Source organism: Azolla caroliniana, unplaced genomic scaffold (genome assembly GCF_043228905.1).
Source record: "Azolla caroliniana isolate FFs.n. ecotype wild unplaced genomic scaffold, voAzoCaro1.0.p SCAF_12, whole genome shotgun sequence".
NCBI classification, from domain to species: Eukaryota; Viridiplantae; Streptophyta; class Polypodiopsida; order Salviniales; family Salviniaceae; genus Azolla; species Azolla caroliniana.
In genome coordinates, this window is record NW_028230447.1 from 18,516,160 (window position 1) to 18,577,107 (window position 60,948).

Sequence of the window (60,948 nt, forward strand, 5' to 3'; positions counted from 1 at the left end):
TACCATTAGGTTATGAATTGTAATTTGAAGGATATTATTTTCATTTAGGTTTTATTAGGAAATTGATGTATATTCCAGATTTCTCTGGAACATTCTAGAAACTTCAGGAATATTCCTGAAGACACTATAAAAGGAGGCGCAAGGCATTAGTTCGAACCAAATCGGTTCAACGCCAGTCTTAAGCCTTCTAACCACTGTTGTATATCTTCCTTCATATAATACATATATCTTTCGCATCATCATTCTCTCTCTCTCTCTCTCTCTCTCTCTCTCTCTCTCTCTCTCTCTCTCTCACTCACTCATTCCTTCTCTCAAAGTTCGACACCTCTCATAGTACTAATCCTTCTCTGTCTTAGTACTATTCCCCGACAATAGTACTAATCCTTCTTTTAGTACTAATTCCTTCTCTGCCTTAATAGAGTTCCTGACACCCGTTGGCCTCCGGATTGTAGGCCGTTGTCAACGTTAACCGAACTCCATGTTTGGCGAAGAATCCCCTAGCTTTGTCCGAGTTGAGTTCTCCCCGGTCCGCAATCACTTGTCCTACGCAGCCGTACCTACAAAACACTTCTTCCAAAAGAAATTGGCACACCGTGGCACACGTTTTCCTCCGAAGCGCTCGACCTTCAACTTGGTTTGTGAGATCTTCTCGAGCTAACACCAAGTATTTCTTTTGTCCAATCCCGGTCGGCATAGCTACAATGTCGACCATCCACTTGAAGTTGATTGTCGGTGAGAATGTCGGATGCAGCTCATCTCGGTGTCGGACCCCGGAGTAGACTTGACATTTCTCGCAGCTTTCTGTGAACTCCGCGACATCTTTATACATGTTCTTCCACCAATATCTCTGCTTGATTTTCACAAAAGTTGCCCATGTTCCTCGATGTCCAGCCCAATCGGATTCGTGGAACTCGGACATTATCCGGTTTCGTTGCTCTTTCGTCCCGACTACTCGAAGTGGTATCCCATCCGGTCTTTTCGGCGTCCTCCATATTAAACCGTTTTCCAAGAAGAACTTTTGGACTTGCCTCTTCTTCCTTCGGATCTCGGCTCTCCTTTCTTTATCATTGGTTGAATCCTCGACCTCTTGTAGCATCTTCCCGATCATCAAGGTTTCCCCCTCGTATTCTTCTTCCCGGAATTCTCGGATCACGTTCACTCGGCATATGTGTTCTGACGTGAAGTAGTCTTCGGAAACTTCTTCATTATCTGATTCGGTTATGTCGTCTTCAAACCGCGCCCTCGATAACATGTCCGCTACCGCGTTGTCCTTCCCCGAGATGTGTCGAACCTCCGGATTAAGTGACTTGACATATGCAATCCACCTTAGCATAGCCACATCCGGTATCGTACAACACCGCATCATCCCGAGTATCGGAAGACAATCCGTCTCGATCACCACTTCAGCTCCGATCAAATAATCCCGATCCGATTTTATCGCCGACACGACTCCCCACAATTCTCTTTTGACTTGTGCATATCCGCGTTGCCTTTCGTTGAGGACCTTTGCTCCAAATCGGATCGGATACCGCGAACCATCCGAGTTGGCTTGATTGATGACCCACCCGATACCGGTTGGACTTGTATCAACCGTTACTATGATTGGCCGCTCGTAGCTTGGCTTCTTAAGTGATTCCGCCCTCCATAGTGTCTTCTTGAGCTTCCTCATGGCTTTAGTGTGTTCCGGTTTCCACTCGAATTTCTTACCTTTCCGCAACAAGTGATAGAGCGGGTCCACTATATGTGCATAGTGCGGAATCCATATGTGATAGAATGCACACGCACCCAGAAACCTTCGGACTTCCGATGTTGACTCACATACTTCCTTCATAGCTTGAATCGCATCGATCTTTGTTGGTGACGGTCTTCGGCCGTAGGGTCCACATAGATGTCCGACCACCAATATTTCTTCTTGCCCGAATGCCGATTTCTCCCCGGAAAGTGTTAGGTGCACATCTTCTAGCTTTCGCAACACTTTCTCGCAGTCATGAATATGGTCGACCACGAACTTTCGGCATCCCCGATCATCCATAGTCTCATCTTTTTCTTCCACCGCGCATCCTTTCATCGGAATGTCATCTAGAAACGGCATCGTTATCTCCGGAATGCAATCTCGAAGCACCTTGTTCATCGCGTTCATCATATGTGCAACCGAGTTTGTCGCTCCTTGTGGTAGTGTGCACATTCGAACTAGTCCTATCGGTGTCCGCATGGTAGTGATGTCTCGGCTCTCCACGGCTAGTTGGAATTGGTCATACCCCGAGTATAGGTCCCCGATGGAGTATATCGCACGTCCGGCAAAAGCTTCCGCGAATTCGTCCATTATCGGACCGACTCCCGAGTTCCGGATCGTGACCTTGTTCACCGGTTGTAAGTCTTGGATGAATCGGAGTGACCCATTCTTCTTCGGAACCGTAAACCATCGATTTGAGTACGGAGCACTTGATGGCTCTAGAATCCCCATCGCCACCTTCTCCTTGAGCAAGTCGATGACTTTCGGAATATGCGCCCGTGGCACCGGAATCGGCTTCAGGTTCCACGGTACATGATCAATCGTGAAAATCACCATCGGCTCCACTATCTTTGGATCAATGCACCCGATCTCCCTCGATGTGAACGCGAATGCTTTGCCATGTTGCTCCAACATCTCTCGAAACCGTTTTTCTTCTTCTTGTAAGAGGAACCCACCTCCACCGATCCGAAGTTTCTTCCGGGTCTCATCTGTGAAGGCATGTCCGATATCCACGGACTTCCGAAGTGTCGGATCTCCCGAGACTTCTTTCCTCTTTTGTTCGCTATCGGCGGGTAGTGGTCCCGCGGCCGGTTTCACCTTCTTCTCCACGGTCTTGTATTTCGTACTTACCATTGCTTCTTCTTTGCGGAGCGCATCCGGCCCCATTTTCGCAACGATCTCGTACATCTCGACCGATTCCACCGGGACTACCCGGTTCCCTTGGCTTTTATCTTCCGCAAGCTCTTCAAGCCGTTGTAGTGTATTCCCATAGAACACTTCCTCGATCACTCCCACGATTTCTTCGTCTTCTTTTATTATTGATGCCGACCGTAACTTATCCTCCACTTGTCGGTATTGTTTCTTCATTCCTCCGGTTACGGCCGTGTACGTAGATGCCCCATCCGGGCCGATTCGTACTTGTTTTGCTCCGAGAGTTTTCTTCCTGTGTGGGGTATCAGGGCTTCTCGGACTATCACTTCCCCACTCCGCAACAGTCCGCTTTAAAAATCCATTCTCACTTGGGACAAGAGTTCCCTCTTGTTCCTTTCGTGATTTGCCGGCACCGTTAGGAATTGGACGGATTTCCCTCCGTTTTGGCTCCGAATTCGCGCAAAAGCCGCACCACTATCGAGCACCTTCGTCTCCATCCGTGAAGTCGTGATAAAGGGTTGGCCGAGGATGACAGAATGTGAAACCTCATCCTGCACAAAGAAATTTTGGTCAATTTCGACATCCCCGATCTTTACCGTCACATCCGGACAAGCCGCAAATAGGTCTTCTGTCGTTTTCGTGGCTGCCCGAATCTTCCATCCATGGTTGGTGTTTATAGGCCACTTCCCCTTTCGGTAGAACTCCTTGGACATCAAGTTGATCTCCGATCCGTGATCAATCAATGCTAGCACGGGTTCTTTGATGTTGCCGATTCGGACCGGAGTCTCCGTAGTCGCACGTGCCCAGTGTGGCCTTGTATAGTGGGAGTTCGGAATTTCGCCTTCCACTTCGGTGTCGTTCATTGAAACGGTATTTGCATTCACCCTTGGAGCATTTTCCTCCGTACTTTGTCTCTTCCTTTTCACGAGATCCACGAGAAGATCGTGAAACTCCTTCTTCGCTATTCCGAGTAGTTCCCGCAGCGAAAAATCTACCCGGCTATCCAAGATTCTTTCCTCGAACACTCTTTTCAAGTCGGTTTGTTGTTCTATGTCCGAGGCGAGCTTGAATGCCGGAGTCGCCTTTTCTTTTCCCTTACCTCCGGAGTTCCAGCTTTCCGGTATCTTCGATGGTCCGTCCGCATCCTCCGTGCGCCGTCGTTTCTCGTCCACATACACCTCATGTAATTGACACAGGGCGTATATGCTATTCTTGTCGACAGGGCACTCCCATCCCGTAGCTTCCCGGACGCCTTCCGCGGTGTTTCGGATATCGTTGGAGTCGGTTTTCTCGGTGTTTCCTAGCACCTCCGGCCAGAAAGACGCCTTCGCTCCCGTTGACTCCCCGACACATATTCCCGCGGTTGTCGCATAGTTGCTTCTTGCCGCTAACTCCTCCTCGAGCACCTTCTTCATGCCGCCTTTTCGGAAGTTCGGTCGGAGTGGCTTCCGAGAGTCCATCGAATGAATCCGGTTTCCCTCGTAGTAGATGAGATCCCGTCGTAGTGCCTCCTTATGGTCGTCGCAATCCCTCCGATCGTGTTCGGCGCTATCGCACCATATGCACCGTCGATCCGTATATTTGGAGCTTGTGGGGCAGTCATCCGACTTCTTCACCATCGCGATCTTTAGATTCTCCATCTCCTTCAGCAACTGCTCCACCGTAGACGCGTCGACTCCCTTCTCGGCCGTAATCTCCCGAGCCCTCGGTTGATGGTCTTCCAGTCCCGTTCTCGGTTTCGGAATCGGTTCCGAAACCCTCTTTTCTTCGTTGGCAAGCCATTGCCCCCTCTTCGTGTACCGCGCGACGATATCCCGCACGCTTTCCCATGTTTCGGTGAGGCCGCTTTCGGTGGTCGTGTCCTCAAGAAGCACTCCGAGATCTTTCCGGTCCCGGACGTCCACAGCTCACAAAAACATGATGACTTTGTCCGGTGCAAGAATAGTTTGATCTCTCGCGGACAACCTCCCGAACCGACTTTCGAATGTCGAAAACACTTCGAGGACCTTCAGCCCCTTACCTGACGTTTCCACCCAATCCTCGAATCCCCTCCGCGTTGCCTTGGAGGAGTCCTCGATGGCAAACGTGGTCTTTAACGCCTCTTCGAATGCTTCCCACGTCGGATTTTGTTGTTGCAACCCGTGGATACTCCCTTGAAGCCCGTCGGTCGCCACCCGGTTAAAGGATGTCACTTGCAGTCCTTCCGAAGCCCGGCACCGGAGCATCTCCGCCTTGTAGTCCTGCAAATATCGCGACACATCCTTACCATTAAATTGCCCGTTGCGTTGCACGAGCCGCTCTACTGATGCCGAAATCTCCGACATCGTGCGTTGTTCTTGAAGCATCCGTTCGAACATCGCCATCATATTGTTAGCTTGTTGAGCCTCCATCTCCTTGCCACCCGTTTTCACGTCGGGTTCACCAACTGTGTCGTGCCTTTCGGCTCCGGATCGTTGCGTGAGTCGGGTGGGAACCACAGAGGTCTTGGACTAGGAGAAAGAAGTTCGTGAGATAGAGATTAATTATGAGTAAATAGCAAAGAGAAGATAAGAAACTCGTGAATCACACGAGTATACTATATTAATTGGTACTTAGGGTGTTAAGAGAGAAGTAGATGTATAAATCGTGAATCCCACGAATAAATTTTGTATTGATTAATACTTAATCCAAATAATCAACAACCCTTTACATATTTCTCTCCTCCTTATATAAGGGAGGAAGAGCTAAGCATGGCTTCATGCTTTTTTTTTACAAAAAGTGTTCATGTCCACTAAATGTGCATGTGATGCTTTTTTTATTTCCTAAGTATAGGGCTCATGCACGCTAGATGTGCATGAGTTATTTTTAGTGTCTCGTGTTTTTCTTTTTTTTTTCTTTTTCATATATTAAAAAAATACACGATTTACCTTTTAATAAAGGTATGCATAAATAAAGGTCTTATACGTATTAAATCTATATTTAAAACACTTAAGATAATTTAATGTAATGGTAAGGTTGGGGTTTGTCAACGTGGAGGTGCAGAGTTTGAATCACGCCTTGCGCAGTAGTGAGTATTTCCTTTTTTTTTTTTACATTTATGTCTCTTTATCCGGCTCTTCCTTGCCGGTATGCCGTTTTCTTCCTTGCCGGTATGCCGTTTTCCTCCTTTCCGGTATGCCGTTTTTCCTCCTTGCCGGTATGCCGTTTTCCTCCTTGCCGGTATGCCGTTTTCTTCCGGTTCTCACCGAGCACTCCATTCTCTATCCGGAGGGACAAAAATATAATTTCCACATAGTGTGCAACCTACACTACGACACCGCGATCACAACATGGACAGTGCTACCGTGGAAGGAAGAGATGAGCCGGGAAGAACTACTAGCGGTCCGGATACGACAACTAGAGGGGAGACCGGCAGACATAGCGGAAGCAATACGCCGGCAACAAGAAGCACGATTAAGGAACAAAAGCCGGTTCGACACAAAGCACCGACTACGACCGAGGAGGATTGAAGAAGGAGACTGGGTGATCGTCTATGACAGTAGTTTGGACCATCAACATACAACGATGCGGAAATTCGCGAAAAGGTGGTTCGGGCCATACGAGGTTCAGAAAGTCTTCGACAACGAAACGTACCGACTGTCTGAGTTGGATGGAACAATAATACGAGTGCCTATAGCCGGGAAGCGGGTGAAGATTTTCAAGAAGCAGACCGACGACAAACCCTATGTGATCCAAGCCAAGGCCGACAACGAGGAGCAATCGGACGAAGACCACGGTGATGCGGGAAGCGAAGAAAGTGAATTACAACTCATAGTCGACATAAGGGGAGAATCGGAGGAAGCTTTGGGTGAAGACGGATATGGGGAATCGAGAACTTCGGCACATACCGGAGGATGTACGGGTTCGGAGGGGGCGAGTGTCGTAGTGTATTCCACACACTACGTGAAAACCATAAAATAATATATCCGATTTTAGATACATATAAATAGATAAATAATATATCAAAAGAATTTATCACGTGTGTAGGGCAAGATTCGAACCATGCACCTCCACATAGATAAACCCCAACTTTACCATTATAATAACTTATCTTTAGTGTTATAAATATAGATTTAATACGTATTAGACCTTTATTTACACATACCTTTATTAAAAGGTAAAAATCATGTATTCTTTAGAGTGTGAATATTTTATTTACACGTGACATTAAAAGTGACTCATGCACATCTAGCGTGCATGAGCCCTATATTTAGGAAATGACAAAGCATCACATGCACATTTAGTGTGCATGGACATTTTAGGTGAAAAAGCATGAAGCCATGCTTAGCCTCTTCCATCTTTATATAAGGAGGAGAGAAATATGTATAAGGTTGTTGATTAATATACAAGATTGGATCAATCTAATATATTCGTGGGATTCACGAATTTTGCCATCTAATTGCTCTAATAATCTAAATATTGTTTTAATTACACTAAACTCGTGGGATTCACGAGATTGCTATCTTACTTCTCTTTCCACTATTCATAACTAGCCTTAAGTTGTATTCCTCTTCCTCCTAGTCAAAAACCTCGGCGGTTCCCACCCGACTCACGCAACGATCCGGAGCCGAAGGGCACGACAACGTACGATCTCCTCATGGGCAACCGTGGGCTGGAGAGACGAGATGAGACGAGAGGAACTGTTGGCGGCGCGCATACGACAGCTCGAGCGAAGACCGGAGGACGTGGAGCAGGCTGCGGGAAAGCTTCGGGTGGCAAGGACGAGGAACAAAGCCCGGTTCGACCGGACGCACCGGCTCCGACCGAAGAAGATCGAGGAAGGCGACTGGGTGCTAGTCTATGACAGCAGCCTCGACAACCAGCACCGAGCAACACGGAAGTTCGCAAAAAGGTGGTTCGAACCTTACGTGGTACGAAGCGCAAACGACAACGGGACGTACCATCTGGCGGAACTCGACGGCACGAGAATGGCGATACCAGTAGCTGGGAAGCGGATCAAAGCGTTCAAGAAGCGTCACGACGACGAGCCGGATCCGGATAACCTGGACCGGGACGACGAACGATCCGAAACCGAAGAAGAACCAACGGGCGAGGAATAAAGGCTGGACCGGTTTTCTCCATCCCAACTCAATTTGGCGCATGCCGGTGGATGCGCGGTTAGGTGGGGGCGGATGTCGTGAAGAAAACCGTCCACGAGCGGAATCGGTGCGCCGGAGCATAGGAACCGGCTCTTCATGCACGTACGCCTTACGTTATACATAGAAGATCCTAGGTAGGAAGATTCGGTAGGTAAGAAGTTAATAGGAAACGGCTCCCTTCTTGCCTATAAAAGGAGGGAGACGAGGAGGAGGAAGCGATAGCGAAGTAAGAGAGGACGAAGTGCTGTCGGATTGTGGGCCGAAGGCTTCTCTCTCTTCCAAACTCCATAGCTCCTTTCTGTGCAGGTTTCGGGAGGCTCGCGCTGCTCTGAGGAATGCCCGAGTGCTTCCGGTAGCACCTCCAACCTACTCCTTTCTTTCTGTGCGTTTACGAAGAGGCATCGGCATCTGTTCGCCGGCCTGTTCGGTTGTAACCGACTTCGTCCTCTTGTTGTTTTGTCTTTGTTAATACATACATACATTCGTGTCTCTATGTGTCGCTGTCCCACTCGCGTCTTTGGGTCGAAGGGCCGTGTCCCTGTGGATCTACGCTCGCACGTAGCGGGTCTCTTCTCCTTTCTCTCTTGCTCTTCGGTATAGGACCCCCAAGGTCCCGCCTCGTTCCACGCATCCGCGAGGAATACCTCGACACCGTGATGTGCTTTGATCGCTCAGGGGCTCTTGTGGCCCACTTAGCCTTGTGGTAATCGGGCTATCTTCGAACATGTCTTCGAGGCGATCTCCACCTTCTCACTCTTATTTGACCAGTTCCGCGTTGATTGGGGTCGAAGTCAGAATCTTCTTTGGTGCGTACCAAGATGCGGATTCGTCGAACACGAAGTCTCGACTTACTTGAACTTTTCAGGTAGATGGGTTGTAGCATTTGTACCCCTTTTGTTCGAGTGAGTATTCTACGAGGATACACTTCTCCGACTTTGGATCTAGCTTTTGCCGCTTTTCGTCGGGTATGTGCACGTATGCTATCGCGCCGAATATCCAGGTGTGCAATAAGTCCGGCTTCTTTCCGAAGTATTTTTCGTGCGGAGTGACCTCGTGCACTCCGGATGTTGTGCATCGGTTCATTAGGTAGACGGTCGTACTTGTATCTTCGGCCCAATATGACTTGGGCATATGCTTCTCGTTCATCATGGCCCGCGCTACTTCGAGGATGTGCCAATTTTTGCGCTCAGCTACTCCGTTTTGTTGTGGAGTGTGTCGGTAGGTGAATTCTCTCCGAATTCCTTCCTTTCGGAGATACATCATGAAATTGTCCGAGAAGTACTCCTTGCCGCCATCCGATCAAAGGCATCGTACATGAAGACTAGTGGCTTTTTCGACTTCGTTTTTAAACCTTTGGAAGTGTCTGAACACTTCGCTCTTTTGCCGCATTGGATAGAGCCACATGTGCCTGGAGAAGTCGTCAATGAAGAGCACGTAATATCAGCCTCCGCTGAATGTAGACGTCTGCGCCGGTCCCCATACGTCGGAATGGACTACGTCGAGTAGGCCTTTGCTAACGTTCCGCTCTTTCGGGAATGGGTGTCGGTGTTGCTTGCCGAATTGGCATGCTTCGCATACACCTTCAATCTCCTTCTCTTTGAATGTCGGGAGTCCGATGACGACTCCTTTTGATTTCATTGCTTTGAGTTTGTTGAGATTGATGTGGCTGATTCGCTTGTGCCATAGCTCTATGTCGGAGTCGGCTTTCGTGCTTTTTGCGAACATGGCAGATTTCATCTCGTATGAATCGAGAATGAACATCCGGCCCTCTCTTCTTCCGCGCGCAATGATTCGGCCCTCTTTTTCGATGAAGCACCCTTATTGGTCGAATCATACTTGTATCCCTTGCTCAATCATTTGGCCGACCCAGACCAAATTCTTCGTGATGGTGGGAACATGCAAGACATTTTTAATGTATGTTTTCTTACCTCTTTCGCCGAATGGAACATTGTTGATGTGCCGAATCGGGTGCATAGTGTCATCTCCGGTTTCGACATAATCGAGTGCTCCGTCTCTTGAAGTTCGAGAAACCATTCTTTATGAGATGTCATATGGTTTGAGGCTCCGGAGTCAACAAACCATACGTCCTCTGGATTGAGGGCACTAGTTGAGGTAGAGGCCGACATAGAGTTTGCTCTATGTTTCATCATGACATTCCGCCATGGTCGGACTTGTGTGCATACATTCCGCCACGATCTTCGTAGTCGGAGTTCTGCCTGTACATTCCGCTATACTCTTCGTAGTCGGAATTGTGCGCGTAATTCGTGAGTTGTCGGCTTGTGGAAGCCGATTCGCGCATCTTCTTTCGGCACTCTTCTTCGTGGTGGCCGAGCTTTCCACAATATCCGCATTCGGTTGCGTTTTGTTGGCTTGGGTTGTAGTGGAAGCTCCCCCTTCTTGCGAAGGTTCCTTGTTGGCTTCCATTTTACGGCCGAAATTGGGAGTTGTTGTCGTAGGTCAGACCTCGTCTGCCTTGTCCTTGGCCGAATCGGCCTCTCGCTTGTCTGCGTCCTCTTCCTCTGTTCGAGTGCGTGTAGACCATGTGGCCTTCCGACTCATTGCTCCTTGTACGCACGTGGTTTTCTTCGACCAATAGCATTTATTGGAGCTCGAAGAAGGAGGGAGATTTCTCCCTTGCTAGAACGACGGTTCGCATCGCGCCAAACCGTGGTGCGAGGCTGCCGAGGCATATTTGCACCATCTCATCATCATCGATATTTATGCTTATCTTCAAGGTGTATGTCGTGATGGACATGTCCCTTTGTTGAATGTTGTTCAACTCTTGGCGGAGTTGAAGCCTTCTTACAGTTGTATTCACCGCGAAAATCTTTCGTAGATTTTCCCATGCCTCCTTCGGCGTCTTGGCTTCGCAAATGTAGCCGAGCATGTGATTGTGAACACATGTCGTCAAGTAATACATCACGCGGTCGCATATCCGGGAGCCGTTTCGACGGGTCGGTCTTCGTGCGCTCCTTTGATGTAGCTCCAATAGCCTTGTCTGACAAGGTATTAGTGCATTTTGTACTCCCAAGATGCGAAGTTGTTTCGATCCAACTTCTCAGTAGAGAGAGTGCTCCCCATTTGAGTATTCATTATGTCGATTCTTCTTCTTATTCTTCTTCTCTCTTCGAATGCGAGCTATGTAGCGAAGCTACGATAGCAATGAGCCGGTTCTTAGTCGTCGGCGTAGGACACATCACACGCGGATGGGCTAGCTCGAGCTACCAAGTCGGTCTTATACCATGTAAAGAATCAAGAGATAGATTCTATGCAGCGGAATAGATATGATTTGTGTGTGTATGAGAGAGAGTGTGTGTGTGAGAGACAAGGAGTAAGACACAGAGAATACGCAAGGTAAAGTATATTAACAAAGGAGAAAGACTCAACATTATACAAGGTGGGAGGAGGGTGCTTTATATAGTCACCCTCTCTCTTCATTAACTACAAGACTCATGGAGCATGGGGAATGTGAAAGCTCATAAGTTATGTGTCATAGAATATGATTCTATGACTCATACTAAATGCTAAAATACAAAGTGGTGACATAATGGCGACTCTTGACCGTTGGAGTGTCTATTCACTCTCAAGGTGAGTTCACACACTAGACCAAGTTGAGCTTGATTCTCAACACGTGCTCTAATGCCACAAATTTATTCTTGCGCATGTCGAGCTCAGAAAGAACACGCATATATTCTTGTTTTCTCACGGATTCCATAGCTTACGAGGGGAGAGGAGAAGAAAGAAGAGAACTTGTTAGGGTTCATGGAAGAGGGAGAAATGAATAAATTGGTTCAAACTGTCAAGACAAAGAAGAGAGAGAGAGAATTGAAAGGAAAGTATTGTATTGGACGGGATTGGACTATAAGATGGATTACAAAGAGTAGGCAATATGGAGCTATAGAATGACGTTGAACCAATTTGGTTTTGGGATGATTAATAAATCCCTATTTATAAGTCCCAATAGAGTATTCTAGAAGGTTCTAGAATATAGAGTAATCTAGAATATTCTAGAAGGTTTTAGTATATAGAACACTCTAGAATATTTTAGGACATTCTAGAATGTATAGTAATCTAGAATATTCTTATGATATTGGATTATATATTTTAAAAACTATATATATAAACATATCATTATAATCATAGAATGAACCATATAAAGAGCTTTTTGTGCCTCTCTCTCTCTCTCACTCTCTCTCTCTGTGCAACGACATAGAAACAGTCATACGCAGGTATTCAGCAAGACTCGAATGCTTCTTGATCTTCTGCATTGACGACATTGTCTCCAACATCTGGTATCAGAGCCTGCACAGCAGTCGGTCCTTCAATCCGCTGTCGGCCGTCGTCTCTGCATTCGGTTTCCTGCGTCATTCGAAGAAGAGAGAAGAAGAAGAAAAACCAGGTTTGCATCTCATCGCGTTAGATCATCTTTGCTTGGAGTAAGCCAGCAGGTTGTACTCCGTTCCTTGTGATCGTAACCGCTCGAGGTGAAATCCCCTTGTGCAACATTGACACGATCGTGCTCCATTCGGTTAAACGGCATCCGAAGTAGTCAACAAACGCTGCTCGCCGCTCGTTGTAACCACTCGGTGCAGATCGGTCTCAAGACAACAACCCCAAATTCGTGCTTCATCTGGCTGATCGACATTCGGGAGGATTAGTTGGATCCGTCTCTCTCGTCGCTGCAGTCACCCGAAGCAGAATCGGTCCAGATAATCGGTTTCAATAATCGGTATTCGGCAACATTCGGGAAGACCAGTCGGTTCTGTCCCTCAAGCTACCGAAGTCAATTCGAGCAAGTTCCGAAGCCGAACCGACTCGGGTTCAAATCCGACTAGAACGATATCGGGTGAGCCAACCGGCTGCACCCCAACAAGGTTCGTAGTCAACTCCGAACCGAGCTTCGTCAACCGAAACCGAATTTGATGGCATCAACATCCGGCTCGTCAGAAATGAGTCTCTGAAAGTTCGATGGATCGAACTTCAACTTCTGGAAGGAACAAATGCAGGACTATCTCATAGTCAAGGGGCAAATCGATCCCATCGAAAATGAAGAACCTCCAGAAGGATACAAACCAATTGAGTGGCAGAAGCTGGACAGAATCGTCCGCGCCACGATTCGGATGCACCTATCGGAATCGGTATACTTTACGGTGCAATCGTGTACGACAGCATTCGAACTGTGGAAAACACTGTCGGACACTTACGAAAAGAAGGTCGCCGCAACAAAGATGTTTCTGATCCGGCGCCTCTACAACTTGCGGATGAAAGAATCCGACTCGGTTCAAGCACACCTCAATGAGTACGAAAGCATAAGCTCCCAAATCTCGTCACAGGGGACGGCAATCGAGGATGAACTCAGAGCAATGATACTCATGAGTAGCCTTCCCTCATCATGGGAAACTTTCGTCACAACCGTGTGCAACGCGTCAACCACGGCTGTTAAATACTCCGAAGTCACGAGCGCAATCCTGACCGAAGCAGCTCGGAGAAAGTCTTTCGCCAAAGACTCAACAGACGACGCTTATGTAGTACAAGGTTCGACAGACCGATCGAACATACGAGGAAGAGATTCCTCACGGCCGCCGAACAATCAGCGAAGACGGAGCCAGTCACGGGATAACCGAATCTACAACTATTGCAAGAAACCCGGACACATCAAAGCCGACTGCCGCGCACTCAAGAACAAGAACAACAAGAAGAGTGGCCGGCATGAGGAGATCAATTACGTCAGCTTCTCAGCTGATGTACTACCGGACGACCCGAATATACTATCAATCGAAAATCCAGTCGGATCAGAAGTTCTGCTCACGACTGAAGAATCGAGCACATGGCTCTTGGATTCGGGCGCGTCATTTCACGTGACTCCTCATCGATCCCAATTTCGGCAATATACGATCCGTCACTCCGACTCAGTTCGAGTCGGCAACTCACAACACTGTGACATCATCGGAATCGGCACAGTAGAGCTCAACCTTGCAGGCGGCTCTACACTTGTACTCCACAATGTCCGACATGTACCCGAGCTCTCAAGGCCATTGATCTCAGTCGGACAACTAGATGAAGACGGCATTCGTGCCGGCTTTTCTTCGGGAGGGTGGACACTCCACAGGGGGAACCTCCTGCTTGCTAGAGGACCCAAGATACACTCCCTGTATCCGTTACATGTTACGCTCAGAGAGGGTAACCTGTTTTTGGTGGATATTCCTGTGTCATCACTATGGCACAGAAGATTAGGACACCTCAGCAAGGCCGGCATCACGCACCTATCTAGAGCCGGATACATCCCCAAACTCTCCTTCTCGGACCATCAATTCTGCGAGCATTGCCAGTATGGCAAACAAGCAGCCGCATCACACCCGACATCAGCACCCAGAGAAACGAGACCTCTCGATTTAGTCCACTCGGACGTCTGTGGCCCAATGCCGCATCAGTCTCTAGGCGGTGCCTCTTACTTCGTCACTTTTATTGACGATTCGACTCGAAAGGTGTGGGCTTATCCAATTCGCACCAAAGATCGGGTCTTCTCGATATTCTCAGATTGGCTCGCTATGGTAGAAAATCAAACCGACCGAAAGCTGAAATGCCTTCGGACAGACAATGGGGGAGAGTTCAAATCAGAAGAATTCGTCAAATTCTGCCGACAACGCGGCATCCGACGTGAATTTACGGCACCACACAGTCCGGAGCAAAACGGGATTGCCGAACGCATGAATCGGACAATCCAAGAACGGATAGTTTCCATGCTCCAACACTCCGGACTGTCGGATGGCTTCTGGGCAGAGGCTCTACTCACGGCAGTACACATAATCAATATGTCGCCAAGTAGACCTCTAGGACTTCAAATTCCTCAGGAACTATGGATCGGCAGTAAGCCGAATTACGACAAGCTGAGGATCTTCGGATGCGAGGCGTACGCCCTTATTCCGAAAGATGATCGCCGAAAACTTGCACCTCGGTCCAGGAAATGCATTTTCCTTGGATATGGATCTGACGGCGAAATGGGATACCGACTCTGGGATCCCGAACGCAGACAAATCGTCCGAAGTTCGGACGTTGTGTTCAACGAGTCGGCTATGAACCCATCAGTCGAAAAACCAATCGAAGTCCGAAGGGTAACATTTTCCGATGTGCCGACCCTTCAAGAAGGCCCCGCTCTCAACACACGGTCAGCTTCACGGGTAGCTGAACCTTACACTACCGACTCGGACAACTCCGACTCGGCACAGCAGAACAATCCGCTTTCGGACCATCCGACCTCGATACCCGATGCGACCAGTCCAATCATACCTCGCCGATCCGAGAGACTGTCGCAACCTCCGGAGAGGTATTTGTCGAACACCGCGCTCGGCCACAACCGAGAAATAGGATCAAATCACAGAAAACAGGAAATACGAAATGCTCCAAGACTACAGAGAGAAGAGTACACAGGATATTTTACGTGGAAAACCCTAAATGGGAAAAACCACGGGAGTCCTCAAACTCCAACTCACACTATACACAGAGATGTACAATGGTGAAGCTTCAAGGCAACAACCTTGAGCTCACTGTCTTCGCCACAGGCGGCGGCAATACACAGAGGCGTCGACCTCTTCCTTTCTCTCTCTCTCTCTCTCGGCTGCTCTCACTTCGCTCTCTCGGCTAGAACATAGAATGAGCAACAACAACAAACTGTTTGCCCTAAGTCATATTTATACACATATGACTTTTCGGGCTATTTACAAATATAGCCACAAGGGCCCTTGGCAAACATATTCACAAATATGTCCCCGCATCCGGATCTCTCTCCGGGTACATTCATCATCCGGCTCCGTGGCCGGGTCTTCTCTTTGTCATCCGGCTCCGTAGCCGGGGTCTTCATCATCCGGCTCCGTAGCCGGGGTCTACAGCATCCGGCTCCGTAACCGGGTACTCTTCATTCGGCTTCATGCCGGGTACTCTGATCCTACGGTTCCGTAACAGCCTCCGGGCTTGCCGTCATTCATCTCCGGACATCCCATCCGGAGGGACCGAAATCCCAACAAACTCCCCCTTCACTTCGGCATGGGATGTCTCTCCAACCCGATCCTCTTCCGGCATGCTTCCAGCTTGTCGGGTGTGAGCACCTTGGTCAGCATATCCGACCCGTTCTCGTCCGTGTGGATCTTCGTCAACACGAACTCCTCGTCTTCTATCCTCTCCCGGATCCAGTGGTATCTTCGCTGGATGTGTTTCGTCCGGGAATGGTAGGCCGCATTCTTCGCAAGGTGGATGGCACTCTGACTATCGCAATAGAGTCGGTACTCCTCCTGCCGGATACCGAGCTCTCTAATGAAGTCCTTCATCCATATTATTTCCTTGCCGGCTTCAACAGCCGCCATGTACTCCGCCTCCGTGGTTGACAACGCAACCGTCTTCTGCAGCCTCGACTGCCACGAAACAGCTCCCCCTGCATACGTCATCACATACCCTGATGTGGACCGGCTGGTATCTGCATCAGCTGACATATCCGAATCGGTGAAGCCGTCGAGTTCGGGTTTACCGGAGCCGAATCGGAGGCACACGTTTGCCGTGCCCTTCAGGTATCGGAGTATCCACTTGGCCGCGTTCCAATGCTCTTTACCGGGATTGCTCATGTACCGGCTCACCACTCCGACTGCGTATCCAATGTCCGGTCTTGTACACACCATTGCGTACATCAAGCTTCCGACAGCAGAGGCATATGGTACTTTCATCATATCCTCCTTTTCAGCCTTTGTCTTGGGACTTTGCTTGCTGGACAGCTTGCAGTTTGCCGGGAGGGTCGATCCGACCGGTCTTGCTTCCGACATGTTGAACCGTTGAAGCACCTTTGTCACATACTTCTCCTGTGACAGCCACAACTGCTTCTTCTTCCGGTCCCGGATGATGTGCATCCCCAGTATTTGCCTTGCCGGACCCAGGTCCTTCATAGAGAAGGTTCGGTGAAGAGCTTTCTTCAGCATCCGTATCTTGACCTGGTCCCATCCGACGATCAACATGTCGTCCACGTACAGGAGGAGTATTAGAAAGTCTCCTCCTTCAAACTTCTTCACAAACACGCAGTGATCGGACTGCGTTTTGTGGTACCCTTCGTCTGTCATGAAGGAGTCGAACTTCCGGTACCATTGCCGGGGAGCCTGCTTCAGACCGTAAAGGCTCTTCTTCAACCGGCATACCAGGTGCTCCTTCCCTTTCTTCTCGAATCCTTCCGGTTGCTGCATGTAGATCTCTTCTTCGAGGTCACCGTGAAGGAATGCCGTCTTCACGTCCATCTGTTCTATCTCGAGGTCCATGCTTGCCGCTATGCTCAGCACCGTCCGGATGGAGGTCATCTTCACTACCGGGGCAAATATCTCGTCGAAGTCGACGCCCTTCTTCTGCTGAAACCCCTTCACCACGATCCTGGCTTTGTATCTCGGGGGGTTTCCGGCATCTCCCGGTTTCAGTTTGAACACCCACTTGTTACGGAGTGCCCGTTTTCCTTTCGGCAGCTCCACCAGTTCATATGTGTGGTTCTCATGCAGGGAATCCATCTCGTCCTGCATGGCACTCAACCACCTGCGGCTCTGGGTGTCATGCTTTGCTTCTTCAAAGCTCTCCGGCTCCCCCTCGTCGGTTAGCAGCACGTGCTCTGGTTCCGGAAATCTCCGGGGGGCCCTTCTCTCCCTTAGAGGATATCTCCGTTCCGGAGCTTCGGTAACCGGTTCTTCCGATTCTTCTTCATCCGAATCCATTTCGGAATCGGGGCCGGTCCCGGTATCATTTTCATCTTCTTCGGCCGGTTCTGTTTCTTCACCGTCTTCGGCCGGATCCTCGAGTGCTAACCGGTCCCTTGCCGGTCGGGACTGCTCCTCGTAGAGTTGATCCTCACCGGTCGACTTGGAGCTCTTCATCTTCTTCTCCGACTCCAAGTCGGCGAGTGTCTTGTCCTCCATGAAGATGATGTCTCGACTCCTGAATATCTTCTTGTCAACCGGGTCCCATACTCGGTAGCCGAACTCGTCGTCGCCGTAACCGAGGAATATGCATGGCCGGGTCTTTGGATCTAGCTTTCCTCTCCGGTCCTTTGCCACATGCACGTAGGCGAGACACCCGAACACCTTCAGGTGCCGGTAGGACACTTCCTTACCGGTCCACACTTTCTGCGGCGTGTCCCCGTCCAAAGGTACTGAGGGTGATCTGTTTATTACGTATGTCGCCGTCGACATTGCCTCAGCCCAAAACCCCTTGGGTAATTTCGCATGCGCCAGCATACTCCGGACCCTCTCCATTATGGTCCGGTTCATCCTCTCGGCCAGCCCGTTCAGTTCCGGCGTCTTCGGCACTGTAAACTCGAGCCGGATTCCCTTTGAGCGACAGTACTCCTGGAACTGCCCCCGGTATTCCCCTCCGTTATCCGCTCGTATCGCTTTCAGCTCCTTGCCGGATTCCCTTTCCACTCTCGCGTGAAGTTCTTTGAAGACGGACAACACTTGGTCCTTTGTCTTCATCGGTGCCGTCCACAGTCTTCGGCTATGATCATCTATGAAAGTTACGAAGTACTGGGCTCCGCCATGTGACTTCGTTTCTACCTGACACACATCAGTGTGCACCAGCTCCAATGGTGCGCTACGTCTCGTCGGTGGCCTTGAGTGGAAGGAGGCTCGGTTCTGCTTACCGGCCAGGCAATCGGTGCACTTCTCCAGGTGCACATGCTTCACTGGAATGAGGTTGTCTTCTGCAAGCCTCTTCATCCCCTTCTCGCTCATATGGCACAGTCTCTTGTGCCACAGCTCACCGGCAGTGTCAGCTGCCACGTTCAGCTCCTCCGGACATAGCCGGGAATTCATCAGGTACAGTGTGTTGACCTTCCGGGCCCGAGCCACTATCAGGCTCCCTTTGCTGAACTTCATGACACCGTTCCGGATGCTACCCGTGTAGCCTTCATCGTCTAGCCTCCCAGCCGAAATCAGGTTCAATCGAACCTCCGGAACGTGTCGGACATCCTTCAGCAGCATCTTGCATCCGGTTGATGTCATCAACCACACGTCTCCTATGCCGGCAATCCGGCATGTACCTTCATTTCCCATCCGGACAAAACCGTGCTCGCCGGCTGTGTAGGATGAGAAGTATTTCTTCTCCGGGGTCAGGTGGAACGACGCTCCGGAATCGACCACCCAGGTCATCTCTACACCGGCAAGGTTCAGCTCCCTCTCTTCGGTAATGAGCATTATCTCTTCTTCACTTGCCGCGAGTGCTGTCGTTCCTTTCCGGTCCTGCCCTCGCCGATCCGGACCTCTCCGGTCCGTGGCTCCCCGGTATGCACCGTTTCTCTCCGGTGACTTCTTCGAATCGGTGTCGTCGGCTCCGTTGTCCTTTCGGTAATGCCGACAATTCTTCCGGAAGTGCCCCGGCTTCCCACAGTGGAAGCATGTGGGCCTTCCTCTTGACTGCGACCAGGTCCCCGACTTCTCCCGTCTTTGCGGACTCCGGTTCCATTGTCTTCCCCGATCCGATTCGGTAAGCAGCGCCTTCGAGTCGGAGGCCGGTTCTTTATCTCTCCGACGCGCTTCTTCGTTCAAAATACTTGTCTTTACCGTTTGTAAGGACAAGTTATCTTCGGTGCAGGAGGTGCTGAGAGTCACCACCAAGTTCTCCCAGCTGTCCGGCAATGTACACATCAGGATGATGGCTTGCATTGCATCCTCCAACGGGAACTTGATCGCCGCAAGCTGGTTCACGAATCCCATGAACGTGCTTACGTGTTCCACCATACTCTCGCCGTCCCGGTACTTGAGGTTCACTATCTTTCTCATCAGGGAGGTCCGGTTCAACGCATTCTTCCTCTCGTAGAGGCCCGACAGCTTCCTCCACATCTCATATGCGTTGGTGTCGTTCGCCACGTGTTGTAGAACGCTTACATCGACGTATTGCCGAATGGTTGCAACGGCTTTCCGGTTCAGAAGCCTCCATTCCGTCTCAAGTACCCCCTTCGGTATTTCCGACCTGTCAATCGGTTCGTACAGGTCCCGAACAATCAAAAGATCCTCCATCTTGATCTTCCAGTCGGCGTAGTTCTGCGCATTCAGCACCATCATTCCCGGCTGCCCGCTGCTGCCGCCTTCCATTTTCTGTGTTACCGTGCTCTGATACCACTTTGTCGAACACCGCGCTCGGCCACAACCGAGAAATAGGATCAAATCACAGAAAACAGGAAATACGAAATGCTCCAAGACTACAGAGAGAAGAGTACACAAGATATTTTACGTGGAAAACCCTAAATGGGAAAAACCACGGGAGTCCTCAAACTCCAACTCACACTATACACAGAGATGTACAATGGTGAAGCTTCAAGGCAACAACCTTGAGCTCACTGTCTTCGCCACAGGCGGCGGCAATACACAGAGGCGTCGACCTCTTCCTTTCTCTCTCTCTCTCTCTCGGCTGCTCTCACTTCGCTCTCTCGGCTAGAACATAGAATGAGCAACAACAACAAACTGTTTGCCCTAAGTCATATTTATACACATATGACTTTTCGGGCTATTTACAAATATAGCCACAAGGGCCCTTGGCAAACATATTCACAAATATGTCCCCGCATCCGGATCTCTCTCCGGGTACATTCATCATCCGGCTCCGTGGCCGGGTCTTCTCTTTGTCATCCGGCTCCGTAGCCGGGGTCTTCATCATCCGGCTCCGTAGCCGGGGTCTACAGCATCCGGCTCCGTAACCGGGTACTCTTCATTCGGCTTCATGCCGGGTACTCTGATCCTACGGTTCCGTAACAGCCTCCGGGCTTGCCGTCATTCATCTCCGGACATCCCATCCGGAGGGACCGAAATCCCAACAGTATTCTCCTGGAATTTTCTTCACCGACGCCGGCGAACCGACGTCTTACGAAGAAGCATCGACATCTGTCGATTCCGCCACCTGGCATCTGGCGATGGAGTCGGAAATGCACTCCATTCGGGCAAACAAGACTTGGGATCTGGTCGAATTACCTAGGAACCGACGTGCTCTTCCTTGCAAGTGGGTTTATCGACTAAAAGAGACGTCTGATTCGACCACCCCAAAGTACAAGGCCAGATTAGTTGCGAAGGGCTTCCGACAAGAATATGGCGTCGACTTCGACGAGATTTTTTCACCAGTGGTGAAAATGACAACCCTTCGTTTCCTACTCGGCGTAGTGGCAGCCGACAACTTGGAGCTGATTCAGCTAGATGTCAAAACAGCCTTCCTCCATGGTGATCTTGACGAGGAAATTTATATGGAGCAGCCAAAAGGCTTCGTGGCGACTGGCCAAGAACATCTAGTCTGCCGACTCAGGAAGAGTCTATACGGCCTCAAACAGGCACCACGACAATGGTACAAGAAGTTCGACGACTTCATCCAATCGATCGGCTTCTCCAAAAGCGATGAGGACCATTGTCTCTTCACCAACACAGCTCAAGATGGATCACCCATCTTCCTCATCATTTACGTGGACGACATGCTAATTTCTGGACGCCACGCGGGCGAACTTGCCGATCTCATTCGGCAACTGCGGTTGAAGTTTGCCATGAAGGACCTCGGTCCGGCACGACACATACTCGGCATGAAGATTAGTCGGCATCGCGATAAACGACATCTTTTTCTGTCTCAGACCGACTATATCCGACGTGTCTTAGAACGCTTCAACATGCAATCAGCCAAATCTGCTTCAACCCCGCTCCCTATGAATCTTCGGCTCTCTCAGCGAGACTGCCCGACATCCGGTCCGGAGGGGGAAGATATGAAGTCGGTACCGTACGCACCGGCAGTCGGCTCCCTTATGTACCTGATGGTCGCGACACAGCCTGATATTTCTCACGCCGTAGGAGTCGTTAGCAGATTTATGCACAATCCTGGCCGATCGCATTGGAACGCAGTCAAGCATGTGTTCAGATATCTGGCTGGCACAAAAGACCACGGCATTCTTTTCGGTCCGAACCGAACCTCAGGCGTAGTCGGTTACACCGACTCGGACTTCGCCGGCTGTATAGACAGTCGGAAATCAACAACCGGATACTGCTTCAAATTCGGCAATGGAGCAATCTCGTGGAAGTCGAAACTTCAGGAGTGCACAGCGACCTCAACGACCGAAGCAGAATATGTAGCTGCGTCCGACGCAGCAAAAGAAGCTTTGTGGCTCGGTCGGCTGGCGCACACGTTTCGACAAGTCGACCATGACTCAGCTCCAGTTGTCTACAGCGACAGTCAAGGTGCTGTTGCCCTGTCGAAAAATCCGGTTCACCACAACGCCTCCAAACATATCGACGTTCGATATCACTTCGTTCGGGACTGCGTCATTTCAGGGAAAATCGGTCTAGAGAAAATATCCACAACCGACAATGTCGCAGATGGAATGACCAAGTGTCTTTCGGCAGACCGTTTTCGGTCTCTTCGGCATCAGATGGGCGTAACGACAAACCAGTCCGGTTAGAGCCGGACACAGAGCAGGATGGTTCCCGACAACCGACATCAGTTCCTTAATGATCGGCTTCAACTGTTCCGACCCGACCAGTTCGGTCTTCTGCCTTCGGACCCTGCCGACTCGAACAAAGCTGATATGTCCGAGAACCCAAGTCTATACCTGTAATCTTAGATAACCCATGTATACGCCCATTACGGGGGAGTGTCGAATACATGTGTATAATGGACGTATTCACACTATCCCGTTTTGGCCATTTATGTAATTAGCATAAAGGGTAGTTGCCCTAAGTCGGTCACTATATATAGTGACCTTGTAACCTTTTTGTAAGGTTGGATTGTTGTATTCTTGTCTATTGGAATAAAGAGCTTTTTGTGCCTCTCTCTCTCTCTCACTCTCTCTCTCTGTGCAACGACATAGAAACAGTCATACGCAGGTATTCAGCAAGACTCGAATGCTTCTTGATCTTCCGCATTGACGACATTGTCTCCAACACCATACGTATCATATGTGCATTTGCATTCGAGAATGATTTCAATCAAACGTGTATGGTAAATCATCTCAAAGTTGGATTGGATTGACTATGGTCTATATTATATATTGATTCACTCTCAATTCCAATAAGTGGACTCTAATCCATTGTGAACCACCAACATAAGTATGGTTGCAATATTTGCATTGTATCACATGCATCCTTTTGGGATGCTTCTTAAGAATCAAGACATCTCTATCATCCTCACTTTAGAACTTTACAAAAAAATGAGTATGAACTATAGAAATTGAATCAAAATATGTCATTATAAATTATAATCAAACGTTCAAAAACTCATAAAACGTATATTTGAGAATATGAAGAAAACATGACATAGGCAGTAGTAGCATAACAACTTACCACTAGGGAACAAAGAAAGAAAAAAAGAAGAAGAAAAAGAAAAAGAAAAAGAAACGATCAAAAACTCATAAAACGTATATTTGAGAATATGAAGAAAACATAACATAGGCAGTAGTAGCATAACAACTTACCACTAAGGTGACCTAATTTCTAATAACAAAGAAAGAAAGAAAAAGAAGAAAAAGGAACATGACACTAACAAGAGGATGATGAAGTTGGGAATTGAACCCAAGACACAAATAATAGTAGCACAACAACTTACCACTAGTTTATGCTTAGTTCTAATAATAAAAATAAAAGAAAAGAAAAAATTATTATAACACTAACATAAAATTTTGCTATAAAAATGGTACTAATGAGAGAGGGAGAGAAAGATGAGAAAATTGGGAATCAAACCCAAGACATAGACACCAATAGCATGACTCCTTACCACTAGGGTGAGCTAAATTGTAACTATCATATATGAAAAAAAGGAATAAAAAAACGAGCACGTATTTTTCCCATTTCAAACGTGTTCATTTCCAAATGTTTGAATGCTTGCACAAACACGAATATTACGTTCTATGATTATAATGGTTAAAGATTTGATATGTTTATAACAAGGTTGTGGGTTCAAATCTTTTTGAGACATCATGTGAGTGTCATAATGACACTTACTAAACACTTCTTCTATATATGAGCCGTTATATATGATTGGTAGTCCATTTGCCTCCATAGGTTCCACAAGTGTTTCACCCATGGGGTGTCATGCCAAGAACATCTTATTGGATCAATTCATTGATTATTTCGCAAGGGCTTTCCCATCTCTTTCCGTTTTTCACTTTTTTCTTCAAGCATTGATTGCATGGGAATTAGAAATATTAATATGTATGCACAAATACATTAGATGCTTAAATTTATATAAAGCAAATTTTAGAATATTATGAGGATTTTGACGATAATTGAATAAAAGAATAAAAGAGAGTTGGGGGGATACCCTTGAGTTTCAATAGTGTGAGTCTATGATCGATGACAATGTCACCTTGGTTGTTGTAGGCCTCCCACACGCCATCATTTGCTACCTTGTGATTTGGTTTGTTGTCAAAGCCATAGTGGTTGAACACCAAAATGAGCAAACTCAATCATAAACTCTTTTATTCATTATATATCTTTAAAGAGTTCTCTTGTCGGATAAATGCATTATTCTCTCTTTTCACGTGTACGGATAGTTTTGCTTTTGAGTATGCACTTTGTCATTATCCTTACATGGGTGACTTGCTTTGGCAAAACCATACATGTTTCCAAAGACAAGAATTGACATTGGTCAAAACATGTAACGCCCTCATCGCTTATGGCCTTGGATCATTCCTAGAATATTTGGGTCTTGAAATGGTCCATATTTTGTGTGTCCTTTTGCCCCACATGGGCCCCACTCTCACGTCAATCTTTACTTATCCACAAATCCCTTGCCAAATCTCAGCCAAATTTGCGTTGATGCTTATTGTAGCCTTCGCCATCCGACCCCTTTTGGGCCCCTTCTCATATTGTGTCGTCACTTGAGAGGTTGTCACCTCACTTTCATTCTTGACCTTCTATTTTTTTGAAAGAAGTTTCAACCGCAATCGAGATGGTTCGACTACTCTCATTGAGGCATAAACCTATCTATGTCTAAGATCCTCTACTTTGTTCACCCTTTCATTGGGTTTCAAACTTGTTTCTTTGCCTTCCCTTTTCTTCATTTGTCCTAAATATGGTATTTTAGGTAGCCAACTAGAAAAGCTGCGTAGGAGATAGTCTTATGTGCACAAATTCCATATGGTTGATGAACATTCACCTCACTTCCCTTATCCTCATTCTTCTTTTCATTTTATTCCACTGAAGTTGAGGTGTTAGCTCTATCTAGAAGAACAACCCTCAAAGCAATCAACCCAATCATCAACTTGCCTCTCCACACCCCCCTCCATTTCATCCTTCACAGATTCATCTCTCTTCACACCATCATCATCCTTCTCTTGGATCATTTTGTGGTGTAGGCTTGAAACTCCAATGATGGATTTCATGCAATTGACTAAGCTCTTCTAGCCTATGAGATCCCAAGTCTTGGGATTTGGTGATGAATCAATCCAATCGTATTATTTCTTTATTCTTGTTGGATTTCTTAAATCCTTCCATTCACCAATTCAATACTAGCCTTCTTTCCAAAAAACTTCACCATTTCACTTATGGTCATGAGCATGTTTAAACATAAGCATGACACTTTGGAGATGACATTCATGTTGTCATCTAAATTGCCGCAAAACTCTTTCTCATTATTTGTGAGGAAGTTGTCATCTAGATTCAAAGCTTGAAAGATGCATGTTATCACATTGTTTGAATCATCAATTCCTTCATTGCCTTGTTTGGCTACCTCATGAGTTGCTTCACATAAGGTCCTAGGTGGAGTGAAGTTTGGGCATGAAGCTTTAGATGTGGAATTTATACCAACATTTGAGCCACTATTAAGTTTCTCCTTCCTCTCCTTAAGAGTAGTAACTATTGCACTCAGCCTTGCATCGTCTGAATTGTCTCCAAACTCCCTCACGTTTCGGAGAAGTACACCATCATATAGTTTAGACCATTCTCAAGGACCTTGGTTTTGCCCTTCTTGTTGGCCATTTCGTAGTTACATGACAATTCGATGGTGTATGCCACCCTTTCTTCCTTAGTCTTTTGCTCTTAACTTCGCATATTTATTCTCATCAACATTTATATAATTCCCTTTTAGGCTCTAATCATGCTTCCCAATTATCTCTTCCATGTCGAGCATTGAGGACCTCTTTCTTAGTTGCCTCAATTCAATTGATCACCAAAAACTTCTCCTTTAGGATTTGTCACTTCTAGGTATAACGTGTATGGTTGGTGGTTGTGTACATGTCAAGAAAGCACAATATTCTCATTTTCGTTTTCTTATAATGGTTGCATATTCATCTCAATTCTTTCCCATTCTTAATTAACCCATTTGCACCATCACCATCTTCTGATTGAAATGCCAAAAGAAGTTCTTATATGGCAGAGCACCCAAGCAATGTATAAAAAGAAGATACAATGCATAAACCAGTTTATACCATCACATATTGTTTGCAAGTAAATGGCCATCACATATTGCTTGCAAGTAAATGGTGCGCTAATACAAACATGTCATATTAAATGGATTATTCTCTTTGAACCCTTTTGTTTGTTGAAGCTTATGGCTTTGCCTTAAATACTTGAGGAGATATGACCCAATGCCAATTATTTGTATGAGCCATTGGTTTTCTTTAATAAGAAAAATAAAAATTGTATGTTAGGTTTTCTCCTAACATGACATTTTCACACATTCTAGTGTTACCTTCCCAATTCCTAGTGGCCAAATTAGTTGCTTTCAATTAGTGTGACTTGCACTTAACATATACTTCATACTAGCAATTCATCATGATCACTAAGTGAGCACGTTCCTAATCACCAAAGTTGGGTTCCATTGGGTCAAATATTTTGCGCCGTGATAATGTCTTCAAAAACCACGCGTTTATGTCATCTCTCATAAAGTATTACTAATGTTGCAGTCATTAAATTCCATGGTGTGGTATGACTTCCTTTCCACCCACCATAACGATGAATGTTCGTCCCTCAAGCATTCCATGTGCAAATAAGAGCATATTCGAGGAAAACTCCATTTCTCACATAAAGCAGATAGTCTAGGCGGTTCTCATAGAAAAAGTTGAAACATATGGTTGGAATGCTAATGTTCACATTCTAATTGCTTCCACACAATGTTGGGGCCTATACTTACCACAGAAAACATGTCCGTTCATCTCAATCATTCCATACAAAGAACAGAGTGAAGAAGAGAACCCTAATAAAGAACCAGAACCCATGCATACATGTATTGAATTAAAATTAGAATTTGTATCGTCCATGAAGAGGCCAATTTTGACCTATGGGACCAGAGTATACATGTGTTCTTGATATGTGTCTCCTTCCTAAGAAGGGGTATTCATACATTGAAGCACAAAGTCTCTATGTGTGAATAAAGCATACACATATGAGCTCAACCTTCTCTGTGGTGTCTGAAGTATGGCATTTAAGTTATTACTTCCTCTTAGTATGTCAGCATATCTTGAACGAATTGCACTATATGCCGAGCATGTGAAGAGCAAGTGAAGAGCATGTCGAGTATGTGGATGAGAGAGAGAGAGAGAGAGAGAGAGAGAGAGAGAGAGAAAGAGAAAGAAAGATATATTAACGTCTTCTAAGGCCAACATTGGCCCATGAGACAAATGGTTTACAACAAAAAATGGGATATTTACCCATTCATCGAAAGTAAAAAATAAAAATAAAAATAGAGTTTTAAGCTAAATAGTTCTCGTAAAATAACAAACATGTTCTACAATGAAAATGATGTTATACTAGGCCTAATTTCATTTCCATTCAAGTCCCTCGAAGAGAAGCAGGAGGTCAAAGGGTTTCGATGTGGATGTGGCCCGTGACCCCAATGTAAAAGGTACCCCAACCATAGCTTCTAGTCGACGTAGCTCACGTTCCCTTATCTTCTTAATCCTTTCTACTCCGTGTCAACTTGTTTTGAAGCCCAACGTCCGAGGGCATTTGGTTGTTCTTTGCATTTCGGCTTCCTTCAGAGAGAGGCCGAGATGCGTAAGTGTATCTACATTTATCGTCTCACTTTGTTCCTGAAAAATTACACTAGTTACAAGTTGATGAATAGTAAAAGGGTTATGGTTAACACTTTGTAATTTATTCTCCCTATGTTGTTTTAGCTCTAAGATATACCTACCTAGTCTCTTTACATTTGGGGTATCTAATAGTTTGGAGAGGGTGGGAGAGGGTCCCAATATGTCTTGGTATTCCACTCATATCTCGACATAAGTTGGGCACTTGCATGTGAAGTGATACTCCTCCTCTATCTCTATGTGGCATAACCTACATAGCCTTTCCTCCCTAGGGACTCTATTAGCCAACCATTCTCAATCTCAAGTTGGTGAGATGATATCCTAAGTTGTCCAATGGCCACCCTTAGTGCATTTGACAAGATTTTATCTAGATATCTTGGTCGTGTAATAAAACCTAATTGAGAGAAGTGTAAGAAGTGTTCCTTATAGTACAACATTTTAGATGGGAGTGGCTCTCGTGGGGTGATCCATTTATATCGAGTGTGAATTTGCCATATTTCTTGGTGTATCACTTTATTACGGTCTTCATGAGATATTAGAGTTTGGTCAGTCCCATGGTTGTACTTAAGGGGGGGGCAAGTTATTAATGTCTATGTCGTTTGCAAGTAACCAACTCACCACAGTGCTATACCAAGAGCTAGTGTCTCCACACCCATGTAGGGATTGGGATGCCTCAAAGGCTCGACGGGATATCCTATCTTATGTTTGGCTATGTATCCAATGAATAAAAACTACCACTTGACACAGTGCTTCTACTAACATTGGGGGCAGACTAAACTCTTCTCTAATAATGTCATGTGGTACTGTCGATTTGCTTCAGAGTTGACGTGATAACATCGTCACCAAAGGTCTCTCTAATTGTGTCCACATGAAAGATGGTAGACCTGGAGCCCATACTACTGATGCATACATGAGAGAAGGGGTCACTAATGAGTCGAAGAGCCATCCCTTAGTCCGTGGCTCTTGAAAGTATGCCTGATGGCATTGTCTCTCTAAGAGTGAGAGGGATGCATACCCTCTCGTTAGTCTCTCTTTGGATGCCTGGGTCATCGAGAATTTACCTGAGCGAGCACTAAAAGTGACTCCTAAGTATACATTTGATCCAACTACCTCAACTAGTTTATGAGAGAGGATTAGGTGACATTTACTCCTAACTCGGGACGATGTATGAAAGATAAGGACTTTAGTTTCACTAGATTCACTACTAGTCCTCATTGTGTGCAAAAGTCATCAGATAGGGCATTAAGATGCTTTTGTAGGTCGTGTTTCGATTGGAGAGCAAGACAATGTCGTCTGCGTAGAGTACGAGACTAACTTGCATATCCCCAATAATTACTCCCTTGCCTCCCTTTCGAGCAATAAAATCAGTGATCTCATCAATGTAGATCCCAAAAAGAGTCGGTGATAGGGGGAAACCCGGTTTTACACCAATGGTGCTAGTGAAACAATCGGATAGGCCACTTGGGCATCTTACACACCCAAAGACTTGCTCATATAGGGCATAAATGGCCCAGATCATGTCATTTGGTATCTCCAAGCTCTTAAGTCTATCAAACAACTTCTCCCTAGGCACCGTGTCAAAGGCTTTGCGGAAGTCCACAAAGCAACAATATAGTTTCTTCTTACGACCCCTCGTCTGGCCAATTAAGCACCTAAGTGTGAAGATATGGTGAATAGTGGAGAAGGCTAATCTAAAGCCAGCCTGCTCAAGTGCTCGAAGACTTAATGTTTCCATATAATCGCTGAGCTCCGCTTCCATTACCGCACCATATAGTTTAGCGAGCGTATGACCTATCATAATGGTCCTATATGTATTTGGGTCCATTGGATCCCCTCCAGAGAGAGAGAGAGAGACAACGTGGTGTCCATCTAGACGATGCCCAAGGAAGGAGCACAGGAGTGGCCATACAAAGAACAGAGTCAAGAAGAGAACCCTAAAAGGAACCAGAACGTAGGGATACATACATGTATGTGGACGAAAGAGAGAGAGAGAGAGAGAGAGAGAGAGAGAGAGAGAGAGAGAACATGGCGTCCATCCAGATGATGGCCCAAGGAAGAAGGAGCACAGAAGTGGCCATACCAAGAACAGAGTGAAGAAGAGAGCCATAAAAGAACCAGAACCCATACATACATATAATGTATACATACATACATGTATGTGGACGACAAAGACAACATGGTGTCCATATGGATGAAACCAGAACCCATACATACATACATACATACATACATACATACATACATACATACATACAAGAGGGGTTGCATTCACATTGGGTTCTCTCTGCTCCCCTGTCTGTCTCTGTCTGTCTGTCTGTCTGTCTGTCTCTGCCTGTTTCACAATGGAAGAAGGAAGAAGCCCTTGGATTTCTGCACACTTCCAATGAGAAATGGGGGAGCATCTCAGGGACATGGTGAGTACTACTCCTCTCCCAATTTTGCTACTGTAATCTCTCTCTGTCTCTGTCTCTCTCTGTCATTTCAGGGTTTTTTCTGTGCAGGATTATTTCCCATAACTCTTCTTCTTGCGGAAGCTTCTTTTCTTATATCCTTTCCTCTGCTAGGTTTTCTGTCCCTCTCTACAAGCTTCAAGTAAGTTCCACCCCCCCCAACTACGAACTTAACTAATTCTCGATCTGTTAATTTGGCCTTGTTTTTGCTTTCTCTCTCTAGATTGCCTTCCTTTTGGATTTCTTCTTATTCTTTTATCCCCCGTCTGTAGCATAATCCCGTCTCCATTTTATACGCAGGTACAGACAGGTTCCCGTCATTTTAGGGTTTAGGGTACCTACTACTCACACAGCCATGCCTTCATCGCATAGCTCCCTTGTGTTTTTTTGAGCTCAAAGAAAGAAAAAAGAAAAGAAAAAAGAAATAGAAAGAGACACAGGGATACAGAAAAGGTGTCATGGAATGCAATAAAGATGAAGCTTTCAGATCAAAAGGTATTGCGGAGGCCAAATTCTCGCAACAGGATTATGTCGGAGCTAAGAAATTCGCCCACAAAGCAAAACAGCTTTTCCCAGAGCTAGAAGGCATCCCTCAGTTTATATCAGCCTTAGAAGTTCACATTCTAGCCGAGAACAAGCTACAAGGAGGTGAGACAAACTGGTATGCAATCCTTCAAGTCGACCCTTCTGCTGATGATAACACCATAAGGAAACAGTATAGAAAACTTGCGTTGCTATTACATCCGGATAAGAACAAATCCGTGGGCGCAGAGGCGGCATTTAAGCACATCTCAGAAGCTTGGGCGATACTATCCGATAAGGCGAAAAAAGCATCCTATGACTTGAAATGCAAAGGTAAGATTCCCCCTCGTGTTTCTGTTTCTTCTCATCATAAGGACCCGCCAACTGCCGCAACAGCTGGATGCTCCCAGAGTGTGAACATGGCAAAATCACCACCACCACCACCACCACCTCCCAAAAGAAGAGCCCCATCACAACCTCCTCGGAAATCTCAAACTCAACGTCCCCCGCCCCCTAAGCCCAGCATTCGGAAAGTGACCACTTTTTGGACTGCTTGTCCATCTTGCAAGATGGAGTTAGAGTATCAAAGAGTTTATTTGAACAAGTCATTGTGTTGCCCTGTTTGCTATAAGCCTTTCTTAGCAAAGGAGGTCGTGCCAGTGGGCGGAACTATACTATGGCCACCTCCTGACATGGGGATCAGCACCCACTCTGATGGAGTTCATCCAAGTGTGACCAATGGAACAGCTCCTTCTGGAAGTGTCCATTCTGGAAATGTACAAAATGATATTAGACCACCTGTGGAAAGTAGGGCCAAGATACCAATACAGAAGGATAATGTTGAAATTCGGGCAGGAGTTACAATCGAGCTTCCTTTGGGAATCAAGGAAGAGATTCATGAAAACCATACAGAGCCGAGGGTGAGTGACGAAAGTAAGCCAAAGGTAGAGGTCAATGCTGAAAAAGATGCTTGTGCAAAGGAAGCGTTTAAGGCGAGGTTCAAGAAAGAGAGTCCAGGGGGATTCTCTGAAAGAGCTAAGAAGAAAAAAAAGAATCCTTCAGATGTGAACCCAGCAGAGGACCAGAAAACAAAGCCGAATGAAGCCAAAGAAGCCGCACATGCAAAGGAAGCTTTCAGTAGACTAATGGGGAAATCCAAGGGTGATGTTGAACCCAAATCATCATCAGAAAAGCTAAGGAAAGATGTAGAGAATAGCCAAGAACATCTTATGATGGGTAACTCAGGGGTGGCATTCAAAACAAACTCTACATTCTTGCATAAAATGCCGAGAACAAATAATGGGAATGTAGATTTGGAAGGGCATATTAACAATAAAGGTAAAGTTGAATGTGTGTCAATTAACCACCGAAAATGTGCAAAGAGTAAAAGGGTCGCTCCCACACTTGACCATGCCAATCCAGGAAAGAAAATGAAAGAAGAAGACAACCCAGAAGGTAGAGCTGATGATAAACCTCTAAAAAAACGTGACCGCAAGGTGGCTCGCAGTAAGGCTTCTTATTCGGGAGATGGCCATCAAGGAATCCCTTCATTTGAGCCCCCAATGTCAGCATTTGTTGTGGACCTGAGCTCCATGGCCGTGGCTGCTGCCACTGATGATGGCGATGGTGATGATGCCTCAATCACTGTTCCTGATGCTGAGTTCTATGACTTTGATAAAGATCGTTCCGAGGACCATTTCTTGGCCGGGCAAATATGGGCTGTGTATGATGATGATGATGGGATGCCACGATACTATGCGAAAGTGAATAAAGTTTTCTCATGTCAGCCATTCAAGTTGCAAATCGCATGGTTGGAGCCACGGTCATACGATGACGAGACATTAGCTTGGATAGAGTCCGGTATGTCGATTACATGTGGAGATTTTAAGCTTGGCAAGGCACATGTAAGTGATCAAATCAACACATACTCACATATGATGGTGTTTGAGAGAGTCCAAGGACAAAAAGGTGGATTTAAGATCTATCCAAAGAAAGGGGACATTTGGGCACTATACAAGGAGTGGGACCACCTGAAGGTCAAAGAAAAAAAACCTAGTTATATTGTAGTGGAGATCCTAACTGACTTCAGTGATAAAGAAGGGGGGCAAGTGTGGAAGCTTATCAAGGTTGACGGTTTTAAGACTCTTTTCCGGAGACAACCAGGAAAAGGGCATGTAGAACTGATCTCAGCCATTGAATCGAGGAGGTTTTCTCATCGCATTCCAGCATATTGTCTTTCAGGTGATCAAGGACCAAGGGTACCTGAAGGTTGTTGGGAGCTTGATCCTGCCGGAACTCCACCAGAACTCATCACTGGAATATAATTCGTGTAATTCGAGTTTTGCTATATATGGTGGCCACTTTTCCCCATTGTGATTTAATTTGTAAGATATTTCTGTGTGCCACATACCACATAGATTGGACAAAGGAAATAGTGGGCATCTTGAGAAGTCATCCACAAGATGCTGTGTTTTGTAATTTATTCAGCAAATCAAAGGATCCGAAAATGCGGTAAGCACTCTTCTTACTTGAGTAATTTTTGGGTTTCCTTGGGTTATTTGTGCTGGTTTTTTTATTATCTTGAGTGGGGCATTCTTAACACACATTTAATGATCCTTTACCAGGTTTTCATCAATATTGTAACTTTCGTCAATATGCCAGGATGCAAATCATATATGGACATGGTCTGCTCTTTCAACCACATCTAAATGCTAACAAGGGAAGCTAACCTATGATAAGTAGTTCATGTTGCGATGTAGAGGTTCTTCAGAAGAGAAAAGAAGGAAGATGAAAGTGCCTTGATAGGAAAAAGGTATGGTAATCGCTATTTAAAACACTTTTTTGAGAAGGGCACATTGATGGGTATAGATAGCGCTATTCAATATACCTTTTTTGTCCCTAACTGATTGGTTATAGAGCACTGCTCTGGTTTTCAGAAGCATAGGCATAGTTGTAAGGTATGCTATTGTTGTAATGCTTGTCTCAATGAAATTAGCTTTGGATATTAATGCATGGATAAGGATTCCTGATACTCAGACATTCCTATAGGGAGGATTCGTGTTGGATATAGAATGTGAGTGCATAGTTAACGATCATACCATGTATTTACGTATGGCTATGGTGGAGGCTCTCAAAATATGGTGGTTGATGATATCGTGTGACATGGTGAACTTCTGTGCAAGCAGAGTTTTTTGGCAGGTTTTGTGATATTGTTAATAATGGATTACTGACATAACATTTGTTCTGAAATCATATGTATTTTTGTGCTCTGCCTGAACATGGGGTGCCTTTTAATGGAAATCTGGTTTTTGATCCGAATCTTGAAGCCATTTTGGTCTGAAGGGTGCCTTGTTTGTCCTTGATGTTCCATGTTCTGTTTGAAAACGTGTTTCATGACTTGTTTGTTTATATAATAAGTTCAAAATTTGTACAGAATCTTACTTTGAGAATCAAAAGCAAGCATTCAAGATGACCACGTTTTCCATTAGGTATATTGGAGACATGTTGTCAGTATGCTAAATGAATTAACATATTGATCTAACTAACAATATCAATTGTCAGAACCACCATGATATAAAACCCCAATGAAGTGTGAATGACTGAGATGGACAAGGGCACCATCATAGATTCAAGTTCCCACACAATAAGCATGCTAGTAGATGATGATACCTTGTGTTTGAAGATCGAAACTTTTCAAGATATGCTTTGTTGAATGTGACTTTAGGTATCACAAGTGCTAGTTGTATATGTAATATATGTAAACTTCAAGCTTAAGATGAGTCTCTTATCATTCCCACATGCATGAAGCATGCATATGCAATGGCCTTTCTTTGGACACATCAATATAGTCTTTTCTTCACAGAAGTGACTTTGTATATCAAACAACCCTTGTGATGCTAAATGTGTTGGATCTATCTCCCTTATAAACTCAAAATATTATACTCACCCTACAATAGTATTGGCAAAAGATGTTTAGGCACTAGAGATGATCGTCACCTGAGTGATGGATGGACACATTAAGGCAATTATCTTAGCATGATTAAGAAGAGAACCTAAGCTACTACATTAGTACATTTGAGTTTTAGAATGAATAGGCTTGACATGATTAAGAACACAACTTCTTGACAACAACCTAACTTTCATTGGTTGCATCCTCGTGTTGAGAAAGAAAGAAAGAAATATTAATGTCTTCTAAGGCCAAATTTGGCCCATGAGACAAATGGTTTATAAAAAATGGGATATTTACCCATTCATTGAAAGTAAAAAAATCAAAATAAGATAAAAAATAGTTCTAAAAAAAACATGTTCTACAATGAAAGAGATGTTATACTAGGCCTAATTTCATTTCCCTCCAAGTCTCTCGAAGAGACGCAGGAGGTCAAAGGGTTGCGACGTGGATGTGGCCCGTGCTCCCAATGTAAAAGGTACCCACCCCAACCATAGCTTCTAGTCGACGTAGCTCACGTTCCCTTATCTTCTTTTCTTAATCTTTTCTACTCCACGTTGACTTGTTTTGAAGCCCAACATCCTAGGGCGTTTCATTGTTCTTTATATTTCTTCTTCCTCAAGGGAGAGGTCGAGCAGCGTAAGTGTATCCACATTCATCGTCTCCCCTTGTTCCTAAAAAATTACACTAGTTACATGTTGATGAATAGTAAAAGGGTTATGATTAACACTTTGTAATTTATTCTCCCTATGTTGTTTTAGTTCTAAGATATACCTACCTAGTCTTTTTACACTTGGGGTATCTAATAGTTTGGAGAGGGTGAGACAGGGTCCTAATATGTCTTGGTATTCCGCCCATATCTCGGCATAAATTGGGCACTTGCATGTGAAGTGATACTCATCCTCTATCTCTATGTGGCATAACCTACATAGCCTTTCCTCTCTAGGGACTCTTTAGCTCGACCATTCTCCCATTCTCAATCTCAAGTTGGTGAGATGATATCCTAAGTTGTCCAATGGCCACCCTTAGTGCATTTAATAAGAATGTATCTAGATATCTTGGTCGTGTAATAAAACCTAACTTAGAGAAGTGCAAGAAGTGTTTCTTATAGTACCAACATTTTAGATAGGAGTGGCTCTCGTGGGGTGATCCATTTATATCGAGTGTAAATTTGCCATATTTCTTGGCATATCACTTTATTACGGTCTTCCTGAGAGATTAGAGTGTGATCAGTCCCATGGTTGTACTTAAGGGGAGATAGGCTATTAATGTCTATGTTGTTTGCAAGTAACCAACTCACCACAAGGCTATACCTAGAGCTAATGTCTCCAGATGCATGTAGGGATCGGGATGCCTCAAAGGCTTGACGGGATATCCTATCTTGTGGTTGGCTATGTATCCCATGAATACAAACTACCATTTGAAAGAGTGCTTCTACTAACATCGGGGGTAGACTAAACTCTTCTCTAATAATGTCATGTGGTACTGTCGATTTGCTTCGGAGTTGACGTGATAACATCGTCACCAAAGGTCTCTCTAATTGCGTCCACATGAAGGATGGTAGACCTAGAGCCCATACTACTGATGCACATGAGGGAAGGGGTCACTAATGAGTCGAAGAGCCATCCCTTAGTCCGTGGCTCTTGAAAGTATGCCTGGTGGCATTGTCTCTCTAAGAGTGAGAGGGATGCATACCCTCTAGGTAGCCTCTCTTTGGCTGCCTGGGTCATCGAGAATTTACCTGAGCGAGCACTAAAAGTGACTCCCAAGTATACATTTGATCCCATTACCTCAACTAGTTTATGAGAGAGGGTTAGGTGACATTTACTCCTAACTCGGGACGATGTATGAAAGATAAGGACTTTAGTTTCACTAGATTCACTACTAGTCCTCGTTGTGTACAAAAGTCATCAGATAGGGCATTAAGATGCTTTTGTAGGTCGTGTTTCGATTGCGAGAGCAAGACAATGTCGTCTGCATAGAGTAAGAGACTAACTTGCGTATCCCCAATAATTACTCCCTTGCCTCCCTTTCGAGCAATAAAATCAGTGATCTCATCAATGTAGATCCCAAAAAGAGTCGGTGACAAGGGGCAACCCTGTTTTACACCAATGGTGCTAGTGAAACAATCAGATAGGCCACATGGGCATCTTATGCACCCAAAGACTTGCTCATATAAGGCATAAATGGCCCAGATCATGTCATTTGGTATCTCCAAGCTCTTAAGTCTATCAAACAACCTCTCCCTAGGAACTGTGTCAAAGGCTTTGCGGAAGTCCACAAAGCAACAATATAGTTTCTTCTTACGACCCTTCGTTTGGTCAATTAAGCACCTAAGTGTGAAGATATGGTGAATAGTGGAGAAGGTTCGTCTAAAGCCAGCCTGCTCAGGTACGCAAAGACTTAACGTTTCCATATAATCGTTGAGCTCCGCCTTCATTACGGCACCATATAGTTTAGCGAGTGTATGACCTATCATAATGGTTCTATATGTATTTGGGTCCATTGGTTCCCCTCCTTTATGTATAGGGGCCACTGTGTTCATGGCCCATTGTGGTGGAAAACCCTCGGTGAGGGCACGGTTGAAGATTAGAGTGAGAAGGGGGGCTAGGCACTCTCGAGCATATATGATGTGCTTAGCTCGCAATCTTGTGTGGTCCATGGATTTCCTATGTTGTAACTTTTTTATGACCTTCGTGACCTTAGAGGTCGTGAAAAGTGTCCTCATGGTAGGTCGAGGTGTGGAAGGCATTGGAATGGGTGGTTGGTTCGGGACATGGTAGAGTCTCTCGATATATGTGTGCCAAATATTGGGATCCTCGATAAGTGTTTGTGGTCTCAGTTTCCGTAGTCTCTTTCATGCAAGGGCGTAGTCCTTACTCATGAATATATGGTAGAGTTCCCAATATTGAGATGCTTCCCAAGCTCGTCTTTTACGACGTGTCATCTTGCGCATCTCTTTGTGAGCTTGTACTGAGCAAATAGTACCACTAAGTCGCGACACCTTAAGTTGTCTATACAACTCTCTACAATCCTCATCATACCACTTGTTCTATGGCATAGACCCTATTCTACTATGATTGGAACCTTTTGTGCATGGGAAACTACTAGTTGTTGCTGAGTGAAGGATGTGTGTGAGTTTTGTAGTGAGGTTCTCTAAAGGCAAGGAAGAATCAAAAGAGGAGAGATGGGCCTGTACATGTCGAGAGTAGATGTCAACGAGCTCATGCGTGAAATGTATTATGGTGTGATGGGTTGGTTGACTAGAGTTGGTGGTGTGGGAGATGTCACATTTTAGCTCAAACTATAGGAAGTTATGGTCTGCACCAACGGGGCATGGGGCCACTCAGAAGGAGTTAACCATTTGGGTAGCTTCAAGGCGTCCTATTAGGTAATCAATCGTGCTTTCCCCTCCTCCATGTGGGAAACATGTGAGCTCTTCCGAGCCCGGCCACTTGGCTAAGCCATTATATATGATCATCTGGTGTCGGCTTCCAAGTTCAAGCAGATGATGGCCAAAGCTTGTGGTGTCCGCACCTTGATCTTTTGATGTACATGTTATGCCTAAGGCTAAAGGGTCGACATTTACCATTTCTAAGTTTCTATCCATCTGAAATATTGTGCATTGTCGGGATTGGGGTTCTCGCATTAAAATCCCCTACAAGGAAGACTTCCCCTTGTAAAGAATATCGGATTATGTCATCCGATAAAGGTTCGTATGGAGAAGGCCCATGTGGCGTTCCTTCATCAACTATACTCGCCTCTCCAGCCGTATTATACCGGGATCCTTTCGGGGGGAATTAACAAACGACGATAAATATCACCTGATCCTTGCTAGTGAGGATTTTCACCCACATAAAACGGGATTTTGGGTCTTTCTTTAGTATTTCTATCCTATTATGTATCTCACTCCGAAATAATATCGCAACCCCTCCAAACCCTCTAGTAGTGTGTTGACGTGATGTTTGTCTAAAGACAGATTCCCAACAAAAACCATCAACACGTGGCAGTCCTCGATTTGGACTCTGATGTGTTTCTACTAAAAAAAAAGTATATCAGATACCTTCAAAATGTCCTCTAGAAGGCTAGGGTGTGTCCAAAGTGCACCGTTACAATTCCATAAGGTCATCCTAAGTTTATTGTCTGTCACATGGGCCACATGCCGTCAATTGGCGGCACGATCATTAATTATCACACGTCCGTCTCGGTAAAAAGCACGGTGCCCCTCTTTACGAGCTTGTATGACTCACGACATACAAGTTTTACGATGCTAAATTTGCATCTTGGTCAAGTCTTCATCGAGGTAGATAAGGTCCCCGTCCAATCCTCGAAGAATTGGTCTCTTTTTAAAAAAGGTGATCCTAGATTCTTGAGTCCTTTAAACTGAAGGACTAAAGAAGCACTTTTCCTAGTGGTGTCACGTCCTACTCTCCAAGTTTTAGTGATTGGTAGGGCTTCGTACCCCAACATCTTCCCTAATGTTTGTGCATCTTCGTCGGGAGATGCCCCTTCCTTGAGCCCAGTAACTCTTATGTTTAAGCGTCGAGCTTGATGCATTTCAATAATGCAGATATGCTCTTGAAACGCTGACCAATGCAGTGCAGGAGGTGATCCGAGTGTGCTAGGCACATTTGAATGTCTTGTGGAGTTACACGAGAAGTTCATTTGATTCTGTAAGAGAACATTTCTAAGTGAGCTTGCTAAACAACACAAAGAAAGTGAGCTGCAACCAAGAGTGATCTCTACAAATGAAGAAGGGCAAAAAAGGGATACCATTTTATTGAGATATAATCCTCCAAAGATTAAGATTATGATTTTGAGCGTAACTAAAAGTAGTACAGCTGATCGTCATGCGTTTTCTCCAGCCTTGATCAATGAGATGTGTGCATCACTGACAACCTAACACAGGGAAATTTAGTGTTTAGGGTAGATTAAAACGTACCAATTAATACATCAATATATAATCATCAAATAATATAGGCACCATACTGATGATTATATAATATATTAGGTTTTAATTTACCCTAAACCTACCATCCCATTCATCTATCCACATATAATCATCGATAGATAATATAGGCACCATGAAGAATTTGCATTACAATATTGGATCGTATCACATTTATATAATCGGAGTCGCTCCAGAAAAGATGTCATGGAAAAACATAGTATATATAATTGAGATCAGGAATACCAAAACTAGTGTGCATATGAAAAATGTGATTCTGATTGTTCAACTGGAAATGTTAGAACTTGGGGGAACAAGAAATTGTTATAGCCAATCAGGGATTCAAAAGATTTGACTACATGTAATGGAAATTGTTATAGGCTTATAGCCAATCAGGGATTCAAAAGATTTGACTACATGTAATGGAAATTGTTATAGGCTTATAGCCAATCAGGGATTCAAAAGATTGACTACATGTAATGGAAATTGTTATAGCCAATCAGGGATTCAAAAGATTTGACTACATGTAATGGAAATTGTTATAGCCAATCAGGGATTCAAAAGATTGACTACATGTAATGGAAATTGTTATAGCCAATCAGGGATTCAAAAGATTGACTACATGTAATGGCAAACAGTGGATGATGATAAATGATGAGGTATCATAATATGTTTGTTTGTTTAAAGATTAGGGGAAGGGGCAGAGGAGTCCAAAGATGAGGTAGTAAAGGGTGGCATGGCAGAACTAGTGTCGAAATGGCCACCGCGGACATCGGATGACAATGATGCCAAGATTGATACCTCGCCCATCTCTCTGCGCCGGCCATCGGATCCACCATGCCCATCTACACACAACTCTGCCAAGGATACTCCTGTTTCATCATGAACACCAGTCACATCATACACATCCTCAAGGTTTAGGGTTTAGGGTTTTTGGAACTCGCGGATACATCATTTTGGATTCAGCTAAAACTAGTAATGCCAAACACATGTATATATATATATGTGTGTGTGTGTGTGTGTGTATGGATGTAATGGCTTCATGCAAACAGTTAAGGCCTAGCATATCATGGGATCCTGCAGCTAATTAAGTGTAGGTGCAATATGCAGATATTAGGGTTTCACTCAGGGATACATCATTTTGGATTCAGCTAAAACTAGTAATGCCAAACACATGTATATGTGTGTGGGTATGGATGTAATGGCTTCATGCAAATAGTTAAGGCCTAGCATATCATGGGATCCTGCAGCTAGTTAAGTGTAGGGTGCAATATGCAGATATTAGGGTTTCACTCAGGGATACATCATTTTGGAATCAGTTAATGCTAGTAATGCCAGCTAATACTAGTAATACATCATTTTGGAATCAGATAATACTAGTAATACATGTATATGTGTATGTGTGTGTGTGTGTGTGTGTGTGTGTGTATGCATGTAATGACTTCATGCAAACAGTTAAAGCCTAGCATATCATGGCATCCTGCAGCTACTTAAGTGTAGGTGCAATATGCAGATATTAGGGTTTAGTGTTTAGTTTTAGGGATTAGGGTGTTAGGTGCAATACGCAGATATTAGGGTTTAGGGTAGTGCTCTAATGAAGCTTGGAGATATCAATGGACATGGCCATGTCTGACCTTCATCCGAGGCAATGTTGGAGAAGAGATCGATCAAATTGGGGCAATTGTTCCGGCAGCTAGGGGAGCAGATGGTTCGTGCCGAGCCCTGCTCCGCCAACGCGTCCGACGACATGCCCACGGACATGCGGTCCTGTCCACACCAGCGCACGCAGTGCTCCGACTCAACCCACTCGGCCACATCCCGGGCCGCAGTCACCGTAGATGTCTGGGCCATATTTCGATCGGAATGATTTAATCATCAATATGGCGATCCGCAGAGATTATAATGCACATTATCTACTCTTAAGCAATTTATATAGTGATGATGCTAGTCACAAATCCTCTTCATTATTAATAGTATCATCACTATAATTGCTAAGAGAGATCTGCTGGAGGGTTTAGGGTTTAGTATCATCATTATAAGAGAGAGCTGCTGGAGGGTTTAGGGTTTAGGGTTTAGTATCATAATTATAAGAGACAGCAGCTGGAGGGTTTAGGGTTTAGGGTTTAGTATCATCCTTATAAGAGAGAGCAGCTGGAGGTTTAGGGTTTAGTATCATCATTATAAGAGAGAGCAGCTGGAGGTTTAGGGTTTAGTATCATCATTATAAGAGAGAGCAGCTGGAAGCTTTTAGGGTTTAGGGTTTAGTATCATCATTATAAGAGAGAGTAGCTGGAGGATTATAAGGTTATATATTTAACTCATGATGGCATGCTGATCAGGTTTAGATGACTAATATCAAAATTTAATGCTCGAAATCAGATTTAGATGATTAATATCAAAATTTTAAGGCTCGTAATCGATCCATTGGATTCATTCATTCATTCAATCAATGATTCATTCATTCAGTCAGTCAGTCAGTCAGTCATTCATTCATTCAATCAATCAGTCATTCAATCATTCAATCATTCAATCAATCAATTAATCATTCATTCATTCAGGAGTAAGCAGTCTGGTTGGATCTAAGATGCGTTCTGTCTTTTTTGGGAGTGTTTCATGATTGGGATTTATAACTGTCAGTAACTAATCTATCGATCATATTAAACAGACCTGGCACTCGAGCTCAACATGATATTGATCCCCGGGCCTGTGGCCTGCAATCTCTAACAAATCCCTTGCAATTGTAATCTTCTTCTCCAGTACACATCTCAACCCTGCTGTGGAGACCGCAAATGCGCACATATCTGTCGGTAGATCCTCACACAGAAGCTCACCTGGTGACCCATTCATAATAGCGTTGCATATATTTAGCATTTATGCTAATTAAAGGAATTAATTAATTATACACATGGATTGATTTAATTTTTTGCCTATACTTAAGTCGTAGGTCCAAACTAATGGGATGGATTCAATTTTAAAATAAAGTAATCAATCATCGATTACCGATTGATTGATTACTATTTATGTTTCTTGTACCAATTTCTAAAGCAGTCAATCATCGATTACCAATTGATTGATTACTATGTATTATTTTTCTTGTACCAAATTTCTAATGTAATCAATCAATGGATTACTGGTTGATTGATTACTAAGTACTATTTTTCATGTACCAAATTTCTCAATGATTGGAAATGAGGAAAAGGAAAACGCAAGATTGGATGAAAGATTTTTTTAATGAACCGAATGATGATTATAGATTATGGATTACGGATTACAGATTATAGATTATAGATTATAGATTATAGGTTATAGGTTATAGGTTATAGGTTATAGATTATAGATTATAGATTATAGATTATAGATTATAGATATAGATTATAGATTATAGATTATAGATATAGATTATAGATTATACATCATACATTATACATTATAGGGCAGCAAATCAATTGATCAAGATGCTTATTGATTGAAAGAAACCGAAGAAAAACTTGAGATTAATTACTACAGAAAGGCGAATGAAACACGAATTTGATGGCAAGGTTAATTGTGTGACAGAGACGGAGATAAGGACAAGTATATTGATTACCGGATGCATTCGAGATGAAACTAGAGAGGAGGAGGAGGAGGAGGAGGATGCAGGTAATAGAGGAGGAGGAGAATGGGATGATCATAAGCGCGGCCATAATTTGGGATGGATTAAAAGCAGGCGGAGCAGGAGAGCGGCTGCGTTATTTCAATACTCTGAGAGAGAGAGAGAGAGAAAGAGATAGCGATGGCGATGGTGAGACTATGTTTGCAAAAGAGAAGAGATGGGATTACTGGTTGGGGACTCCATAAGTTCTTATATTCGTATTGGATTCATGAAGATTTCACACACACACAGGGACAGAGACAGACAGACAGACAGACAGACAGACAGAGAGGCAGAGAAACAGAGAAACAGAGAGACAGAGAAACAGAGAGACAGATGAGGAGGAGGAGATTTGGGTGGGAGGAGAAGATGAAGAAGCACAGACACAGACACAGAGACGAGTGGAATTTTTTTGTTTCAAAAAGTCGTTTGGAGAGGGGGGGGGGGGGTTAGGGTTAGGGTTAGGGTTAGGGTTAGGGTTTAGAGTAGAGTAGATATAGATAAGAGTTGGATATGGTGTTATAGTACATAGTAGACTGTAGTAGAATGGTAGAGTGGAGCCAAGTATTAGATGTGTTGTATAATGTATTGTATTGTATTGTATGTAGCTCATTTTAGGGTTTAGGGTTTAGTATCTCCATATTTGTATGTAAGCTCATTTTACTACTAGGGTTTAGGGTTTAAGGTTTAATGTCTCCATATTTGTATGTAGCTCATTTTATTACTAGGGTTTAAGGGGTTTAGGGTTTAGTGTCTCCATATTTGTATGTAACCTCATTTTACTACTAGGGTTTAAGGGGTTTCGGGTTTAGTGTCTCCATATTTGTTTGTAACCTCATTTTACTACTAGAGTTTAAGGTGTTTAAGGGGTTTAGGGTTTAGTGTCTCCATATTTGTCTGTACCTCATTTTACTACTAGGCTTTAAGATGTTTAAGGGGTTTAGGGTTTAGTGTCTCCATATTTGTTTGTACCTCATTTTACTACTAGGGTTTAAGGTGTTTAAAGGGTTTAGGGTTTAGTGTCTCCATATTTGTATGTAACCTCATTTTACTACTAGGGTTTAGGGGTTTTAAGGGGTTTAGGGTTTACTGTCTCCATATTTGCATGTAAGCTCATTTTACTGCTAGGATTTAGGGGGTTTAGGGTTTAGTGTCTCCATATTTGTATGTAACCTCATTGTACTACTAGGGTTTAGGATTTAGGGTTTAAGGTATTTAAGGGGTTAGGGCTTCGACAAGAGACACAAGACGAGTTAGATTTTGTTTAAAAAAAACGTTTGGAGAGGGGTTTAGGGTTTTAGTCTAGACTAGACTACATATAGATAGAGTTGGATATAAGGTTATAATGGTAGTAGGTAGTAATACTAGTAGAGTGGAGCAAGCATTAAATGTATTGTATGTAGCTCATTTTACTACTAGGGTTTAAGGGGTTTAGGGTTTAGGATCTCCATATTCTTACCGCATGAAATGAAGTCCCTATCCATCCCTTTCCAATCCGTAAGTGTGTTGCGTGCCTATGAAACGGAGCAAAGGAGGTCGGGGTTTTGCATGTTGCCTTCAGAGTTTGAATGTTTCGGTTGGTGTATATATGTATGTGTGCACCTAATAGGTTCACATATGTAAAGGACCACCCCTAAGTCTAGGTGTGTTTAGGGTTTAGGGTTCAAGGGGTTTAGGGTTTAGGGTCTCCATATTTGTATGTAGCTCATTTTACTACTAGGGTTTAGGGTTTGGGGTCTCCATATTCTTACCACATGAAAAAAAGCCGCTATCCATCCCTTCTCGATCCATGTGTGATTGTGAAATGAACGTGAGCACGTCACAGGACCAACAAAGCAAAGGAGGTCGGGGTTCCTCATGTTGCCTTGAGCATTACTGCCATAGTTTGAATGTTTATTATGGTGTATATATGAATGCGTGCACCCAATAGCTTCGCAATATGTATGGAACAATTCCTAAGTCTAGGACCAGGTGTGCTCATGTGCATCTATGTACTGTGTACATATGTATGTGTCAATGCACATAGCGCCGCCCATTTCCACAAGTTTGTGTGTAATTTTAAACGTCTATTTATGCATGCGCCTGAATTTGAGCTAATGTGGACATGAACAAAACTCGTCCCGATCCTTAATTGTGTGGTGAACAAGTATATCGACAATGCATGTGTAAAAACACAGGTATATTTGTGAATGTGCAAAGTTGCGTGTACGCATGAATGTGTACATAACCATTTTCTTCCCACGCAGGTATAATGTGTCTTTTGGGACAGGAGCGAGAAGGGTTGTTAGAAAAGGCACTTTAAGAAGTATTGAAGGCACAGGTGTGTGTAATCATGTGTGTAATGAAAATGGTGTGTGAAGAATAAAACAAAAGGGATGCACATTTGTTTTCTTTTTCCCTTTCTTAGGTGTGAAGTGGGTGGGTGAAGGAGACCTAAGAGGTGTAAACCCTAGGCCTAGTTGAGAACTTGCATTCTCTTGTGTCGAACCTATGATGAGAGGACTTAGACTCTCATGTTGAGCTAAACACGAGAGAACTTGATCATGAGTCCTCTAGTGTTGGCTCCCCATGAGGGAATGAATTTACGTATGTGATCCAATACAAAGTTTGATGAAGTGATGTTGGTAATGCAAGAGAAACTAGATCTACCAAATTTGGAGTTATGTGTTTGAATCCCATCATTCTCCAACTTAGACCACTCCCTTAAGTGTGATGAGTGGTCCACGTGGGCCTAAAACAAAGAGCATCTCCACAAGTTCCATGCGAACATAAGTTCTCTCTCGTGGAGAGCCTTGTTGAGTATCCATTTTGCAACGAGCCTTTGTGGGTGACATTTGGTTCGCTCTACCTACACAAAATAGTGTCTTTTTCTCTCTCTCGTGGAGATATTTGTTGAGTATCCAATTTGCAACAAGCCTTTGCAAGTGACATTTGGTTCGATCTACCTACACAAACTAGTGTGCTTGCAAGTTCCATGGGAAAGCAAATGTTTTCTCTCATGGAAAACCTTAGTGAGAATTTATTTTGTGTCAAATGTAACAAGAAGATTAACTCGCCAATGGCTTCACCAAGGAATTCCTCATCTTCTTTTTATTGCGTCATCCCTCAAGCATAGACCGCTTAAACTATTAAAACTTATAAATGTATGCGTATGAACGAAATTGCAACTCGTTGAATCTAAAGTGGTTTTAATAGATTATAAGGAAAGTGACAATAAATCCCATAAATTAGCATAAGTTTTCGATAAAATGAAACGAGATGTTTTAAAAAGGGGGATCCATGAAACAGTGGCCATCATAAGCCTCCCACATGCCATTGTGATTCGCTTCAAAGTTCATGATCAACAAAGCTTGGTCATCTTGTCACACAACTTTTTTGCATTTTTCCTGCATTTTCCTCACTTCGCATATGCCACATCACGAGGAACGTCACAATCTTAGATCTGTGCTTCTCATAAATTTGTAGAAAATTTTCATGTCCAACACAAATCGATTATGAAATACCACACATTCTTGCTAGTACCAGATTAAATCAAATCGGATACCTAAAAACTAATTTTGAGCACAAATGCATCCAAACTCTTTGCTCCAGAAATGAGTTTTTATCTACATTCCACCCAAAGCTGGTCATGATTTATGGAATTGGTTGTACAAATACTTTTCTTTTCTCTCTGCGTTGCATTTTGGAACTTTATGTTTCTTGATCCATCTGAAACACAATGTCATGAAACCTTCAGGTATTGACTCCCTATATTACAACAGCTCAAATTCCGAGCAATTTTCCTCCTTTTGTGAGGAGTTGCAACACTGATTTTAATGGGTCTTCAAAAGCTGAAAGAAATTACTGTCAACCTTAAAACCAAGTGCTGCCAGCATGTGCTTCATCTTTCCTTCAGCATCAGCAACCTTGTGAAGCCCTAGCCAAGTATCGATGATAAACAACTTCTTCATTACAAACAATTCTAGACCATCAGGATTGAAGACAATACCCAATCTCCTGCTTATCTGCGAGAATGTCACGAGCTTCTATTACAATCCAGCATCTATTCACATGGACATGCATAGACTTTAAAAATTGATGAAGTATCTACAATGGATGTATCAGTGTTCACCATTATATATGCATGTGTGTGTATTAGGGTTATATATGCATGTATGAAGAATCAGATTGGTGTGTTCCACTTTGCAATACTCTATGTGTATAGACCAAATATACACTATTTTTCATCCTCATACAGTACTCTGCAGTATCATTATAATCTTGAGCCCCGATCCTATTAAGTTTTAGGAACCTAATTTCAATTATTAATGAGTAGCCTTGATACATGAGAGTGTAGGAACCTAATTTCAATGTTTCACGAATAACCTCGATGCATGAGAGTGTAGCGACCTATAGACGCAATTAATAAGGAGCGAGCAGATAATATACATAATAGCATAGCCAAAGCTAGCAGAATTAGCCCTACCAAACCAAGCAATTGTGTCTTTAGCCAACATGGTGGCCATCCATAAACTAACGGGAATATGTCTGACTGGCCTAATTGACACTAGTAATTGCTAAGTTCACTTGTATGCTCATAGCATTAGCCTGGTTGAATGAGTCATAATCAAAATCAATGCTCAACAATCAATTTGGACTTGCATCATTAAAAGATCCAACTACCACTAAATATTATGAGGTATTTGGATCTTTTAATGATGCAAGTCCAAATTGAATACAGCCCTTCAAACACTAATAGTCATTTCACAAAAGTTACTTATTATCTTTATGTAAATTTAATAAGAGCACAGATCAGCATGCATTTTTAATCAACAAAGTTTCCAAAACTTAACCTGGTGAGGCACCAACATGGCAGCGTATCGAGCAAGCTCCCCTGCTTCGCAATCCAATACAATGGGAAGCCAAGGATACGCAGCATCAAGACGGATGAACCATAACCTTACATCAGACATTTCTGAAAATTCGCGAGCATCATAAGGATCTTCCCGCTCATAATCTATAATGAACCCAACAGTTTGTTCCAACAATTCCGTTGGATCTTGAGAAGATTGAGTTGTTTTATCACCTGCAAGTCAATGGTATCCCTGCAATCAGAACCAAATAAGACTTCAACTTCTAAGCTCTAACATCACTGTCAACAAAGACACATTCATATACATAAAATACATTAAAAAACACATATACAGGCATACAAATATATGTACATATTGATAATTTATAATGTTCAATATATCATCATCATTACCACTATGGTGTACATATGCCCCCAGAACCGCATGTGCAGGTGATAAGTCCAAATTTCTAATTATCTCATTATTGATAACTATGTTGATCCGGTCCACTTTCGGAGGAGGTGGGGATTGCGTTAGTACATCTGTCATGACTGAATGAGATAAATGATCAGTGAATGTCAACAATTTTATGGAAGTTATTATGATAATGCATTTATTGCCGGCACAAACAACAGATTAATGTATGCTTAACAAATATTTCATCTGTGTAGTACCTTGGATGTATGAAAGTTTCACTAAAGAGTAAATTTGGCCCTCAAGACTTATAGCAAGGATAGTTCAGGTTGAGAGTTCAAGTAGAGATATATGATGGTTGAGCTGTTACATTCTCTGAGAATCTTACATACTATAATTTGAAAGAGCATGTTTTGAAGGTAAAAAAACTATATATAATAAAACAAATATCATTTCAAATGCCCTACTTTCTGTCCATTAATTTGTTAAAAGATACAATAGGCTCCCTTGTCTGCTGATAATGTTCTAACATCCTTCTTCTCATCCACACATCGTGATTATCTATTATAGCATTCCAGTTCTTCTCGCACCAAAATATTTGCAAGTTCTTATTTTCATCCACATATAACATGGGTATTTAGAAGAGCGCTTTCATCTATCCTTGTGGGTTACAAATTTCCACAGCTTTACATTTAAGTCATAATGCCTTCAGATTACCACATTCAACATACTCAACATCAACTTAAACGAGCCAGAAACCCTAGTTCTGCAACATTTCCAGGCCTTTGTCATATAATCATACATACATATATAACGGTTTGGTTCATTGAAATAGAAAACCCCCAATTCCACCACATTAAAATGCCGATCACTTCCCACAGTCAATCATGCCATCAACCAAAATTTGAGCATCAACGCCTCTGATGAAATGAACAGAAATCACAAATTTAGGAGAAGAACGTTTTAATGGGAAAAAAAGGGGTCTTGCCTTCCTCGTTATAAACTTCTTCCAGCGATGGCAGCTCGATTTTCCTGTAAGGATCGTACACATGCTGAGGACGGAAGGTTCTCTTTGACGAAGAAGGATCGATCTTAATCCTGAACCCAAACCTAAACCCATCAGAGACAGAAGGTGCTCTGATTGGCGTGGCGTAACAGAAGGAAGTCGTGGAAGAGATTAAGCGCGCCATATCTATCCTCTTCCCAGAAGAAGCGTCTCTCTCTGTCTCTCTGTCTCTCTCTCCACTGACAGTATATAAAATTCTGAGTATTTACAAAACTAATCACAACAATCAATAATAGGATAGACATAAAAAAAAAATTTATGTGTTTTTCTTTTCCTGTTTTTTATGGTGATTAGCTTACCCTAATGATAATTAGCTTACCATTAGCGTAATTAGCAAAACCCTAAACCTCTGCATTGTAAGCACTACTACGTCTTCGGTTCGAAACCAATTTTCGTCACTTCTCTATTTCTCCAATTTCCTCCCCTTTCAACTACTCCATACATACATATCCTCGTAATTTACTAGATGCCAATGTAAACCCTAATGATAATTAGCTTACCATTAGCGTAATTAGCTAAACCCTAAACCTCTGCATTGTAAGCACTACTACGTCTTGGGTTCGAAACCAATTTTCGTCACTTCTCTATTACTCCAATTTCCTCGCCTTTCAACTACTCCATACATACATATCCTCTTAATTTACTAGATGCCAATGTAAAATGTAGGGGGTTGAACCCATGACCTGTCTATCTCTCTCTCCCTCATGGGTCAATTTTGTCCTTAGAAGACGTTAATATTTCTTTCTTTCTTTCTTTCTTTCTTTCTTTCTCTCTCTCTCTCTTTTGGTAAAAGCAAACAATTATATTAATTGTATGTAAAATTTTCGATTGATACAACACTTCTTAATCTCCCCTACCTATCTCTCCTATGCTTATGAGCCTATGTAGGGAGAGGGACGTCCTGTAATGCCATTAGAAAACCTGAATATGCATTTGAAGAAATGATCCCCACATGCTCTAACATCCAGAAGTTCCACTTAAGAATTCCTTTCAACTTCTTCATATAGGCTTTCACCCCCATGTCTACTATCAAACATGAAGGCATTACATGCATATCCAATTATGTTGCAGTTCCCAATATTGTAAAAATTGGAACAATATCTCTATCTCGTCGTCATTTGGACCATTGTGAACATATGGAGAAAAAACCTATTATCGAGGCCTCAAATAACAACGGGTTAAAACTTGTTAAATGTTCGGTCAGTACTTCTAAATGGTACACATTATAGGACATTTAATGAACCTATGTGTACTATCCTCCAATTGAATGGAATGGTGCAAAAGAAACACGTGCCTGACTCTAGTCCTCGTCTCTTTAAGGTTGAACCTAATGGGAGCCCACCAATCATGACTCTCCATATGAATACCTTTGCACAAATGGCAAAGTCAAGCATGTTGTAATATTTTCCACCACCTTGCATTCAACTTACATACATTCCATGCCTTTTTGGCTTTAGGATATAGCCAAGATAATGATGCCATTGCATTATGATACCATACATTTGTAGTGATTTGTAACGAGTGTGTACCATCCTGTAACCACCAATCCACCCACGGTGCAACATTTGTTTTCAATGTCAAAGATCCATGCAACAATGGTATATCTTGTAATTTCTCCCAAATAAATCCATAATTTGGGGGAATACATAACCATCGTTTTCTATCTTCAAATTCCAACCACCTTTGAGATTCATATCAACCGCATCTTCCAAATGTACAATCCCCAATTGAAATAAACGATTGAATTAAGATTTCAGCTAAATTTGTGTGTGTGTGTGTGTGCCTATCTATGCATGCATATCAGACCAAACATTAGCCTTCTCACGTGACACTTATCGTGTGTCACACAATGTGTGTCCATATATGATGTGATTTTGGCTTCGGGCTCTTGTGATTGATGGTATGGAACAATATCTGTCGATCGATAGTAATGGTACGAAGATATGCTCTCAAAATAATTCATATGATTTCTTCAATTTATGCACTCGAAACTTGGCTATATGTATGCATATGCATCATGAAGCAAGGCGCAAATAAATCACGATTCTCGAGAGGAACCTCAAACTTGAGATGAATGTATGAAAGATCCAAAGAACATTACCAAAAATGAAAGTCTCGTTTACCTCTGCCTACCATGTGAGAGCTAGCTAGAGCTTAATATATAGTGGGGCATGAGAACTTATATGCCTTCTTCTAGTTAAAGGAATGTTGAGCAATATATGTGGCAGAGACTCCAGTGATAAAGGCCAAAAATCTTGAGCCCAATGTTGTTGAGGTCACTGTTAAAGCTGCACGAGTGTTCAATAGTTTTCTAGTTAATTATGTTGCAAACACGTTCGCATTCAAAAGTGGAAGGATCGCGCAAAAATGAATGGATAAGGAATATTCCTTCTAATTTTGGGGTTTAGGTACTCTATTCACAAAACATAATGATACCAGTATCACATGTTCTCAAAATACCGTTGGAAAACCTAAAAAATTCATCATTTCCTAAACTTGAAAAAATGCTATAATTATGCTATAATCGAAATGGTACAATGTTCACTATCACTGAGAAGTCAAGAAGTAATGTATTTTATAACAAACAATGTTTGTACAAAGCAATAATATTTCTAAACATAACTTTTACCTCTTTCGAGTATTACAAACAGCACTCTCTTACAATAGATACCAAAATTACATTGACGAGTGTAACATTTACAAAAATCACTCATATCATGATCCAGAGTCGCTACTATAACTAACATACAATGCGGATTGTTCCTTGTCATCTTCGGATGTACCTATTAAGGCATTGTCTTCATCTAAAACTAGATGTTGACATTCCATGTTATGTGTTGACGATCTTGTTTGCCTTCGACTTGAGACCCCTTGTAGAATAGGTAATTTCTCCTTGATGATATCTATTGTAGATTTCCTGAGACGTCCAGCTTTTGTTAGTGTGAAGTCATAAACAATAATATCTACGTCACCAATGTCTAGGCATGAAGTGCTACGAATATTTCTTTTCCTCTTTCTATTCCCCCTTGACCGTGGACATTCCATCATCTCTAATGTATACTTGCCGGTAAAGGCATTGGTTCTAGTGTTGTAACAATGCACCTTTATAGACCGTATTTGGCTTTGGTTCTCATGCATCACCACATCTAAAACCTTACCAATCCAAAATTGATGTCCCAACTCATTATCATCACCAGGTGTAGCAATTAACATACCCACCTTCAATTCTTGCAAGTTTCCTTGCCACCTCGTTTCCGTTATTTTCGTCAACTTGGGTCCAACATATATGTCCCTTTGTGGTGGATGGAGCAAGCTATCATTAATCGCATTAGGTGCAAGAGGAGAAGTCTGAGAATTACGACATTGTTGTATATTCCATGTGAAGGGGATTTGCACGGTCCAAGTACCAAGGACACAGTTGTCAACAATTTGTTCTTGATCTGTAAAGAACACATCCCAACATGACATGTCTTGTTCCCCAACATACTTCTTCGCATTATCAATGTGCTTGCGTTTGTCTTGTAGTGCTTGCATCCAAACGTCCTTTTGACTATCAGCTAGTACATTGGTGACCACTTTTTTAGTCTCAATCGGCATTTGTCTTGCACCATAAACAAAAGTAGAAGGCATATGAAGTAGAAACTGACACCTGCCTTCAGGCTCCCATTCATGGGAGGATGAATATTGCTTTGCATATAATAATGTACAGCCACTATGATCATTTTATTATTATTAAGAATAGGTGGTTGAAACTTATATTATTTAATGGCGTTAACACTTTGGCATTTCACTCTCCACCATCTGAGATGTATCTCTTGAAATCATATATTTCCTTCAAGTGTTCCACAATTGGGTGTGACCTATATGCATCACGAATTATGTTGAACAACTTAGGTAACGTGAAAGCATCATATCGTGATAACTGCCTAGAGAAGTTATTAAACATTTGATCGATATGGTCATGTGTGTGGCCAAACAATAGAAAGTTAACTTTCACTTTCCTAAAAATTCCTTGGTTCACCAGCATACTTAGATAACGAAAGACCGTAGAATTTTTGTTTTCACAAGCAGTATTGTCAAGTTGAATATATAAAGTCGGTGGGAAAGACTGCCCCCAAGACATAAAAACTTTTTGAATCACAGTGACTGTTAAATTAGGGTCATTGTGGACATTTGGGTAGGTAACAAAGACATGAGGCTTAACACTTCCATTATACGCTAAACAACCTACCAAGTGCATCTGCACAAGACAATCATCGTTGACATCTGTAGGAGGACATTTAAGATGAGGTAGACACGTCTTCTCCTTCTCTGTCGTTGTCTCTGTACGTCGTATCGAGTTCTTATTTAGCTCCTAACACCATAGCTCGATACGTTGTATCGAGTTGAGACCCCCAACTCAGGTACGCCGTATCGAGTTGAGGCTCCTAACGCCAGAACTTGATATGTCGTATTGAGTTCAGGGTCACAGAGCCACTGGGGTAGTTAGACCATACTATTAATGTACATTAGATCATCAGAAACACGAAAGCAAACATTAATAAGAAGTAAAAACATGTTTAGAAATTCTGAATTAAGGTCAAAATACAATAGAATTTGGCCTGTCATTTGAGATCTAGACACTCGTGGGGATGTCAAAATTCCAGTAATTTGAGGGTTTAGAGAACTCAGAGACATTAGGTATACATTTATCTTGCCTTGTAATCAAGTTCCTAGGTTTCGAACCCTATTTCCCCCATCCTACAAGTCCTTTACACCACTTACTAGGAATGTGCTTATTGTAACACTGAAATGAGGCCAAAACATTACTGGATTGCTAATTTGGCACACCATACCACCTTCATTTACTAGGAATGTGCATATTGTAAGACTGAAGTGAGGCCAAAACATTACCATACCACCTTACTACCTTACTACCATTGCCAATTAGGAGGATATAGGTTTAGATTTCACTATTCCGTTATCTGAACTCCCTTTCTAGTGCCTCTTATTAGGTTTTTGACCTTATTACTACACCCTTTAAGTAGGTCCTTACACAAGTTGTTAGGCAAGAGCTTAATGAGGCCAAGCTATTTTTTGAATTCTCATTTTCCAAACCTTACCATCTTACAATACATTATCATTTGAGAGAATGTAGGTTTAGGTTCACTGTTCTATTATTTCATGTAGGTCTACTGATCCTATGGAGGAGAGGCCACTCAAAAAAATTCAGATTAAGTATTAAAGCTCTCCTCCAGAGAAAACAAAGATCCATGTTGTCACTTATCCGCAAAAGGGAAAGAAACTCGTGTTTGAGGATGAAGTCGTGAGGCAGCCGTCTAACGAAGTTAGTCAGAAGACATCTATCATGGCTGGAGGAGGTGAAGACCAGCTGGACAGAGACTTAATTGGACATGAGTGGGCATTGCAATATGTCGACTTGAAAAAGAAGGTAGTACTCTTAGTTTCCAGACTGGTTGGACGTGGGATGCTTGCCCAAGATTGGCCATTTAGCTATGGCAAAATTTTGCAGCTTGATTATGAAGATGCGGACTCAATTAATTTGATTGTGTTAGTCAACTGTACAAAAGGAGTCCATAAGATGACCGTCTTCGAAGACTACTTGTTGAAGGATTCATGCGGGCCAGAATCCTTCCGGAATGTTATTGAGACAAGTACCAACCTGATAACAACACTGAGGCCATACATTCAAGATCAGAGAACCACATAAGATGCACGTCCAAAACTTATAGTGGGACGGAAGGATGCATTGGTAGATATTGGGGAGTATTTGCTTTATTGGAGGGGATTACACAACAACAATCATGTTTCTATGGTTGATGGTTGTCTGGATTGGATGTGTGGAGGACTATCAATGTGTGTTCTATATAGATTATTAGTACTCCATTTGTATATATGTGTTTAACTTCTTGATTTAGTGTTTATGTGTACACAATCAAATGAAAATTTTAATACATGCTTCAACGTTACTATTGGAGTGTTGTCTCTATTTTGGCACCCAAAAATTTAGCATTGCCTATGCCTTAATAATTGTCATATAATATGTTTTGGGTATATTCTTGTATGTCTAATGTCATGTAAACTAATAGTTATGAGTACGCTTTCTACTTCTAATTTTCATGTGTTGTCATGAACATATACATTTGGTATTATATCCTAATGATCTTTACTAAGGATTAATTGCGATGTATTGTATTCAATAATATCAATAATATATAAATATCAATTTCTCAAATACCATATACACCTCTCTTGGAAAGTTTAACCATTGTAAACCTCTGCATTTTACATCTCACGAAAATGGAATCCCTGTTTGTTAATGCTTTCCTCAAATAATTAATTTGTATCAAATGAATGTGTTGTAAACCCCAACCCTAAATTTGTAAACATTGCAAAAATAAATCTCATACATTTATATTTTCTCCAATAAATAGCATGTTCTCTAGGTATAGAGATGCGTCGGATTAAGAAATCAATAAATTCACCATCGTTGGTTGATCATGTGATATTGGTGCATGTCCGATTTCACAACATGCTAAAATTGTGTGACTACAAAGGGAATCTAAAAGTGGAATGCGCGATCCTTCCACTTCTGAACACGAACGTGTTTGCAATTTCCTTTGTAATACTGGACTTTTTTGTACATTGCCTTTGGTCACTTTATGTTAATACCAATGGAGGATATTTTTATGGAAAAAAAAACTTATATGCCTTCTTCTCCAAAACACATTTTCTTTGGTTTATTGATGGTTCTTCATTGAACTCATTAGGGTTTCTCGCATATTGTCTAAAGTTTAAACACATTGCGACTAGAGGTCTCGAGGTCATGATACGTGGACACAATTTTGCATGTCACAATTTCAACTACGTTTTTGTCGGGCCCTATTTTTTATTTTGTCTCCATGTAGATTTCTCTATAACGTCAATGTCTTGGTGTGGGACATGGTTATTATTAAGAAATATATTTTGCTTACATAATGTTTTATGCATCTCTTTCTCAAATGTCATATCCCATTAATTAACGACACAATAGTTTACTACATCCATACTTTGTGCTAGTGCTATAATTCTGTTTCTATTGGTCGATAAAAACGTTGGCTACAGTATGCCACCTTGCGTAACTATTGTACCCCAAACAAAAAACCATATGATGTCGCTTGCGCTCGATAAGAGCCGTTGGTTATATGCTACAAGACTTACAATATTAAAACACTTCCCAACCCGCGCCTCTTCTCACGAATGTTACTATCTCGATAAGAGCCTTTGGTTATATGCTACTAGACTTACAATCTTAAAACACTTCCCAACCCACGCCGCTTCTCACGGATGTGTGCATCAGCAACTTATATGAAGGAACCCGAAAAACGTTCGATCAGTTCATTCACACAAGCGTATGGTCTCATATGGGCGGGCAGGCGGGCAAGCAAGCAAGCATGCGACGGTTGTTGGCCCATAGTGGGGCGGTGATGGGTCTGATTCCGAAGAGAGAGTAGGGAGTGAGTGTAGGGTCAGTGTCTCTCCTCTCCTCTTGGTCTCTCTCACTTGGATGCACAAAAGCAAGCCTTGTGCTTTTCTGAAGGAGGCCTGGCTTTTTTTTTTTGCGTTTTCTCCTCTCATCTGCATGCATCAAGAGCAAGCCTTGTGGCTTTTTGGAGGAGGCTTGGCTTTTTCTTTTTGCGTTTTCTAGAAACGCAAAAGCAAGGCTTTTTGTGCTTTTGGAGGAGAAAACGCAAAAGCAGGGTTGGGCAAGAGCTTTTTTGCTATATATCTATACAGTATGTATATATATTAAGAGAGAGAAAAGAGAGAGAGAGAGAGAGAGAGAATTACGAATAAGCTTTACTTTACTCTTACTTCTCGTAACGAAACGCAGAGGAGAGAGACAGAGACAGAGACAGAGACAGAGAAGAGAGAGAGAGAGAGAGAGAAGAGAGGAGATATTGACGAATCCGACATGCAAGATAAAGACGAAGAATCGTTAGCCTGTATGATGATGCAGCAGAGCGACCGTTTGGATGATCTGGCCTTGTACCTCATGGACCATATCCTCTGCAGCTCCAGCCATGGCCGCACGCAGAGTTGGAACGTAACGCTGGCCTCTGATTCTCCTGAACACAATGCGCATCATGACCAGGTAAATATGTTCTCCGATCCTAGAAACCATCTTCTCTGCTCTAGCTGTGCTGAGCAAGACAAATATGAACCATGACTTTGATTTCAATGCAAAGAAAGAGGAGTTAATACTAAATGTGGCTCATCAGGGGTATATATCTAATGATGGCGACAGCTACAGCAATGGAGATGGTGATGGCGATGGGGATGGGCATGTCATGATGATTAGGCTTTCTTTATTGTGGGGCAAATTGGAAGAGGTATATTACAGATCATCAAAAGTGCAGGTTAATGAAGATATAAAAGGGTGTGACGATGATGGTATGGTTATCTCCCCACCATTGAAATATATAATACAAGAAGAAGAGCCAAATAATATATTATTCCCACAGAGAAGGGTGGAAAATGTTGTCAAAGACAGCAAATCATCATATGTTACTGGTCCACTTTTCATGCAAAAAGAGACGGTTAAATACGGTAATGCAATCACAGACAACGAAGAGAATGTTGTTGTTGATGATGATGATGATGATGGCGGTGGTATATTGCTTTATGGATTGTTTGCAGAACAGGAAAAACAAGAGGAATGCTCTTGGAGAGTTGAACATGATGTTGATGAACACAGCGACAGTATGTTAAAATATAATCATATATCCGTCAAATGTTATGATGGTGGCAGCGGCATGCTTTATGGCTTGTTTACAGACAAAGAAGAACAGGAGTGCATGACTAGCAATGTTGAGCCTGATAATCATGCAGATCATGATGACAGCATAATATGCCATGATCGTGAATTCATCACGTATCGTCGCCATGGTGAGAAAGAGACAACAAGGAGTGCAATGGAAGAAGAAGAAGAAAGCAGCTGCACAGTTGAAGCTGAAGAAGACAATAATGATGACACATGTACCATAACTTATTATCATCGTAGATTTGAATGTGATGATGATGATGGGGAATGGAGTGCAATTGAAGAAGAAGAAAGTGGTACATGCGCAGTCAAAGATAAAGAAGACCATATTTGCAGCATTGACGATGAGAAAGAACAAGAAATTGATGCTGATGATGATGATGATGATGAATATGATATTATTGATGCCTATGAAAATGACAACAATAAAAAGGATGCAGAATGTATTGACAACCATTGTTGCAAAATGGCAGTGAGCTATATTGATCACTTATTGGCAGAAGGCACATTAGAAGATGGTGAAAAGGAGCAAGAGGATGATGGCATTGCAATTGCAATTGACGCTTATGATAGTAGCGATGAAGAGGATGATGACATTGCGATTGCAATTGATGCTTATGATGGTGGCGATGAAGAGGATGTGGAAGATATTAACAACCATTGTTGTATTAATACAATGAGAAACCATATTGGTCACTTGTTAGCAGAAGAAAGTTTCGATGATGTTGAGAATAACAAACAATCGTGTTATGAATTAAGGAAACCTCATCACGAAGAGGAGCAACTAAAGAAAGAAAGTTTCGATGATGTTGAGAATAACAAACAATCATGTTATGCATTAAGGAAACATCATCGTGAACAAAAGGAGCAACTAAAAAAAGAGGTTGATGAAGTTTTTTGTAAGAGTACAGATATTTCACAGGGGATGGTAACACAATTACCAAGAGATGAGTTGTTAGTAACTGATGAATATCCAACTACAGAAGAAGCTGATCGTCATCAAATGTTAGCACAATATAGTATTTCACATCAGCATGGTCTGAAAACTGCTATGGAACCTGGAGTAGACTTTATTGACAATAGTGCTCATGTGGAACATGACTATGTTTTTGTGACTGACACTGATGCTCTTTGTCAACAGCAACATGAAGGATTTGCCAGCATTGAAGGGATTTGGAGTGATACTTCTAGAGAAGAATGCATTAGAGTGAAGCCTAAGACCAAGTATAAGGATGCATTCCTTCATGTGAAAAAAAAACTGTTTTGATCGCATTGAAGGAGTTTGTTCTAGTTTTTCATACCTTAGGTAGTTGTTTATAGTGGGAGAACTGAATGTTTGTAAGTACATGTCTATACTTTTTTCTACTATTTTTGTCAAATTCTTTGTGACATGAATATCAAGAAAGCTGGTTCTTTTGAAATGTGTTAAGGCTCTTTGTTACTTGAAATGTGTAGCATATTGAAATTACACCTTCGAAAAAATGTGAGGTTTATAAATTGATGATTAGAATGAAAGAGTATGTATTGTTAATCATACATACATTGTGCCCTGTTAGGTGTAAAGGCCCGTAGTTCACAAATTAGGTTACAATTATTCATACATGTGAACACATTGTTCACCTAACTACAAATTAGGTAATTATTCATACATGTGAACACATTGTTCACCTGGACATGACACCTCCTTTTCTAATGTGAACACGCCTATTTTTCTTTAAGGGTTAACTAATATAATAACCTTTTTTCTTGTGTACCAATCAAGGCAGTTGGGTGCACAAAAATTTGTGTGTCTCTACTCTCATCTCTACTACAATCCTATTTGTTGAACATCATCCCTCAATAGTTGCTCCCGCAAACATCCTTGATTACCTTTAACTGGTATCAGAGCCAAATCTCTTTCCTTTGCTTTGTTGTTTTTTTTGAGATTCAGAATCAACAAAAAACGCTTCAATGTTTCTTTCAGACCCTTTCCTATCTGTATTCTGCTCAATTTTTGAAGAAATTTGTCATAAATCTTGGGAGCAATGGCCTCCACTTCAACTGAAGTGAAAAACCTCTTTGAAATCAAGAGATTTGATGGAAAAGGTTTTGAATTGTGGAAAGAGCGTATGTTGGGCATCCTCTTTTTGAGAGATTGTGAAGATGCTCTCGTGGAAAAGAAAATGATGTTTGGAACACTCTAAATAAGAAAGTCATTACATATATTAAAATGGTTGTTTCTGATGAGATTCTTGTAGATATAAAGGGCTTGATTACTGCCCATCAAGTCTCGGAGAAACTTAAATTGACAATTTACAAGAATACTACTCCTGTGAATCAAGTGCATTTGATGA

General features: G+C 43.0%; 4 protein-coding genes across 5 annotated transcripts; 2 read left to right on the forward strand and 2 right to left on the reverse strand.

Moving 5' to 3' along the window:
* The first annotated feature begins 30,301 nt into the window (after positions 1 to 30,301).
* Positions 30,302 to 34,004, forward strand: LOC147857343 (uncharacterized). Of its 2 annotated transcripts, none has more exons than XM_087328270.1 (3): positions 30,302 to 30,417; positions 30,754 to 33,486; positions 33,600 to 34,004. In XM_087328270.1, exon 2 carries the CDS (start codon positions 30,912 to 30,914, stop codon positions 33,297 to 33,299), a length of 2,388 nt encoding a protein of 795 aa, XP_087184396.1. In that variant the 5' UTR covers positions 30,302 to 30,417; positions 30,754 to 30,911; the 3' UTR covers positions 33,300 to 33,486; positions 33,600 to 34,004. The 2 variants fall into 2 exon arrangements, with proteins under 2 accessions (XP_087184396.1, XP_087184397.1); XM_087328271.1 differs by lacking the exon at positions 30,302 to 30,417 and adding an exon at positions 30,580 to 30,595.
* Positions 34,005 to 40,550: 6,546 nt separating this feature from the next.
* On the reverse strand, positions 40,551 to 43,552 carry LOC147857344 (uncharacterized). The gene is made up of 4 exons (XM_087328156.1): positions 43,456 to 43,552; positions 42,537 to 42,700; positions 41,504 to 41,726; positions 40,551 to 40,741 (listed from the first exon to the last, which is right to left on the reverse strand). The coding sequence occupies exons 1-4, from the start codon at positions 43,550 to 43,552 to the stop codon at positions 40,551 to 40,553; spliced, it is 675 nt and encodes a 224-aa protein (XP_087184282.1).
* Positions 43,553 to 47,045: 3,493 nt separating this feature from the next.
* On the reverse strand, positions 47,046 to 49,983 carry LOC147857345 (protein CHLORORESPIRATORY REDUCTION 6, chloroplastic-like). Its single transcript, XM_087328953.1, has 4 exons — positions 49,735 to 49,983; positions 48,746 to 48,883; positions 48,333 to 48,565; positions 47,046 to 47,504 (listed from the first exon to the last, which is right to left on the reverse strand). The coding sequence occupies exons 1-4, from the start codon at positions 49,934 to 49,936 to the stop codon at positions 47,313 to 47,315; spliced, it is 765 nt and encodes a 254-aa protein (XP_087185079.1). The 5' UTR covers positions 49,937 to 49,983; the 3' UTR covers positions 47,046 to 47,312.
* Positions 49,984 to 57,729: 7,746 nt separating this feature from the next.
* LOC147857346 (uncharacterized) lies at positions 57,730 to 60,051 on the forward strand. The gene is made up of 2 exons (XM_087328075.1): positions 57,730 to 57,946; positions 58,074 to 60,051. Exons 1-2 carry the CDS (start codon positions 57,767 to 57,769, stop codon positions 59,880 to 59,882), a joined length of 1,989 nt encoding a protein of 662 aa, XP_087184201.1. The 5' UTR covers positions 57,730 to 57,766; the 3' UTR covers positions 59,883 to 60,051.
* Positions 60,052 to 60,948: the final 897 nt, after the last annotated feature.

Coding starts and splice junctions, on each gene's coding strand:
- LOC147857345 (XM_087328953.1), bottom strand. CDS start 49,936: ATGGCGCGCTTAATCTCTTCCACGACTTCCTTCTGTTACGCCACGCCA. Junction 48,884..49,734: donor AGAAGTTTATAACGAGGAAG/GCAAGACCCCTT, acceptor TATCTCATTCAG/TCATGACAGATGTACTAACG. Junction 48,566..48,745: donor GGCATATGTACACCATAGTG/GTAATGATGATG, acceptor ATTGACTTGCAG/GTGATAAAACAACTCAATCT.
- LOC147857344 (XM_087328156.1), bottom strand. CDS start 43,552: ATGGCCGCGCTTATGATCATCCCATTCTCCTCCTCCTCTATTACCTGC. Junction 42,701..43,455: donor TTTCATCTCGAATGCATCCG/GTAATCAATATA, acceptor ATGGGTCACCAG/GTGAGCTTCTGTGTGAGGAT. Junction 41,727..42,536: donor ATGTTGAGCTCGAGTGCCAG/GTCTGTTTAATA, acceptor AATCATTCCGAT/CGAAATATGGCCCAGACATC.
- LOC147857343 (XM_087328270.1), top strand. CDS start 30,912: ATGGAATGCAATAAAGATGAAGCTTTCAGATCAAAAGGTATTGCGGAG.
- LOC147857346 (XM_087328075.1), top strand. CDS start 57,767: ATGCAAGATAAAGACGAAGAATCGTTAGCCTGTATGATGATGCAGCAG. Junction 57,947..58,073: donor ACAATGCGCATCATGACCAG/GTAAATATGTTC, acceptor GTGGCTCATCAG/GGGTATATATCTAATGATGG.